This window comes from Hyperolius riggenbachi, chromosome 2 (assembly GCF_040937935.1).
Source record: "Hyperolius riggenbachi isolate aHypRig1 chromosome 2, aHypRig1.pri, whole genome shotgun sequence".
NCBI classification, from domain to species: Eukaryota; Metazoa; Chordata; class Amphibia; order Anura; family Hyperoliidae; genus Hyperolius; species Hyperolius riggenbachi.
Window position 1 is genome coordinate 525,076,279 of NC_090647.1, and position 72,089 is coordinate 525,148,367.

Below are 72,089 nucleotides of genomic sequence, written 5' to 3' on the forward strand. Positions count from 1 at the left end.
ATCCATTGCAGTGTTAGTGTCTAGTGTTCTGATTTATCCAGGTCCATTAGTGCTAGATGTCTCTACCTGTGTCCCCACCATCTGCAAGACAGACACATCCATTTTCCATGAAATATTCTGTGGCCAACCCACCTGCGTTGCCGTGGGCCACCCCAATTAAGTCACAAGTTCCAAGCTGGGGTGGGCCATGGCAAGCAGATGGGAGTGACCACAGAGCTTCAGAAGACTAGAAAAACTGCCACATCGGTTCTGCCGAGGACCACTGAGAAGGGAGGCAGAGATTCTAGCTTTATTAAATTACGTGTAAGTGAGTGAGTTATTAAACCTACCACCTGCCTATCCTTTCAGCAGTAAGAGAGCCTTATATTTCAGGCTCTGTATTCTTCATTTTGTTGTTCTTCTCTAAGAAAAATAAAGTCGCTTCTTCTGGAGACTTTTTTCTGTTTTTGAAGATGGTTCATCACTCCTGAAGAGTCTTCAGTTGTAAAAAGCAGTAGGGTATTGTACTGTGTTAGCCATCAGTAAAAGCAAGAAGTTTTGATTCAGGATGATACCATTTATTGGTTAACTTAAGAGAATAAGAGCAAGCAAGTTTTGTGCGAGTGCTCGTTTCCTGCAAATCTCACCTCTCGCTAGATGAGGCCTATTGGTGTGATGGAGCAACTAGGAAGCCACTCTGTGGCCTACGATTGGCGTTGGGCAGTCGCATAGTGGTTCAGTTAGCCAATAAATGGTATCATCCTGATTCAAAACTTCTTGCTTTCAGTTGTTGTAAGTAAAGGCGAGTCTCAGACATTTCAAATGTACAAGTCAATTACCTAGACTGTTGGCTGAAGTAGGTGGATTATCAAAACTTATTCCCAAGAATCTACTTCACTCATTATAATGAAGATGTTACTCCCTGGGAGCAATGGGATATCCTCTAGAACAGAAAAAAAGAGTCCAGCTGAAGCCACCTACTCATGTGGACAATTTTCTCACCTCATGTCTAACCAGGGCCAGTGCTAGACTTTTTGCTGCCTGAGGCAAACTTGTGAGGATGTTCCTCCTCCTCAGCCAGGACAGCAGTGCCACCTCATATCTTCTGCTGTGCAAGTCAAATGAAACACTGCTGATCTCCAGCCTCTCCCCTCCTCACTCACTGTCAGATTCTCCACACAGCACAACAAGCTGCTTTTCCCCAATGATGACCTCTTCACCTCGCTCTCCTCTCACTTCTCCTCCTACTCTGGCTGCATGCTATTACAAAAATGCTGCCACTGTAATCTCTGCACCTGATGAAAATGTCACCTTGCTTCATGAGAGAACCGTCCCTGTGTCCAACTATTAAAGTAAGAGCTGCTCACAGACAGGTTTATTACGCTAGTATTGTCACCGATATACATTGTATATACATTTATCCTGAAAATTTTACTAATATAAACCCCACCTTTTAACCTGGTATAATATGTTACTATTAAGTATAATACAGAAGAAATAAAACATAAAACAAAGTGAAGGCGACTGCATTTTATTGTAGATAATAAAAGAAGAGGGCAGAGCTGATGGTAACTCAATTAAGTGACAAAAGGAAGAGGTTGTTCACTGTGCTGTAAAAGTAGTCGGCGAAGCCCAATGGCCCCACCGGTTACATGAGCAAGGCCCAATGCATTTAGCTCACCGTTTATATGGGTGAAGCTCAATGGAATGGGCTAACCGGTTATATGGGTGAGGGTCAATGCAAGGGTCTCACCAGTTTTATGGGTGAAGCCAATTGGTCTCACCTAATGGGATGAGCTGTTTGTCAAAGATACCACTGAAAGCAGTATCCCAATTTAAGTTGGGTGTCTGCCAAGCATTCACTGTGTCTGGAGGACGAGAGCTGATTAAGGAGGGAGGAGGGAAGGGGAAGAAAGGATATGACTGACACAGTGAATAAGTAGAAGGAACAGGCAATCGGGGATGTGTGGCTCTGACAATGCACAGAGAGGAGGGCGCGGTCAACAGGGAGCCCGAAGTGCCACTCGACTTCTAAGCACGGTGGTTGGGGAAGAGGAAGAACCGTAGGGCTTACAGCTGTTCCCACTCCACTTTTACCATGCCCAGAAGCCAGTGACACTCGGCAGCTGACTGCTTTCTCGTGCCAATGCCAGTGCCACACATCCCCGATTGCCCGTTTCTCTTGCTCATCCAGTGTGCCAATCGTATCCTCCCCCCCTTCCCTCCTCCCCCCCCAAATCAGCTAACACACTCCAGGCACAGTGAGAGGTTGGCAACCACCCAACAAGTCATAAATTGGGACAAAAAGCCCTCCCGCACAGTGAACCTTGTTTTCCTTTTGTCACTCAATTGGAGAGGAGAAATGATGTTATGGACTTTAGCACGGAGGAGAGGAAAAACCCCCAGTGGAGGAAACCTCTGAGGTACCAAGGCTAAAGTCCTGCCCCCTTCATGGGCTCTCCTCTGCTTCTGCCCTCTTCAGTCGCACTCATAGCCAATTGGGGGGGGGGATTTAGGTGTGCTCCATATGAACGGATGTTACGCCATCTGCCCTAATCCAGGAAGCGTCCATACTTCTTCACACACTGATTAGGACTAGAAGAGATCTAGAAGAAAGAGAAAAGATCAAACAGTTAGAACATTTCCATAGAGTTTGTTTGCAATAAAAGACATAAGCACGTCTAAAATACTAAACTAGAGTGATTGGGTGACACAGTAAAGTCTGAAACAAACGTGCAACCGTGGTTGCCCCTAAACAGTCATTTGTGATTTTTCTGGCACCTTTTGTAAATGTCTATCCATGGTCCAGCGACAGCTCATTGGCTGAACACACTGCCCATTCGCTATCCACTGCTGCAAGAGGTGGTAGCTTGCTCCTGCTGGGGGAAAGGCTGCCAAGAACGCTTATACAACACAATGTTTGTCAAAGTGTTGGTAGATCTGGCTAAATAAATAAATAACTACTATCCAAACTCTGGTTAGTTTTTAGGAAACTTTACCCAAAGTCTTCTACACAATAGCAAATGTGAGCATCCATAGCGTGGTTATGTGTGTACTGTCTACTCTACATAGTGTGTTTATAGCTCATTACAGGCATACCATGCATTCACATTACACACATCCCACCCACATTACTGCTCATGTTCTATTGGTCAGCCAATATATACTGTAGTGGTCGTCCTCCTTCCCCTATACAATTCACTGGTGTCTAGTGGGCCTCCTCCTTCCCCTAAACAATTCCCTGGTGTCTAGTGGGTCTCACTTACTACCCTATACAGTTCCCTGCTGTCTAGTGGTTCTTGTCCCCTACCCTATAAAGTTCCCTGGTGTCTAGTGGTTCTTGCTCCCTACCCTATACAGTTCCCTGGTGTCTAGTGGTTCTTGCTCCCTACCCTATACAGTTCCCTGGTGTCTAGTGGTTCTTGCTCCCTACCCTATACAGTTCCCTGGTGTCTAGTGGTTCTTGCTCCCTACCCTATACAGTTCCCTGGTGTCTAGTGGTTCTTGCCCCTATTCTATCCAGTTCCCTGGTGTCTAGTGGTTCTTGCCCCCTATTCTATACAGTTCCCTGGTGTCTGTCTAATGGTTCTCATGCCCTACCCTATAAAGTTCCCTGGTGTCTAGTGGTTCTCGCTCCCTACCCTATACAGTTTCCTGGTGTATAATGCCTCCTTCCTCCCCTATACAGTTCCCTGGTGTCTTATGGTCCTCCCTCCCCTATACAGTTTCTCGGTGTCTAGTGGCCCTTTCCCTCCCCTATACAGTTCCCTGGTGTCTAGTACTTTCCCTCTCCCTCCAACATATGGCTTCCCTGGTGATGTAGGGTTTCATCTTCAATATATATTTCCTGATAATCAAGAGTGGACCAAACATAATGCTAAGTGAGGATACCACTTGGGTGCCAAATTTGATGGCTCTGCAGGCCTGCTTCTGAAGGGGGACTCGCTCTGGCTGGCGCTGGGTTGGCGGCGCAGAGGGGCGAAGTCACTAGCATGTCGTTCTGGATAGGATATGAGGGCTGTTATAAGCAGCCGGTTACTGACTGCGGTGAGCCACGCCTCCTGAGGAAACGAGCAGACGCTCGTGAAACGTCGAGGCTGTAAGTGGCATCACCGCTTGTTTGCTTGGCTGCCCGACCACCCCACTACACTGGACCCGGTGCTACCGAAGCATGTCTCCTCTCCCACCTACAGAAGGAACCACTGGGATCACATGGCAGCTTGCCTGAGGACATCAAGCAGCAGTCTATGGTGAGCAGCTTACTCCAATACATGCCAGCAAGCACTGGAACTGTTTATGCTTAGCTCGTGTTGTCGAGCTGATCTGCGTGTTGTGACGTTAGGACTTGCTGTGTTTGCCAGCTACAGGCCTGCATGTGACAGTATTGCTTTCCAGTCTATGCTGCTGATTTCTACTTTGCACCACTTACGGCTGTGTCCCTTGAGGAGATAAACAGACTGTCACTCGTTATATGGAGTCTTAATGAACAGACTGCTTGTACAACAATTACTATGCTACACCGCTTCTGCTGCTTTTTGGCTTTAGCTACCTCTCTGCTGTATCGATATGGACCAGTGGCCGGACTTACATATTGAGGTTAATAGGTTGCAACCTGATTAGGCACATTTAGTGTCTTCTTGCTTTTGGAGCTCCACTAACATTATATCAATATTATTACGTTTTGTGTTGCCCGGTATATCTGGTCTAAGTACGTGTGGTTGAATGTTGAGTCTGCTTGATGGGTTGTTGGGGTCAGTAGGGGTGGCGGTTGGGATATGTGGCCAAGCCTTTTTAATAGATGCTTTTTTTGATACAATAAAGAATTATACGATTTTTACAAATATTTGTATGATTTTTTTTTTGGTGTACCATTCACCGCTTATTTTCCTTCCTACTTGGTTTTTCCTGATTCTGGCATATATGTCCTAGAGGTTCAATTACTATTGTGTCATATGAAAATGTAACATAATTTTGAGCGACAATGATGATCACCAATGATTGTGCCGGGTGACAGTAATACACTGTACTATACTGGTCATCACTCATCAAGCTACTATGATTAATATAGGAAAGATCAGTAATAAAAGGTCACAACAACATACCTAGTCCTTGGATTGCACCTTAGTGCAGGGAAGGAGGAGGTTAAGCATCCTCCTCAAGGCTCCAGCTAACCTAGGGAAAAAAGAAAAGAAAAAAAAAGGTAAGTTTGAGACACAAGAGAGACAACAAAATGGCTACAGATGATCAATGAGATGCAAATTATTTCACGTTGATATGAATCCTCTGTTAGTTTGCATAGCTTGGAATTGGACCTATGAAAGATAGTAGTAGTAGTAGTAGTAGACAGTGTTGCTTGCAAATTGACCAAATGACCAAAGTCCTTTTCACATTGAAAACGCCATTTTTGTTTTCACGTTTCTTCCTAAAAAAGTAAGCTAATTTTTCTGCGTTTTCACCTAAATAGCAAATTTTAAAAAAAAAAAAAACAAGTGCCAAATTTTAGACCAAAATAGCAATTTTCAAAAATAACTGCAATATTCGAAATGTGCTTTGCACAAAAACGCAAAGTTTTATAGGAAGTCATTTTTTTCTCTTTAAAAAAAAAAATAACGTGAAAAGAATATGGGCATTTTGGCTCATCACTGGCTGATGATTTTGCCTGGTCAGGTTCCCAGCGACATACTCTTGCACAAAGTTATTGCCATTTGCATCAGCTTGAAATATGCATCACACTCATCATCTCTACCAAACACAGCCGGCAGGAAACTACTGCAGAATAAAAGCTTCTCAGCAGCACCTCTGATACAGCAAAGTCCTCAGTATCCGGCACCGGCGGGGATCGCCTGATGCCAGATACATGTGCTTGCCGGTTGCTTGGGCAACCGGCTGAAATAGCACAAACCTCCCCCCTGAAGTACTTACTGAGCCTCCCGTGATGTCTGGCAGTCTCCCTCACAAACCTCCCCCCTGAAGTACTTACTGAGCCTCCCGTGATATCTGGCAGTCTCCCTCACAAACCTCCCCCCTGAAGTACTTACTGAGCCTCCCGCGATGTCTGGCAGTCTCCCTCACAAACCTCCCCCCTGAAGTACTTACTGAGCCTCCCGTGATGTCTGGCAGTCTCCCTCACAAACCTCCCCCCTGAAGTACTTACTGAGCCTCCCGCGATGTCTGGCAGTCTCCCTCACAAACCTCCCCCCTGAAGTACTTACTGAGCCTCCCGCGATGTCTGGCAGTCTCCCTCACAAACCTCCCCCCTGAAGTACTTACTGAGCCTCCCGCGATGTCTGGCAGTCTCCCTCACGAACCTCCCCCCTGAAGTACTTACTGAGCCTCCCGTGATGTCTGGCAGTCTCCCTCACGAACCTCCCCCCTGAAGTACTTACTGAGCCTCCCGTGATGTCTGGCAGTCTCCCTCACAAACCTCCCCCCTGAAGTACTTACTGAGCCTCCCGCGATGTCTGGCAGTCTCCCTCACAAACCTCCCCCCTGAAGTACTTACTGAGCCTCCAGTGATGTCTGGCAGTCTCCCTCACATACCTCCCCATGAAGTACTTACTGAGTCTCCCGTGATGTCTGGCAGTGGCCCTCACAAACCTCCCCCCCGAAAGTACTTACTGAGCCTCCCATGATGTCTGGCAGTCTCCCTCACAAACCTCCCCCCAGAAGTACTTACTGAGCCTCCCGTGATGTCTGGCAGTGGCCCTCACAAACCTCCCCCCCGAAAGTACTTACTGAGCCTCCCGCGATGTCTGGCAGTCTCCCTCACAAATCTCCCCCCTGAAGTACTTACTGAGCCTCCCGCGATGTCTGGCAGTCTCCCTCACAAATCTCCCCCCTGAAGTACTTACTGAGCCTCCCGTGATGTCTGGCAGTGGCCCTCACAAACCTCCCCCCCCGAAAGTACTTACTGAGCCTCCCGCGATGTCTGGCAGTCTCCCTCACAAATCTCCCCCCTGAAGTACTTACTGAGCCTCCCATGATGTCTGGCAGTCTCCCTCACAAACCTCCCCCCTGAAGTACTTACTGAGCCTCCAGTGATGTCTGGCAGTCTCCCTCACAAACCTCCCCCCCCCCGAAAGTACTTACTGAGCCTCCCGCGATGTCTGGCAGTCGCCCTCACAAACCTCCCCCCTGAAGTACTTACTGAGCCTCCTGTGATGTCTGGCAGTCGCCCTCACAAACCTCCCCCATAAAGTACTTACTGAGCCTCCCGCGATGTCTGGCAGTCTCCCTCACAAACCTCCCCACTGAAGTACTTACTGAGCCTCCCGTGATGTCTGGCAGTCGCCCTCACAAACCTCCCCCCTGAAGTACTTACTGAGCCTCCCGTGATGTCTGCCAGTCTCCCTCACAAACCTCCCCCCTGAAGTACTTACTGAGCCTCCCGTGATGTCTGGCAGTCTCCCTCACAAACCTCCCCCCTGAAGTACTTACTGAGCCTCCCGCGATGTCTGCCAGTCGCCCTCACAAACCTCCCCCCTGAAGTACTTACTGAGCCTCCCGCGATGTCTGCCAGTCGCCCTCACAAACCTCCCCCCTGAAGGACTTACTGAGCCTCCAGTGATGTCTGCCAGTCTCCCTCACGAACATCCCGGCCAATCTGATGAAATTGGCTCCTGACTGGCTCACAGAGCTCTGCCATCATAGAGAGGCTGGGGTGACGGGTGTGCAGCGTAAATAACGGCAGCAGCGATTCCATGCAGCCAGACGTCAGCAGGCCCTGGTATTTGGCACCAATGGTCTCTGGTCCTTAAGGGGCGGTTAAGGTTTGCTTGCTATGCAGTTTTGTTCAGCTTTTTTTTTTGGGGGGGGGGGGGGGGGGACTTTTTATAAGTCTTGCTTTCCACACTATGTCATTATGCTTGCAAACCTTCCACCTCTTCACAAAGACCCTACATGAGAAGTATGTAAAGTCAATAATATAAATGCTAATATGCTACTGGGGCAGGAATTCCAAGAAACATATTTACTTACTGGATCCTTGGTCTCCACCACGGACGTGGAGGATAGGGAGAGGGTAAAATGAGTGGGCTATCCCTAGATAAGGAGAAAAGAAATAAATGAATGTTACTTAATGTAATACAGGCAGCTCTTATGCACAAGTTATATTGTATTAGTAGTAAAGAAAATTCATTTTTATCTCAAACTCTTCCCACCTAACACTAGCAACAAACTATAGAGTTACAGGATCCCGTATGTTCCCCGATGTATTCTAACCCTGGAGAATCTTAGCGAATCTCCCCCATTATGTCCTCTGTAACTAAACTGAGCATTAGGATTTCTTCATTTGACTATATGGTTCAAGCAAAATGCTCAAAGCCTTCTGTCTCTGCTTAGATTGAGGCATGTGTGGATAAACTAAACATTGTTTTATGGAATAGTGAAAAGTCGTTTTATCCACAGCTATTCACTCTGAAAACTGTATTCAGGGGCATAACTACAAATCATGTGCCCCCCAGTAAAAATGTGGTTGGTCCCCCTAATGTTTCATACCCTTTCCCTTGCCTACCCTTGGTGCCCCTCATAGCCTCAGCATGGGGGTCCACCTAGCCAAGGTCATAAAACAAGTGCGGACATCGTATTCTTCACATCCATAACAACTGTAGCCCCAAAAGCACCTGATCTGAAGGATGGACCCCTTTTGTTGGAGGGAGTGAAGAAGTAGTTGGCAGGCTTGGATTTACATCATAGGAGCCTGTAGGTACAAATGTTCTGGAACCCTAGACTTCGCCATACATGTACCCACAAACCCCATCAAAAAGCGCACCCTAAGTATGCCAGCTGGCCCAGCTTTCACTCCCCCCCCCCCCACTACCAAACCAAGCCAAAATCACACCTTAAGTATGCCAGCCGGCCCAGCTGTCACTCCCCTCTCTACCAAACCCTGCCAAAACCATACCTCAAGTATTGCTAGCTGGCCCAACTGTTACTCCCCCCCCCCCCCTCACTACCAAACCCTGCCAAAATCACACCTTAAGTATGCCAGCTGGCCCAGCTGTCAGTCCCCCCACTACCAGACCGTGCCAAAACCACATCTTAACTATTGCTAGCTGGCCCAGCTGTCACCCCCTCCCTACTTCCCCTGAGTTAGCCACAGTTGCCCACTAATACTGAACGCACTTCTGGCAACCTAGTACTATGTAGCTAGAGGCGCCCTCAAGTGTTAGGTAGCTAAATATGCCCCCAGCAGAAGGGAGATCTTATCAGAGGAATGCCAAGAGCTGGTTGAGTAAACTCTCATTTACGGTCTGCTGGGGATTCTGCATAGGGAAGGCAGGATGGAGACACATGGGGAGAGGGGTGAGCTGCCTTTTCATCATCAGGCGCCTCTAGGCACCTGCCTTCTTTGCCTTATGGAAAATCTGTCCTTGGTAGTTGGGGACTTCTTACAGCTCAGGGCACCCCTGCAGTTGTGAGGCTGCTCCCCTGTAGTTATGCCCCTGCCTGTATTTACTCTTTTTTCCCCAGATCTAATTCCCAGATCTAATAATAGAAAACAGGAAGGAATGTTTGTTTTTTCTCCCAGCTGTGAGTGTGAAGAGTTTGCGCAGTGCTAGGAACTGCTTATCTTCAGGTCCTTGTATCAATGTAACAAGAGAGTGCTGTGATGCTGGGAAATATTGTAAGCACTGGACAGCAGCGCTAGTGCACAACACATTTATATGTATACTTACATATCATAAAATGACTGGAGAGACCTGTACAAAAGAGAAGGGAAAAGATTAGTTATATGCCCAACTGTTGCTTCCTTATATAAACACTAATGAAGTTTTACTTGCTCAGTGTATGAATATACTTACGATACAATGAGTGCTGTGATATTAGTAATGCTATCAATGTACATAAACATCTGTTATTTCATGCATTTAAAGTTACTTTAACCTCCCTGGCAGTATGATTATTTCGGGGCTTTTAGAGTCTTTTTAAAACATTTCAGACCCTAAAATCAGGGGGAAAAAAATCACGCTGCTAAAGTCTCTGCAGCAGCCCCTGCTCTCACTCACCTCCCTGGGCTCCAGAAGCACCTGACCTGGGCTACAGAGAAGCAGCACTGGACTGTTGCTCAGTGGTCCAAAGTACTTTTTCAGATGAAAGCAACTTTTGCATGTCATTCGGAAATCAAGGTGCCAGAGTCTGGAGGAAGACTGGGGAGTGGGAAATGCCAAAATGCCAGTGTCAAGTACCCACAGTCAGTGATGGTCTGGGGTGCCATGTCAGCTGCTGGTGTTGGTCCACTGTGTTTTATCCACGGCAGGGTCAATGCAGCTAGCTATCAGGAGATTTTGGAGCACTTCAGGCTTCCATCTGCTGAAAAGCTTTAGGGAGATGAAGATTTCATTTTTCAGCTCGACCTGGCACCTGCTCACAGTGCCAAAACCACTGGTAAATGGTTTACTGACCATGGTATTACTGTGCTCAATTGGCGTGCCAACTTTCCTGACCTGAACCCCATAGAGAATCTGTGGGATATTGTGGTGAAGAGAAAGTTGAGAGACGCAAGACCCAACACTCTGGATGAGCTTAAGGCCGATATCGAAGCATCCTGGGCCTCCATAACACCTGAGCAGTGCCACAGGCTGATTGCCTCCATGCCACGCCGCATTGAAGCAGTCATTTCTGCAAAAGGATTCCCGACCAAGTATTGAGTGCATAACATAATTATTTGAAGGTTGACTTTTTTTTGTTTTAAAAACACTTTTCTTTTATTGGTTGGATGAAATATGCTAATTTTTTTAGATAGGAATTTTGGGTTTTAATGAGCTGTATGCCAAAAACATTAATAATAAAACAATAAAAAACTTGAACTACTTCAGTTGTGTGTAATGAATCTAAAATATATGAAAGTCTAATGTTTATCAGTACATTACAGAAAATAATGAACTTTATCACAATATGCTAATTTTTTGAGAATGACCTGTATACATACTTACATCCAGATTATATTGGGTTCATCCAGGATGGTATCCCCGGATATCCAATACAAAAGAGAAAACATCCATTATATGACAAGCTATTACTTCTCCATATGAGCTCTTTTACTGGCCAGGGTATGAATATACTCATGATACAATGACAGTGTGCTGTGATATTAGAAATGTTGTCAAGGTACACGGGGCTGGCTTTTTGGAAAGGCCACAAAGGCCCGGGCTTTGGGTGGCTGCAGCCCAAAGGGGCACCTGAACAGAAAAGAGGGGTTGCTACACATGAAAGGGAGGCTGAAAATGTGGAGCAACATACAGGGGCGTAGCTAGAAATCATAGGGCCCCATAACAAAGTTTTCGTTGAGGCCCCCTTCCCAAAAATAACAAGGCACCTTTGCGCCCCTTCCCTCCACATACCAATTTTAGGTAACTAGAGGGCCTCCCGGCATTAACTAGCCATTCTTTCAGTAAGGGTAGCCAGAGGAACCCCTTGGGTTGACCCCACCATGGGTTGCCAAAAATTCCCTGCACCACAGGTAGCCAAAAGAGTGGTTGGGGAAAAAAAGATGTAGGCATTCTTGAGAAATGCCATCTGCCTCTACCCTATGTGTGATAATATTGCAGCCATCTTTTGAAACTTTATCTCGTGGAAGCCATGTTTTTTTCATTTTATGTTGGCTATGCACCTCTTATGTGTATGTCTGTTAGAAGCCAGTCAGGCAGCTGGCTTTGGTGTATAATTGTCACCTGGACACAAGGCTGAAGGAAGTTGCTAATTTGATTTTCAGTATGGCAGTGTAAATTACATTTGCATTCTGTTTCCTTTGGACACTACAGCCTACTAGGATGAAGGAAGCTGCTAATTAGCAGCCATTTGCAGTCTGACGTGTTTGCATTGCTTTGAAGTCTGTATACAGCCACCTGTTGTCCCAATATACAATTGGACTGAGTCTGGAAGGTTCAAAGCGGAACAGGAAACCTTTGGAATTTGCATATCACAGCAAGCAAGGATCTTACAGAGGTCTCTGCAAACTGTGATGTCACAATCTGGGGAAATTGGATTATTTCTGGCCTCGGATACAAATCTTCCTATAAAAATCAGCCTGGAAAAATCAGAACTTGTCTTCTCCTGAAGGTAGCACTCTGCTAGGGCTGATCCTGATCTGATCAGAATTCGTGTCCTTCCACGACCAAGGTGTGTGTGTGGTGTGTGTGGTGTGTGTGTGTGTGGTGTGTGTGGTGTGTGTGTGGTGTGTGGTGTGTGGTGTGTGTGGTGTGTGTGTGGTGTGTGTGTGTGTGTGTGTGTGTGGTGTGTGTGGTGTGTGTGTGTGTGTGTGTGTGTGTGTGTGTGTGTGTGTGGCGTTCCCATATTTATGCCTAAGCACAAAGCTGACCTAAATACGAAAATGCTGGACTGAGTGCAGGCCCCTCGACAGCAGAGTGGGAATTGTTGAAGTGTCTAGCAGCAGCTAGTGGTGGCAGAGTGAAGTGTTGTTGAGGGGTGAAAGCCTTGTGTTAGCTTAAATAAGGCTGCTTCCCTCTCGATCTGGCCAAACCTTGACACTATGGATATAAGTTAATTGGGAAATTTAAATTCTCAGCCATCTACACTGCATATAGTCCATGGGCACTTAGATAAAATCATAGGGTGAAGGTACACAAGTACCACCTGGGCCCCCTCTGCTCCAAGGCCCCATAGCAGCTGCAATGGCTGCTATTGCTATGCCCTTGCCAACATATGAAAATGGGAAACCGATGTCCAAGGGAGGTGTTCATGAAAAAGAAGGGCTATATGTAGAAACATGTGGAAGAGGGGGTTGCACATGTAATGGGAGAGACGTTGCTGCACATAAAAGGGGAACCCCAAGATACTTGGCCTAGGTGCACAAAAAAGTATAAATCCAGCCCTGAAGGTACACAAACCTTTCTTGTATTATGTATTCAAAGTTAGGTTAGAATATGGTTAGATTATGGGAAAGGGGAAAGGGGATTTCAATTATTAGTATTAGGTTTTTTGATCATACTTACCACTCTTCGATGGATATTTCTTCCATCATGACCTCACAGTTCTGTGCCATGATACCTAGAAAGGAAAATAAAGGTAAATTAAGAATTGCTGCCTACAGTGATCCTCCTTATAGTGACACCTCTCCAGTCAAGGCAAAGAGAGATGACAAGAGATGGTCACAAAAGAGCAAATGCGAAGCGACTTAAAAAAGATATTTCCCTATGGAGAAGGCAGGCTGTGGATCCCATAGAGTCTTCCCGATCCTCTCTCCGTACCCTCGGTCCACCACTGGCCCCGTCTGTAATTCCACATCTTGGGAACTCTTCAGAAGGCCTTGGAAATACTTTCATCCCCGAGTGCTACAGAAGATGGGTGCATTTGTACTGCACTTGCGCAAGCTGGAACTCATGCATGTACAGTACACATCTATGTCTCTGGAGATACTGGGGGAGGGGAGATACTTCTGAAGCTTTATAAGCCTGAAGGTGTATTCCACCAGTTAGCAAGGGACAGTGGATGAGGACCGGGGGCATGGATAAGGGACCGGGAAGCCTCTATGGCTGGCATGGGTAAAGTTTAAGCAGCCCAAACTGCATGCTGCAGACCCCAGGTCACATTGTTAAAATACTTTCCCTCCTCCCTCCCTGCGGAGTGGCGAGCAGGCAACAAGCGAGGGTTAACACTTACATGATCCCCGCTTCCAGGGTCGTCCCGCTACGGCAACAAGGAATCACATGACACATCATCAGGAAGTGCCAATCCTACTAAAAAAATAAATTGGAAAGTTCGGATGTTTGGATGTTTGTTACTCGATCATGCAAAAATGGCTGAACAGATTTGAATGAAATTTGGCACACACATAGTACATTACCTGGAATAGAGTATAGGATACTTTTTATTCTCATAACCAAAAAGTGGGCGGAGACAAATACGAATTTCCTTGGGAAAACGGCAGCCATTCTTACACTGTTAATGGTAGGGTTCTAAAATTTTGCATAGTTGGTCACTAGGTCACTGGGATTAATATTCAGAAAAGTGGGTGGAGCCTACAAAAGCCAATCAAAATTCACCTATTGATTTTCAAGGGGAATATTTAATTGCTGCCATTCTTGCACTGTTAATGGCACAATCTATTTGCACTGTTAATCACCTGTACCTGGTACAGTTGGCCATTGGGTGATTGGGGATCAAATTCAGAAAAGGGGTGGAGCCACATCCAATCAGATTTATTTTATTTCAATGCAAATTATTGATGCCAAAGACCGCAAAGCCCACAAACTTGGTCATTAAGTAATTGAGTAATTGTGTGTTAGGGTTAGGAAAAGTGGGCGGAGCCAACACCGGCCAAATACATACCCGGGCAACACCGAGCATCCAGCTAGTGTATAATACATAGAAGGGACATCACAAGGTGGGAGGGCCTAGAGGACTGGTAATGAGACAGGGGAGGGACACTGAGGACAAAAAGCAGTTTGTGACCACTCAGGAGGAGGTAATCTGGCCCACCATAGGCCTCATCCAACTTTTTAACCCCATATCAGGGGTACTTTACATGCCATGGCGGGCCCTAGCTTGGTACGTGATCACAATACCTGTCCGCCCATCTGATGTTGATCCCACGCTTTCTATCTGTGTGCAGGTTGAGAGAAAAAGTGCATGCATGCGCATGGACATCCCTAAACATCCTCCACACTGACCACACAACCTCTCCTACATCAAACATGCATAAAGTAATAAATGGTAATACTCACTGACAGCTTATGAACTGTAGAGACTATAGTTTCTCGCTTGATCGGCAAACCAAAAGTTTGTTACAACCAATAATCTGTAAATAGAAAGAAGAAGGGGACATTATAACCTGAAACTAAACCTGCTTTATACAAACATACACAAGTGACAGAAATGACATGAGTGTTTGCAATGACAATGAGTGGTGGCATATACACTGAATGATATGTACCTGATAATGTAAACAATCAATAATTACCTGATCAGATATAGACCCAAAAATATCAATAGCTTTACCGCCGTGCATCATTCAGTGTTAGTCAGATTTTAGCAGATTTGTGTTTGAACATCTATCAATACAGCGCCACCACTAGCTTTCTAAAGCCTCATGCAGTACGAAGCAGTGAGGACGATGATCATGTGACAGCCAGCACCGCCTTCTTCTCATGATCAATCAATTAAAGAGCTGCATTTCCCAAATGATGTTTAAAAGTAGGGATGGTTGGAAATGCTGATTTAGTGAAAATTCCGATTTCCGCCAATGCCGATTACCAAATTTACGGATTTCCGAGGAGTCTTTGTTTGGTACATTTTTTACACTCTCCGAATGGCCAAATTCTTCCGAGTTGACTTTGCATTCTCTGATTGGTCCAATGCTTCTGAGTTCTGTGATTGGGCTAAAATTGTGGAGTTGTGGTATTGCGCTATTTCTGCAGAAAGCCTATCGCCAAGAAATGTTTTGGTTATTTTCTGCATTCCCTAATTGGCCAAGTACTTCCATGTTGACGCTGCATTCTCTGATTGGTCCAATGCTTCCGAGTTCAGTGATACTGCAGTTGAGGTAATGCGTTTTTTTTCCGTTCAAATACGATTTCCGCCCCTGCTATACACTATGACACCAAGATTATTTATTGAATCATATCACAAATCAGCCAAAATAGTTGTATTTGCACTTATAACCAATACAACCCACGTTCACAGCCATGTATATCACCAGCAATGAAATGTCAGACTAATTATATAAACATCAGAATAAATCGTATTATGTACAGCCCTCAGAGAACCCTTTTGCTGTATCCCCAGTGATCAGCTGACATAAGGGAAAATCACATATGAGTTACACCTATAGAAGAATAGAGGAAATCCTAGAATAGGAGACATGAGAGACAACCAGCTACTCACCTGCCAATCTCACGGGAAATGAGCCCTCAGGGCCAACACAAGCCGATATATGATAAACATGCTGATGTCACAATGGTTGCTGCAGCTGTGGAGGGAGCCTATTGTGACATCATCCCATGACCACACCCACGTTCTGGAACATTCTTATGCCCCTGCTATCCACTATGGGCTTGATTCACTAAACCGTGATAAGTCACATCATGGCCGTTTTCGCGCAAATTTTCGCGTTTGCATGACACCGTGCTGCACACGTGCATATGCAGCAAAGCACTAACTTTCATGCATGGCCTAGTGTGTTCCCACCCTCACTGCCAAGTGTATCACCGCTAGTTAAATATCAGCCTGAATTATTATATAAACATCAGAATAAATCATATTATGTATAATCCCCAGAAAACCCCTTTGCTGATTCCCCACTGACCAGCTGATATAAGGGTGGCGACATCACATATGAGTGACACCTATAGAAGAATAGAGGAACTCCTAGAATAGGAGACATAAGTGACAACCAGCTACTCACCTGCCAATCTCACGGGAAATGAGCCCTCAGGGCCAACACAAGCCAATATATGATAAACATGCTGATGTCACAATGGTTGCTGCAGCTGTGGAGGGAGCCTATTGTGACATCATCACCTGACCACACCCACGTTCTGGAACAGTCTTACACCCCTGCTATACACTATGGGCTTGATTCACTAAACCCTGATAAGTCACATCATAGCCATTTTCGCACGGATTTTCGCGTTTGCACGAGACCGCAAATTTTCACATGTAATTGCGAATTATCACGCACAATCACGAATTATCGCGCAAAAAGGATATCATTTTGAGCGATTGTGCGCAATAAATCGCAATCGCGTGCAAATGTGAAAATGCACGCCAAAACGACCGTGATATAACTTATCACGGTTTAGTCAATCAAGCCCCATGACATCAAGTTTATTTCCTGAAAAATATCCCAAAATGCACAAATACATATGTAGGAAAACGCAAACTTTCACACATTGCCTAGTGTGTTCCCACCCTCACTGCCATGTGTATCACTGGTAGTTACATATCAGCCTGAATTATTATATAAACATCAGAATAAATCATATTATGTATAATCCCCAGAAAACCCCTTTGCTGATTCCCCAGTGACCAGCTGATATAAGGGTGGGGAACATCACATATGAGTGACACCTATAGAAGAATAGAGGAAATACTAGAATAGGAGACATGAGAGACAACCAGCTACTCACCTGCCAATCTCACGGGAAATGAGCCCTCAGGGCCAACACAAGCCAATATATGATAAACATGCTGATGTCACAATGGTTGCTGCAGCTGTGGAGGGAACCTATTGTGACATCATCACCTGACCACACCCACGTTCTGGAACATTCTCACACCCCTGCTATACACTATAAGCTTGATTCACTAAACCGTTATAAGTCATATCATGGCCAATTTTGCGTAAATTTTCACGTTTGCACGAGACCGCGAATTTGCGCACGCAATCACAAATTATCAGCACAATCACGAATTATCGCGCAAAAATGATATCATTTTGAGCGATGATTTGTGATTGCGCGCAATAATTCGCAATCACGTGCAAATCTGAAAATACACGCCAAAACGGCCGTGATATAACTTATCACGGTTTAGTGAATCAAGCCCCATGACATCAAGTTTATTTCCTGAATAATATCACAAATTAGCCATCATAGTTGTATTTCCCACTTATAACTAATACAACAAACACTCAGGGTAGGAACACATTAGGCAGAAACGTTAGCGTTGTGGAAAACGCAGCAGAAAGTGCACATGATGCAAGTCAGTGGGCCACATAGAAATACACATGTTTGCATTCTGCAATGTGTGTTTTTTACACTGCAGGACTTGTTGCATATATTTCCAAAATGCATCTAAAACGCACATAATGAATGTCAAGGGTCACGCAGAGGTATTGCGTTTTAGTGCATCTTTTAAAGCTTTTAAAAAAGCAAAAACAAAAAAACAATTGTTATGATGTGTTTCTGCTTCATGTTAACTTCCTGATGATTAGCATAAAATTCATATCAAAAATGCATAGAAAATGCCTACAAAATGCATATACGATTTATATATGTGAACCAAAAACACATTAAAATGCAAGCAAAATGCATGTGCGGAACAAAAACACAAAATGGAAACACACTGAAAACGCACGAGTGCATATGCAGCAAAACGCTAACTTTCACGCATGGCCCAGTGTGTTCCCACCCTCAAAGCCAAGTGTATCACTGGTAGTTAAATATCAGCCTGAATTATTATATAAACATCAGAATAAATCATATTATGTATAATCCCCAGAAAACCCCTTTGCTGATTCCCCAGTGACCAGCTGATATAAGGGTGGGGAACATCACATATGAGTGACACCTATAGAAGAATAGAGGAAATCCTAGAATAGGAGACATGAGGTAGAAGCAGCTACTCACCTGCCAATCTCACGGGAAATGAGCCCTCAGGGCCAACACAAGCCAATATATGATAAACATGCTGATGTCACAATGGTTGCTGCAGCTGTGGAGGGAGGGAGCCTATTGTGACATCATCACATGACCACACCCACGTTCTGGAACATTCTCACACCCCTGCTATACATTATGGGCTTGATTCACGAAACCGTTATAAGTCATATCATGGCCAATTTCGCGCAATTTTTTGCGTTTGCACAAGACCGCGAATTTGCGCACGCAATCACAAATTATCACGCACAATCACTAATTATCGCGCGAAAATGATATCATGTTGAGTGATCATTTGCGATTGCGCGCAATAATTCGCAATCGCGTGCAAATGTGAAAATGCACGCCAAAACTGCCATGATATAACTTATCATGGTTTAGTGAATCAAGCCCCATGACATCAAGTTTATTTCCTGAATAATATCACAAATTAGCCACCATAGCTGTATTGTGTGTTTTTTTTACACTGTAGGACTTGTTGCATATTTTTCCAAAATGCATCTAAAACGCTCATAATGAATGTCAAGGGGGACGCAGAGGTATTGCGTTTTAGTGCATTTTTGAAAGCTTTTAAAAAAACAAAAACAAAAAAACAATTGTTATGATGTGTTTCTGCTTCATGTTGACTTCCTAGTGATTAGCATAAAATGCATAGAAAATGCCTACAAAATGCATATGTACGATTTATATATGTGAACCACAAACACATATCATAAACTGTGATAAGTCATATCACGGCCGTTTTCGCGTGGATTTCTGTGCTTGCGCGCAATCGTGAATTTGCGCACGCAATCGCAAATTATCATGCACAAGCACAAATTACCGTGTGAAAACGATATTGGTTTTGTGCGATAATTCGCGATTGCGTGCGCTAATTTGTGATCACACGTAAATGCGTGCCAAAACGGCCGTGATATGACTTATCACGGTTTAGTGAATCAAGCCCCATGACATCAGGGCCAACACAAGCCAATATATGATAAACATGCTGATGTCACAATGGTGGCTTCAGCTGTGGAGGGAGGAAGCCTATTGTGACATCATCACATAACCACACCCACATTCTGGAACATTCTCACACCCCTGCTATACACTATAAAATCAAGCTTATTTCCTGAATAATATCACAAATTAGCCACCATAGCTGTATTTCCCACTTATAACCAATAAAACAAACACTCAGGGTAGGGACACACTAGGCAGAAACGCTAGCATTGCTGAAACCGCAGCAGAGAACACACATAATGCAAGTTAATAAGCCGCATGGAAAAAAGCAGATGTTTGCATTCTGCAATGTGTGTTTTTTTCAAACGTAGGACTTGCTGCATATTTTTCCAAAACGCATCTAAAACGCACATAGTGAATGTGAATAATGACGCATAGTTATTGTGTTTTTGTGCGTTTTTAATGCGTTGAAAAAAAGAAAAAGAATTTTGATGATGTATTTCCGCTTCCTTTTGACTTTCTTGTGATTAGTATAAAAAGCATATTAAAAATGCATACAAAACGTATGTATGTAATTTATATATGTGAACCACAAACGCATGAAAACGCACGCAAAACGCAAGAAAAACACACGTACGGAACAAAAAGCATATGTTTGCAAAACGCACTGAAAATGCACAAATACATATGTAGGAAAACGCAAACTATCACGCATTGCCTAGTGTGTTCCCACCCTCACTGCCATGTGTATCACTGGTAGTTACATATCAGCCTGAATTATTATATAAACATCAGAATAAATCATATTATGTATAATCCCCAGAAGACCTCTTTGCTGATTCCCCACTGACCAGCTGATATAAGGGTGGGAAACATCACATATGAGTGACACCGATAGAAGAATAGAGGAACTCCTAGAATAGGAGACATAAGAGACAACCAGCTACTCACCTGCCAATCTCACGGGAAATGAGCCCTCAGGGCCAACACAAGCCAATATATGATAAACATGTTGATGTCACAATGGTTGCTGCAGCTGAGGAGGGAGCCTATTGTGACATCATCACATGACCACACCCACGTTCTGGAACATTCTCACGCCCCTGCTATACACTATGGGCTTGATTCACTAAACTGTGATAAGTCATATCACGACCGTTTTCGCACGGATTTTTGTGCTTGCGCGCGATGGCGAATTTGCGCACGCAATCGCAAATTATCATGCACAATCACAAATTACTGTGTGAAAACGATATTGTTTTTGTGCGATAATTTGCAATTGCGAGCGCTAATTTGCGATCACGCGCAAATACGAAAATGCGTGCCAAAACGGCCGTGATATGACTTATCACGGTTTAGTGATTCAAGCCCCATGACATCAAGTTTATTTCCTGAATAATATCACAAATTAGCCACCATAGCTGTATTTCCCACTTATAACTAATAAAACAAACACTCAGGGTAGGAACACACTAGGCAGAAACGCTAGCGTTGTGGAAAACGCAGCAGAGAATGCACATAATGCAAGTCAATGGGCCACATAGAAAAACACATGTTTGCATTCTGCAATGTGCGTTTTTTCAAATGCAGGACTTGCAGCATATATTTTTCCAAAATGCGCATAATGAATGTCAATGGTGACGCAGAGGTATTGCATTTTAGTGCATTTAAAAAAAAACAACACACAATTCTTATGATGTGTTTCTGCTTCATGTTGACTTCCTAGTGATTAGCATTAAATGCATATCAAAAATGCATAGAAAATGCCTACAAAAGGCATATACTATTTAGATATGTAAATGACAAACACATTAACCTATTTTGGTTCCTGGACGTAGAAACTACGTCCAGAAACCATGCGCGCTACTGCCCGCGCTCCCGCGGCCGATCGCGCGCTTTCAAGCGTGCTCCCGGCCCGCGGTTCGCTAGCCAGGCAATCAGTGAATCGCTCTATGGTGCCCGATCACTGATTCCTCTCCCCCGCTGAAAAAGCGACAGCTTCTCTCGTAAGCTGTGCTTTTTCTGGCTGTTGCCTCCCCCCTGCGTCACTCTAAGCGTGTGTTACGCTTAGAGTGACGTCATGTAAACAAACTCATGGCCGCCATCTTGTGGCCAAAAAGTATAACTACAACTAAAAGTAAAAAAAATTAAAAACAACACACAATTACATTATGAAACTATGGATTACATCCCACCCTCCCAAAAATACCCAAATAAAATGTTTAATATAAAAAAAAAAACATTACAATAAAAAAAACAAACATGTAAATATTTACCTGAGGGCCCGTTTCCACTATTGCGTTTCCTGGAACATTCTCACACCTCTGCTATACACTATGGGCTTGATTCACTAAACCGTGATAAGTCATATCATGGCCGTTTTCGCGCAAATTTTCGTGTTTGCACGAGACCGCAAATTTGCGTACGCAATCACGAATTATCACGCACAATCACGAATTATCGCGCGAAAATGATATCATTTTGAGCGATAATTTGCGATTGTTCGCAATAATTCGCAATCGCGTGCAAATGTGAAAATCCACGCCAAAACGGTCATGAATAACTTATCACGGTTTAGTGAATCAAGCCCCATGACATCAAGTTTATTTCCTGAATAATATCACAAATTAGCCACCATAGCTGTATTTCCCACTTATAACTAATACAACAAACACTCAGGGTAGGAACACATTAGGCAGAAACGTTAGCGTTGTGGAAAACGCAGCAGAGAATGCACATAATGCAAGTCAATGGGCCACATAGAAATACACACGTTTGCATTCTGCAATGTGCGTTTTTTCAAATGCAGGACTTGCTGCATATATTTCCAAAATGCATCTAAAACGCTCATAAAGAATGTCAATGGTGACGCAGAGGTATTGCGTTTTAAAAGCTTTAAAAAAAAACAACATTTGTTATGATGTGTTTCCGCTTCATGTTGACTTCCTAGTGATTAGCATAAAATGCATAGAAAATGCCTACAAAATGCATATACGATTTATATATGTGAACCACAAACACATTAAAATGCAAGCAAAATGCATGTGCGGAACAAAAACACAAAATGGAAACACACTGAAAACGCACAAGTGCATATGCAGCAAAACGCTAACTTTCACGCATGGCCTAGTGAGTTCCCAGCCCACCCACAAAGCCAAGTGTATCACCGGTAGTTAAATATCGGCCTGAATTAATATATAAACATCAGAATAGTTGTATTTCCCACTGATAGAGATGGCCCAAACATTTCGCGGGAGAACTTGTGAACTGCGAACATTTAGCGAGTTTGACCCGCCCCCTATACTACATCATTGGGCTAAACTTTGACCCTCTACATCACAGTCAGCAGACTTATGGCAGCCACTCAGGTTGCACTCCCTCCTGGATCCCCCCCCCCTTTAACCACTTGCCGACCGCACGCTTATACCGTGCGGCGGCAAAGTGGTAGCTGGAGGACCAGCGACGCACATGTGCGTCGCCAGGTTCCAGCTAATTAATCAGCGATCACTGTGTCACGTGGTGCCGCCCTCTTGTGACTTCAATCCGCCGGCCAATCCGCAGCGCCGGCGGGTTGTAACTTTTTAAAACAGCCACTAAAAACCATATAATACAGTTTGTTTACCTAACAAACTTTATTATACTGCCTGCCTCCCCGCTGTTGGTCACACTTAGCGATCGACCACCAGCGAGGAGAGCAGGCACAGTGAGTCACACACCACACGTGTTAGGAGCCCCACAGACCCCCCGATCACCGGCAGCACCCATCAGACCCCCCCCCCCCCGTACACCCCTGCAGACCACAGTTTGCACTTAACCACCCCCAAATCACCCATCAATCAATCCCTGTTACCACCTGTCACTCCTGTCAATCAGATCAGACCCCCAACTACCCCTTAGGGGTATCTGATCACCCCCACCCCTTCAGATCTCCCCCACCCCTGACCCCCTCCCCCAACCCCCCCCCCCCCGTATACTGCAGATATTATCTATCTATCTATCTTCCTGTAATCGCCCACTGATCAGCTGTCAATCACCTATCAGTCACGTGTCAATCATCCCTTGTCACCACCTGCCACTGCCCCCCATCAGATCAGACCCCCAACTGCCCCTTAGGGGCTTCTGATCACCCACCCACTCTTTTAGATCCCCCCGTAACCCCCCACCCCCCCTCTGATCACATCAGCAGTCCATTGTTTACATCTGTTTTTCCCTGTAAACACCCACTTATCACCCGTCAATAACCCATCTATCACCCCCTGTCACCACTTGTCACTCCTATACATCAGATCAGACCCCCAACTGCCCCTTAGGGGCTTCTGATCACCCACCCCCTCAGATCCTCCCCACACCTTCCTAGTGCATTGCTTGCGTATATTCTCCCCCCTGCCATTGTGTATCTTATCTCCTGTCTGTAAGGCTTGATTGTGCTTTGTTTAGCTACAATTGTCTCAATTGCACTGTGATTGGCATCGATTGTCGTGTGATTGGCTTCGATTGTCATGTAATTGGTTTTCAATTGTCGCGTGATTGTCTTCAATTGCCCGTGATTGGTTCTGATTGCGCCAATTGCCCTCTGATTGGCTGTTTTGCCCTGTGTCTCGATTGTCTCAATTGCCCTGTGATTAGCATCGATTTTCGTGTGATTGGCTTCGATTGTCACGTAATTGGTTTTTGATTGTCGCGTTATTGGATTCAATTGCTCAGTGATTGGCTTTGATTGCGCCGATTGCTGCAATTGTGCTGTAATTGCCTCGTGATTGTTTTTGATTAATTGTGATTATTTCTGATTGCTCTATTGTTCTCTGATCCCCAACCCCAACCCCCTCCCCCCCCTCCCCCCCACACACACACACACCGTCACTATCCTAGTGATGTAAAAACAGTGAGTAGTGAAAACTGTCACTTTTTTAGTATCACTAGTGGTAACAGTTAGGCCAGTTAGCTAGGCAAAAGGGTTGTTAGTGTCGGTTAGTGCTCAGCCCACTGCACCACAGTCACTTATTAGCGTCATCACTGTCGCTAATCAGCATTGGTACTATATAGTATCTGTAAGTGATCATTAGTGATCACAGTCAGATCTATATTAGGGTCACTAGGATCCACAAAAAAACGCAGTGTTTGCCCGATCAGGCCTGATCGTTCGCCCGCACCTGCGTTCAGCCCGCCCCACCGCAGTGACAGAAATGTTTTTTTCTGATCACTGCAAAAAACACTGTACACTAGCGGTGGCACTGTAAACATCAGTTTTGATTTTTTTTTTATCAAAACGCAGTGACCACAGCTTTCTACCTCCCAAATACTCCCTTTCGCTAGGTAGGTGCTCTTTTTCCTGGGTAGTCTCAGAGGAATACCTCCTAAATTTAGCAGTCCACCATGGCAAAAAAGAGGTTTTCCAATGAAGAGATATACAGGTACATGGACTAGTTGGATGAAGATGATTGCGTCGACTCATCCGACGAATCTTCTGGTTCAGAGTACGAACCTGTAGACAGCAGTGGCTCTCTGACCGATAGTTCTGATGACGAGGTTGAGGTCCCGGCTAGAGCCAGGAGTACCACACCCCATGCCACTGGACTGCAGGTGGCGCAGGATCAGTCTCAAGGGCAGCAGAGTGGTGCTAGCACTGATCTGATTTTTCTTGGTGCGGCATGCACCAGCAGCGCAGCATCTCCTGGACCTATCAACACCATTACTACCGTAGAAGACCCTGGTGAAGTGGTGAACACCAGCCTGGTAGTAGAAACTGGTTCGGTGGCACGTGCATTTAGACCCGATTCGCAGCCACCAAGAAGACGGGCCCGTACTCCCATTAGTTTCCCAGAAGTGCTGGCAAATCCTGATTGGCATTCCCCTGATCCCGCTGCACCCGTACTGCCCCCTTTCACCGCCCAGTCTGGAGTCCAGGTGGAGACAGTTGAACTAGGATCGGCCATAGACTTTTTTGAACTGTTCTTCACCCAGGATCTCCTTGACTTAATTGTGGCTGAGACCAACCGTTATGCCACAAAATTTGTAACCGCAATAATGTATTGCGCTCTTATTGGTCTACACACCCAATACATAACATGCCCATGTTCTCTGCTGCCATGTCCAGGTCGCGATTTGAGATCATCCTGCGCTTCCTGCATTTTAATGACAACACAACCAGTCATGCAAGAGACCACCCAGCTTATGACTGGCTCCACAAAATTCGGCCCCTCATAGACCACCTTTCATCCACATTTGCAGATGCTTATACCCCTGAACAGAACATCTGCGTAGACGACTCCCTCGTACATTTTACCGGTATAGGGTGAAACTGTATAAGTGCAGCAGTCAGTGGACACTGTTCACAATCAAGACAGCAAAGCTGTTTGTTACATGATATGGCATCTCCTACTACTGTCCCCTTAATTAAAACTTAAGCCAAAACCCCCCCTTGTTTAATCAAAAAAACAGGACTGCAATTGACGATGGAGAATAAAGGCCAATGCAGCCCAATTTTATTCAAATTTTTTAAACTTACAACATTTTAATATAAAACATAACTTGTACCAAATAACGGTAAAATCAGTAACATTGGAGCAAGGAAAACCGGAGGTTATAAACAAGAACCTTGGGAATGCAGCTATAAGAACCGGACTCCGACTCGGGGACAGCTGCATGCCCATAAAAAACTCTTTGCAGACGATCTCTTTACTGCGAGGAGTTCACACGCGTGAACTCCTCCAAAACCTAACCACCGTCCTCCGGCAACCTTGCCCCGCCAACAGCTGCAATGACGACAATCTTGACTTCCCAATCCGAAAAAAGGGGGATGGTGGGTGGGCACTTTCCTTCTTCCCTGCACGCTACCTAGCTCCTCCCTTTCCTCTCACTACCCACACTCAGCTTCCTTCCCCCGCAGCTCCGCCTGACTCTCCTATTCCGCCCCCTCCCTCCTGAAAACTTAACCCCTGCACTGCTAGACAGGAGGCTAGCCCTATCATGGGGGGCCCTCCTGAGTCCGCTTCACTCCCTAATCCAGGCCCTGCCTTAGGGCTATAACAGTGATTCCTGCTAGAAGTGGGTTATACCACTGAAAACTACCTAGGCAGGAGTTATGTTTGTGAAAAGAAAGTAAAAAAAAACACCACCCCTAACAAATGGATTAGCCTTCCAGCCGTCATCAGTCACGATTTACATTACTTGTTGTATTTATGAAACCATTCATTTTTTAAAAAAAACTTTTTACACTATTTTAGAAGGATGTTTAATAGTTTATGCATAAACCCCTTTTTATTTTTTTCCTCATTCGTGAAAGAACTTCTTTAAACATTTTTAACTGTGGATGTTGCCCATAAGTACGGTCACATGACTTTATGTTGCCATTTTGATTTAAGAGCAGGGATAACCGGTCTGATGCTGTTTTCTAATCTTATCTTGTGAGCTACAGCAGATCTCTGATGGAGGATAAATTCACACAGGCACCATGCTTTAGGTTTCTCAGATACACACACTGTTCTCTTCTCTTCCTCTTTTTTTTTTTTGTTCTCTGAGTAAAAACTTTATTTAACACTTCCTGGTTAACAAACAGACAACATTATCATATGACTCTAGATCAGTGCATAAGCTGTATAAGGGCATATAAAACATCACATATCTTAACACCCCCACTTGCTCTTATACTGCTTAAAAGGAATAGTTTGGTACAGTTACATCATTAACTGCCTACACTCCAAAAATGTAACTTACAAACCTATCTAGCTTACACTTTGTTATTGGTTTAGTCATAACATCAGCTACCATTTTGTCCGTAGAACAATACTCAAGATCTATCTTGCCCTCACTTAGAACAGATCTAAGGAAATGGAATTTAATGTCAATATGTTTGCATCTCTGATGGCAAACTGGGTTCTTTGAGAGAGCTATCGCACTCTGATTGTCTTCAAAAATCTTTACTGGCTCGTACTGACATTCACTGTCCAATTCTCTTAGCAATTGTGCAAGATATAGACTCTCCTGTGTGGTTGCGGCTAACGCTATATATATTCAGCTTCACAGGATGATAGTGCAATTGTTGGTTGTTTCTTCGATTTCCAAGAAATCAGGGGTCCATTTTCAGTCAGGCTGAAACAATATCCTGTTGTGCTTCTCCTGTCAATCTGGTCTGAGGCCCAACTGGCATCACTATACGCCTCTAGTTTTAATTTCTCTTTGCATTTTCTGTAGCATAGTTCAAAATTGACAGTTCCTTTCAAGTATCTCAGTACGTGTTTGGCAATGATCATGTGTTGTACACTTGGTTGTGAAAAGTGTTGTGACAGTTTGCTTATAGTCCAACTCAAATCTGGTCTTGTACATGTAGTCACATAAATCAAGCTGCCTACTATCTCCCGATAGCTTTTTACATCTGCAGGTTCACTTTTGTCATCAAAATCGAATCTTTGTTCACAAGGAGTAGATCTCGGTTTACAATCTGACATACCAAATCTTTCTAGCATTTTCAAAATGTATCTCTTCTGATTCATCTTCACTGTTCCACTAGTCTGTTCAAAATTGATACCCAGAAAATAGTTCAGTTTTCCAAGGTCCTTCATTTTGAACTTTGTCGCAAGTGTTGACTTCACATCATTGAGTAGTTTGTCATTGCTAGCAGCAATGATCAGATCATCAACCCATATTAGTAATATTGCTTGCTCATTTCCATTCTGTTTGACATATACACAATGGTCCACAGAATTCTGTACAAATGCATTTGAACATAGATAGTCATGTAGCATTTTGTTCCAGTTTCTTCCCGATTGCTTAAGACCATACAGTGACTTCTTTAGTTTGAGAACTAGCTTTTCATTTGTGTCATTTTTGATCTCAAACCCTTCTGGTTGGTCTATATAGATCTCACAGTCAATTGGGGCATGCAAGTAAGCTGTCTTCACATCCATTTGATGCAGGATCAAATCATATTGTGCTGCCATTTGCATCAAAATGCGTAATGAAGTAAAATTTGCAGTTGGAGAAAAAGTTTCCATGTAGTCAGTTCCCTTTACTTGACTATAACCTTTTGCTACAAACCGGGCTTTGTACGTTTCAGTTCCATTTGCATTGCTTTTTATCACGTATACCCATCTACCCCCCACTGAGTTTTTGCCTTCCGGTAGGGTGGTCAATGTGAAGGTATCATTCTCCTTTAGTGATTCCATCTCATCCTTCATTGCATTTAACCACATTTGTGACTGGGGTGATTCCATGGCTTCTCTGAAGGTCTGAGGTACATTATGTGCCCTGTAGCAGTAGTCTATATTCATCAGTACCTGATCATCACGAACTGATTCTAGTACATAGTCATTCAAATACGGAGGAGTTTTTCTATTTCTTGTGGGGTATCTTGTACCATGGTCATCATCTTTGTCCTCTATAATCTCCGCTATAGAAGCTGGGGTCTCTTTAGTCATTGGACTCGATATGGGAATTACACTCCTTTCTCCATAGACATCATCATCATTGTCCAACTGCTCAGTCTGAGTTTGTTTCTCAATTACAGCCTTTTCAATGAATTTTACTAGTCTGTGCTTGAAGACTTTGCCAGTGTCTGGGTAATACACCAGGTAAGAAGGACTATTTTTGTCATATCCTACAAAAATTCCTTTTGTGCACTTTGGATCCAGCTTTTTCCTATCATGTTTGTATGCAAAGCATTCTGATCCAAAAATTTTCAATTTTGAAAAGTCTGGTTTCTTCCCTGTCAGTATGTTGTATGGCGTTTGCTTCAAACGACTGTTAAAACATCGGTTCCGAATCATAGCTGCTGTCATCACTGCATATGTCCATAACTCTTTTGGTACTTTACTCTCTATCAGCATACATCTTGCCATTTCTATCAGTGTTCTCCAGTTTCTTTCAGCAGTACCATTTTGATGTGGTGAGTAAGGTGCTGAAGTCTCATGTCTTATGCTCCTTTTTCTGAGTAGTGACTGGAAGTCAATGGATGTAAATTCAGTACCATTGTCTGACCTTATTCTCTTGATGATCCCATAGGGGGCAGTATCAGCCATAAACTTCTCTGTGGCTAGAACTGTGTCACTCTTGTTTTTCAGAAAGTACACAAACACTGCACCAGAATAATCATCAGTGAATGCTATGATGTATCTAAATCCATCTTTTGCAACTGGCTCTATAGGACCTGCTAAATCTGTGTGTACTAGTTCCAGTGGGTATTTTGCACGGGTGTCAGACTCTCTGTTTCTACTCTGAACAAATTTCCCTTGGGTACAAATCTCACAATTCAGGTTGGACTTATCAACTTTACCTTTGATCTTCATTCCATCTACTATATTCTGTAGTTTCAAGATATCATCGTAATTACAATGACCAAGGATTTCATGCCATATCTGAATATCATAACAACCGTAACAACTGTCGTCACATCCCATGTAGGTGTTCAAGTAGTAAAGCCTGTTGTATTTCTTTATAATAAATTTTGTACCATTCTTATGAACCAAAACACTGTCATCTTGTCGGAATTCAACAGATGCTCCATTCCTTGTTGCTGCCTCAACAGATAAAATGTCCTGTGGATATGTGGGGATAAATAATGCATTCTGTAGCAATGTCCTCACTTGTTTTCCCTTACTGTCCATTAGGTACACTTCTGCGTCGCCCCTCTTGAGTGCTACACCTGAAGTTCTTTTTCCATCTGCCAACTCCATGTAATGTTTCTCTGGCTTAAACGAGGTGTCAAATCTTTTAAATTTCTTAATGTCTGTGATAATATGCGATGTTGCTCCTGTATCTACCATTAGGCTTTTTGCTATGGAATTATTCAACTGGTCTTCACTTATTTTAAAGGCAAATGTTTGTTCTGTATCATCAACTACATGCTTTGCATTGTCTCGTGCTTTCCGTCTGCACAATGTCTCTCTGTGATTGGAGCTCCTGCAATGATTACACCACTGTGTCTTCCTTTTATTCACTCTGCTTGGACACGCATTCGCCTTGTGACCTTTCTGATTACAACTGTAGCAGATAAGGATGTCTTTCTCCCTTGCTGGTGTAACAGAGGTGCTGGTCTTCATAACATTATCTGTACTTGTGCTGCTACGATATTTTTCAGTGTCCTCAAAAATTCTTAACTGGGTTTTAAAGTCAGCAAAAGTCACATCTTCTTTGCCTTGTGTTATATGTATTGCAAATGGTTTGAATGATTCAGGTAGGCCTTTAAGAATCATAGCAACTAGTAGTCCATCACTGAGGGTCTCTCCTGCATTTCTAAGTGCTGTAATAGCTGTTTCTGTGCGTATGATATAGTCTGTGACACTTTCACATTCAGATTTCTGAAGAGATGTCAGTTCTGTGTATAAGTTTATGATACGTGGCTTACCTTTGCCAGCATAATGATCTCTCAGAAGCTTCAATGCTTTTCTTCCATTATCAGCTGCGTCTCTCATTATAAGAGACAGACTTTTGTCATCTAGGAACTGGATTAGCTCAGCATAAGCTTCTTCATTCTTACTCCTATCTTGAATAGGGTCTGCTTCATCTGACGGTTCATGCAGGATGGTCTCTTTAAGGTTCATCAAGCGCAGATGGCCTAGGAATTTTGTCTCCCACAGCTCATAATTCTTCTCATCTCCATCGAAAAGCAGCCTGTTCCATCGGCTTGTTCCCTCTCTCCTGGGCCCATAACCTGTTGCCATTTTGATTTAAGAGCAGGGATAACCGGTCTGATGCTGTTTTCTAATCTTATCTTGTGAGCTACAGCAGATCTCTGATGGAGGATAAATTCACACAGGCACCATGCTTTAGGTTTCTCAGATACACACACTGTTCTCTTCTCTTCCTCTTTTTTTTTTTTTTGTTCTCTGAGTAAAAACTTTATTTAACACTTCCTGGTTAACAAACAGACAACATTATCATATGACTCTAGATCAGTGCATAAGCTGTATAAGGGCATATAAAACATCACATATCTTAACACTTTACCGGTTTCCTCTATTTTAGAGAGTGAGTGCAGCAATGTCCTAAGTCATTACAGGAGACTTCAGAGAAAATTGATGATGAGGAGGAGGTGAAAAAAGTTGTCAAAGGTAGGTTTGTATTTATGTATGAGAGTCCTTTTGATCTGTTCTATTCAGACAGCCGGGTACAATGATTGTCCTCTACATTGATCAGCCAAAACATTAAACCCAAATTAAAATGAGTTGCCTAATACTGTATATGAGACATCTAAACCTCGCCCTGTGCGTTTATTTATTTATTGTATTTATAAAGCTCCAACATATTGCATACCTCCCAACATTTTAAGTGTCGAAAGCGGGACACTTAGGCCACGCCCCTGGTCACGCCCCAACCCCCTAGCCACGCCCACTATTTTATTTTATTTATTTTTTAAATTTATTTTTTATTAAAAAATTTTAATTAATTACTCCTGAAAGGGAGGGTGCCAGTGGGAGGGGGAGGAGGGTGGTGAGGGTGGCCGAGGGGGGGGAAAAGAAAACCCGATCGAGGCACCAGCCCGGGGATGCGTATGCGGCATGGATGCCGCATGGACGCTATTAAGCTTCTCCCTCCCTCCCTCCTAATGTGCCCCCAGTGTCCCCTTATGTGATTAATTAGGGGGGTTGTCAGTGGAGGGGGGGAGAATGCCCGTCACCGTGGGTGGGGAGGAGGGTGCCACTTTTAGGTGGGGGGGGGGGCGCCTGGGCAGAGAATGGAGGCGGAAAAACTGATCGAGGCTCCAGCCGCGGTACTGAGGGATGCGGGAGCCCGGCTTCAATACTTCCTCCCTCCCTCCCTCTGTGAATGCCCCCTAATGTATGTCCGTGTGCCCCCCTCTCCACCCCTCCCTATAGGCAGAGTGAGCGCAGCGGAGCGGGCAGTCGGGTCCTCTTACCGCTGGCTGATGCACGCGTACTGTCTCTATCCGACCTCCATGTGCTTCCTGTGACGTCATAGTAAACAGGAAGCACATGGAGGTCCGATGCCAGAGACAGTACGCGTGCATCAGCCAGCGGTAAGAGGACCCGACTGCCCGCTCCGCTGCGCTCACTCTGCCTATAGGGAGGGGAGGAGAGGGGGGCACACGGACATACATTAGGGGGCATTCACAGAGGGAGGGAGGGAGGAAGTATTGAAGCCGGGCTCCCGCATCCCTCAGTACCGCGGCTGGAGCCTCGATCAGTTTTTCCGCCTCTATTCTCTGCCAGCCGTCGGGATTCGAGAGGGGGGGCCCGGGATAGCGGGAGGGCCCCCCCAAATCGGGAGAATCCCGACGAAAACGGGACGGTTGGGGGGTATGATATTGTGCTGCGCTGGACATTAGTTTAGGTTACAGACAATATTTAGGGGTGACATACAGCAATATTACAATACAGGAATACATGCAAACCAGATCACGCAGCATGGTATGAGTACAAGGTAATGCTTAGTCAGTCACTGGATGGAGTATGGAGATTAGGCAAGTTAGGTTCACTCAGATGCATAGCATGGGTGCACAGTAATGGAGGTGCATAATCAGGTAGGAGACACAAGGAGGAGGACCCTGCCCAAAGGCTTACAATCTAGAGGGAGAGGTAGGGACACGAAAGGTAGGGGACCATGCGGGGTTAGAGCACTTGTGAGGGGTGGTAGGCCAGAGTGAAAAGGTGAGTTTTGAGGGCCTTCTTGAAGATGTTGAAGGAGGGGGCTGCCCTAATGGGTGGAGGTAGGAAGTTACATAGTGTTGAAACAGCTCTTGAGAAGTCCTGGAGGCATGCATGGGACTGGGTGATGTGGGGGCCGTCGGGCGAAGTTCATTGGAAGAGCGGAGTGAGCAGCTAGGTGTGTACCTCTGTGTAAGCATTACATCTGACCCCTCATACTGTAGCGCAGGGGTGCCCATTAGGTAGATCGTGATCTACTGGTATAGCGCATAGGACTTATGGGTAGATCCCGCACCGCCTACCTGAGTGACGGACGCATCTCCCTCTGTCTCTTTAGTGCAATATACTGTCCTGAAGATCTTCACAGTAGTGTAGAGGATTATGGTGTTGCAAGGTGGGGATCCATACATTTAAAAGCAAGGTGGGGGGTGACCATTCGGGTCGCAGTGAGGGAGGGGGAAGCAGCGGCACAATGGGATGAAAGTGGGGCTACCTATACTGCTTTTATTATGATTGAATGAGGCTCTGCTTTGGGGGAATGGTGCAATTTTAGTGTTTGCCATAGGCGCGATTTTACCCAGATAGGCCACTGCTTGGGAATCAGCTGTGCTAGCATGGTAGTGGCTCAGAGGGTCCCCTCCCTACACTCTAAATCTGGGGTCTGTAGGTAGCATGGCTGCAGAGTTATTCTGCCTCAGATTAAGTGAATGAGGATGCATTTTTGTCACAGGGGGTAGGGTTTTAATGTGTTAAAGCAGGCAATAAAGTATACATTTGTTATAAGAAGACTCCTGGTGGATTTGTATTGTATGGTATAACCTAAAGACCAAAAGGTGGCTCCCTGTGAATTCAGGTGTAACAACATACAGAATTAACCTTAGCGCTCAACATAATTGGTAATTGCAGATCACTTCTCTTTCGCCACCCACAACATGGCTGCCTCCATTCATGGCTGACAATTTAAAGTGTAGTCTAAAAAGAAAAAAATAACTGGACTGATGTGTAAAAACATTGATTCTGGCTTTCTCTCCCTCTCATTAGAATGTGAAAAGAGAAGAGCGATCCCAAATTTCGTGGATCGGTTATTCGGTGGTGAGCTGACGAGCACCATAATGTGTGAGACGTGTCACGCGGTAAGTTCACAGCCTGAGGATGGTCCTATTTGCATTCCGCTCCCCTTCTCCCTCCCGCCATTCCTGAAAAATAACTGCAGCGCACATACAAGAAGCAACGAACACAATCGGTTGTTCCAGTGACAATCTCCATGCCAACGGCGGCGTCATGTTACCTCCCATTATTATGTACCAGCATGTCACATGATGCCACCGCCGCCATGGAGATTGCTGCTGGAATGAGCGATTGGGTGAGTTAAACTCAATTAGGAGGGAGACACAAACGTATGCAGCGGCGTTGAACTGCATTAACCACTTGAGGACCGCAGTGTCAAACCTCCTAGTGACCAGGACATTTTTTGTTAAAATGGCCACTGCAGCTTTAAGGTCAAGCTGCAGGGCCACACAACTCAGCACACGAGTGATTCCACCCCCCTTATCCCCTCACCAACAGAGCTTCTTGTTGGTGGGGTCTGATCCCCGCACAATGTTTTTTTTTTTTTTTTTCCACAAATATTTTTATTAATTATTTTTAAATACATGTGTTTTTTTCCTCTCTCCTAAACCCTCCCTCCCTCTTCCTGCTAGCCAATCATTGTGATCGGCTGTCATAGGCTTCAGCCTATGACAGTGGATCACCGCTGACACTCTGGAGGGGACAGCCGTGTCATACGGCTGTCCCCAGTACAGCGCTACTGCAGATCGCAGCGCTGTACAAAGTAATTAGTAATTACGCCGTCAGTCTACCGAGCGGCGATCGTCGCTGGGAGACCTCCGCCTTCCAAGCAGGAGATGCGTGGGCAGCATGCGCGGGATCTCCTGCTAGCCCCATAGACAGCCGTTCACGCCAATCGGCGTGGAGCGGTCCTGGGGCTGCCGCACTGCTCACTCCAATTGGCGTGGAGCAGTCAGCAACTGGTTAAAGAGGAATGTGGCCCGATTACAAAAAAAAGTTTTCCCACCCCTGAGCTAAAATCTATGTATTTCATGGTGACCTGCCAGAAATGGTTGAAGCTCTTTTAGCACTGTTTGTCGGGCCAGTTATCCCTCTGTCAGCTGGTGTTGCTCTGCAGAGCCTATATACAAGTCTGCAGATGGTAAGCCGACTATGGCCTCAAGTCACTAAGAAGTTTGGACTAGCCTACTGATGGTTTTAGTCTACTGATGGTTTGGTGTAAATCAGTCGCATCAAAAGGGAAATTTACTAATAATTATTAATAATTACTATTAATAATTACCAAATGTTTTAGACCTGTTTTTAGACCTGGTCTAAAACATTCAGTAATTACACAATTCACATAGGCAAGTAACCACGCCCACTTTTTCTGGCAGAAATTAGACCATCTGATTTCTGTCGGTAAAGTACTTCTGTGAGGTATTTTAGATGTGAGGATGGAGCTTTATAAATTAATTATGCAGGAGTTTAAATGTATCCAGAGGAGAGCTCGACAGAGGCGAAGGATGTCAGTCATTGCTACTCGTATCTTTAGACCTAGTACGGTAATTAGACCTAATTACCGAATGTTTCAGACCAGGTCTAAAAACAGGTCTAAAATATTCAGTAATTATTAGTGAATTCCCTTTTGATGCAACTGATTGCTCCTTTACACCAAACCATCAGTAGACTAAAACCATCAGTACAACAGGAACATTGAGAGCCTAATATAGTGTAGTATGTACTGGAAAAGGGGGAATGTTAAAGTGTGAGAAAGCTATACTCACAAACCAGGGTTACCTTCCAGGTAACCGCTGTCAATACAGGTGAGGAGATAAGACCTGTCCTCATTCAGGATTAAGAAGATGCTCTCTGTAGATCAGAAAGAAGGGGGTAAAACACCCCTCCACCAGGGGTGGACACCGTATTCATAGAGAAGGAACAGAGGCGCCAACAGGATAAAATAAACTAAAATTCTTAAAAATGCTTGGGAGTCAGTGGTGGACTTATCTCCTAGAAGATACAATAACTTTCAATTTCAAAAAGACATGAATTTATTGTATACTCCCAAAAAGTGCTACAACGTGTTTTGCAAGCATAATCCGCTTCATCGGAAATAAACAGGATATAGTCAGTGATGCACCAGTGGCCTCCGTCTGTTACAGAGGTGGCTGGTGCATCACTGACTATATACTGTTTATACCCCTGTTTATTGCCTGATGAAGCAGGTTATGCCTGCAAAACGTGTTGCAGCACTTTTGGGGAGTATACAATAAATTTGTCTTTTCGAAATTGACAATTATCGTGTCTGCTTCTAAGAGGTAAGTCCACCACTGCCTCCCAAGCATTTTTAAGAATTTTTGTTTATTTCTTCCTGTTGGCTGTTCTTTCTCTACGTAAAACCATCGGTAGACTAGTCCTAAACTGCTTAGTGAATTGAGGCCCATATATGTGCTTTCAGCTTACCACCCTTGACCAGCTGTGGCCTGAGTCATAAGCATGCCCCTGGTAACTGTCTGAAGCACAGAAGGTGGAATCATGTCGCTATGGGTAACAAAAAGCAGGTTTTTTTGGGGGGGATATTATGCATGAATTCTGGTAAAATGATGTAAATGAATTCTTACATTCACAAGTGAACATCTTGTAATGTGTCTCTCTTGTTGTCTCTCCCCTTAGGTGTCTTTAGTCCATGAGCCTTTTCTGGATCTTTCCCTGCCTGTCCTGGATGACTCGGTAGGAATTTGCTCGAAAGAGAACCTGTCTTGTCTTAACAATGTACCCCAATTTCACAATACTCCCAAATTACTTCTGCGCATCCTGAGAGCTTATTATTTCTCATTTTTATGCAATTTTGTTTTTTTAAATGTTTAGAATTTTAAACTGACGTCTCCAGGCTGAGTGAAATAGTGTGTATGGAAAAGGCATTTCTGGCCATCCATATAATACTGACTTTTATTTCACCAGTCTCTTCAGACTGCCCATTAAAACCTTGAAGACCACCCTCTTTACTTGCCACTCCTGCAGCTAAAAGTTTATTTGCATAGGACCGAGGACATAACCTTTATCAAAACACCAAAAGTTGGTGATATTTTGAGCAGTCTCCTTGCTTGTCCAAACCGTGGAACTTTTAATATAAGCATTGATTCACCTGGTCTTGTGGAACTTTGGAAATCAGTTGCATTGTCCTGCTATTGCTTACTAACTACCTGCTGCAGCGCTGTATGCAGGGTACTTTGTTTACCCAGTCTGCCTACATGAATTTCTGCATTTAGTGCAAGTTTATGCAGTTTGAAGTGTGTGTGCAGCCAGTGGCGGCGCCAGGGGGGTGCTTGGGGGTGCTCAAGCACCCCCTAAATTTGTCCAAGCACCCCCAAAGCACCCCCTGGCGTGAACTGACTTCAGGCGTCTAAGAGACGCTGAGTCAGTTCACAGCCCGGAGCAGCATGCAGGGCTACAGTAAGATGGCTGCCCGAAGCCCTGCTCTGCAGACTTGGAGTCTGCAGTGCAGGGCTTCGGGCAGCCATTTTCCCGTAGCCCTGCTTGCCGTGTAATGCAGGCTGCTGCAGGAAGGAAGAGGATTGTGGGAGCTGAGCTGCGCGCCACAAGGAGGTCGGGAGAGGAGGAGGTCGGAACAAGAGGTCTTCTGATTAGGTGAGTAAATGGGTTTTTCTTTTCTTTTTCAGGTGGTGCTGCTGATTGGGGTCAGAACTGCTGAGCATTGTGCATATTGGGGTCATATCTGATAACGGTTGTGCAAATTGGGGTCATATCTGATAACGGTTGTGCATATTGGGGTCATATCTGATAACGGTTGTGCATATTGGGGTCATATCTGATAACGATTGTGCATATTGGGGTCATATCTGATAACGATTGTGCATATTGGGGTCATATCTGATAACGATTGTGCATATTGGGGTCATATCTGATAACGATTGTGCATATTGGGGTCATATCTGATAACGATTGTGCATATTGGGGTCATATCTGATAACGGTTGTGCATATTGGGGTCATATCTGATAACGATTGTGCATATTGGGGTCATATCTGATAACGATTGTGCATATTGGGGTCCTTGAACAGGTTTTTTGTTCAAATCTGCTCACATTACGTGTATTTTCTTGAGAAAACCTGCACAATTATGTGAATTTTCTGGGGAAAGGGTCACCAAAACTTGGGCCCTCTGTCTTTGCGTTGCACTTTTAAAGGGAACCCGAGGTGAGAATAATATTGAGGCTGCCATATTTATCTCCTTTTAAGTAATACCAGCTGCCTGGCTGCCGTGTTGGTCCTCTGCCTCTAATTATTTCAACCATAGACCCTGAACAAGCATGCAGCAGGTCAGGGGTTTCTGACAATATTGTCAGAACTGACAAGATTAGCTGCATGCTTGTTTCTGGTGTAGTTCAATTCACTACTGCAGCCAATAGATCAGCAGGGCTGCCAGGCAACTAGAATTGTTTAAAAGGAAATAAATATGGCAGCCACCACATCACTCTCACCCTGGGTTCACTTTTAAATTACAGTTAGCGCCGTCCTCATCCGGTCATGGCCACGCCCATTCTTTCGCCGCGGCGCAGGCTGTAGCCACACCCGTTTTTTGCCGCGGCGCGCTTCGCGTGCCACAGGTCGTCAGCTCCCCCGGAAATTGGTCCAGCACCTGCATAGCTCCCCCTAAAAAAAAATCCTGGAGCCGCCACTGAGTGCAGCTGCTGGTGTGCATGTGTTTTTTTTTTTTGGTATCTGCATCAGCTGAGGTTACATTTCATATACGGTCGTGTATCAGTATTTTTAAGGTGGAGGGTAAGGGGATTTTCTATGGCTGTTCTACGATTTTTCAATACATTTTTATACCTGTTTCAGGAGACACTCATGTTTTTTTTTTGGTTGATTCTAATATTTCACAACTTGTCAATAAAATGCCTTTTAAATCAGCAGCAAGCAGGAAAACACTCAAAATATATATATATTTTTAATTCCAAAGTGCTGCTGGGAAGCTATTTTAAAGTATACCTGAGTTGGGGCAGGAGAGAATGTATACACACCTGGGGCTTCCTCCAGCCTGATCGCTCCCTCGATGTCCTCCGCCGCCTCCCAGTTCATTCGCAATCGTCTCTGCTAAGTCCACTGGCCTGGGGCCCACTGTGCATGTGCGGCCTGGCCTCGTGCCCCCATCGTGCTCTCCTCGCTGGGAGCGTTCTGCACCTGCGTTGACTGAACCGACTGGGCAATTTACTGGTGCTCATTGCAGATAAATGGGGAGGTGGTGGAGAGGACGTCGAGGGAGAGATCAGGCCAGAGGGGGTTGGAGGAAGCCCCAGGTATGTATATATTTTTTCTCTTCTGGGGATCACCACAGGTAAATCCTACACCGCACTTGTGGCTGCCTAACTGATGCGGCGTAGAATTTACGCCACCTGCTGTTTCCGCTCTTGTGCGCTCAATTGTGCGCACCCGAGACAGCCGACATCTCCTCTCAGTGATCAGGAGCCATGGCGATTGGCTCCTGATCATGTGATCACTACGATCGCTGGCCAATCGTAGTGATCACTGTTGAGCAGCGGCGGTAGGAGGGGAAGAAGGGGACGGGACTTGCCTGCCTAACGTTCCCCCGGCGATAGTCACATGCCTCCGCTCTGCCCGGCATCCCTGCTAGAGCTGCTCATTGCAAGACCCTGGGAAGTGAGTAATGGCTGATAGCTGTACCGGGGACACCTTGCTATATTGGGGGCAACGATGCATAGCTAGCTTATAGTGGGGATATGGCTGCCTGGCTTTCTACACGCCATCCACTTACCTCTTCCCCCCCGGCATGTAAACTGCTCTGGTCCCCATGGGGGGTTAGGCAACCGGTCCTCAGAAGGTTAAGAAAAAGGTAAAAACGTATCTCCTAGGATAAAACTCAGAAGAAAATGTTATGTTAATTGCATATGGGACCTTATTTAAAGAGACTCTGTAACAAATTTTTCAGCCTTATTTCTTCTATCCTATAAGTTCCTATACCTGTTCTAATGTGGTCTGTCTTACTGCAACCTTTCCTAGTTGCACAGTGGCTGTATTATCTCTGTTATATAGTCTAATCTTCTTTCCTTTGTCAGCTTTGTCGGCTCAGGCAGGAATGTGCTGCTCTGCTGTGATAGGTAGAAGTTATACACACCCTCTCCACGCCCCCCCCCCCCCCCCAGGCTCTGTATGAGTCACAGCCTGAGCTTCTCTCAGCCCATCACATGCTGGTTAGCAGCCGCCATGTTTTTTGTTTGTAAACACTGCCTAAAACTGGCAATTGCAAGCCAGGATTGCAGCAGGGAGTGGCAGAAGCAGCAAAGGAGAACATAATGAATAGAATGGTATGCTTTGTATTGTAAGAATTTTAAGCCTCAACTACACGAGGCGATCCGGCGGCTCGATCGCCTCTTCCGCATCCCTGCGTGTCCCCCGGATTCGATCCACCCTCGTCCCCGCCCGGTGCAGCTTATCTTCCGCTCGATTCCCTGCCATTGTCCCCTCGTGGGGAACGAGCAGGGAATCGGCGGTGGCAAGATCCGACCTGTTGGATCTTATCAATCGAGCCGCATCAGCTGCTCGATTGATAAGGCACATCGGAGCCTCATCTACGCGTGTAGATGAGGCTTAAGAGTACAGATCCTCTTTAAGTAATAAGCAGTTGTTTCATCCAACCCATGTTGCCCTTGGCACAGTGGGTGACTAACAATCTTTCCACTGTATATTAACTTCTCAGTATGGCCATTAAGTTGTCACCAGGCTGTTCATGTACACTAATATTTGTTAACACCTACCGTAGTAGTCCGGTCAGTCTCTGTTATTGGCTGCCTGGAGATATCAGACTCTTCCTCGCAGTTTGTATCATACACTATTGTGCTTTTATTTCAGCCTGCCAAGAAGAATACCCCCAAATCAGCAAAAGCAGTCTATGAAAAGAAGGATGAGGATGCTAATGATGACAGTTATGTGAAGGAGAAAAATGAGGTTACTTCAGGGCCAAGTAAACACCTTCAAAAGAAAGCAAAAAAGCAAGCCAAAAAACAAGCCAAGGTCAGCAACTCATGAAGACGGTCCATTAAGACCTCTTGTTGTCACATTCAGGGCACCACCTCCACTTTCATTATTATTATATTTTATGAATCACTGACGTCTTTCAAAGTAATTTTCGAAGTACCGTACATAGTCCTATCACTACCTGTCCTTTAAAGGATATCCAAGCTGAAAGAAAAAAGCTAAGCTTAACTTACCTCTGACTTCCTCCATTCCCTAGTAGTCTATCAGGTCCAATGCTGTAGTTCCGCTACACTCCAGTGCGCTCCAATCCCCTCCAAAAAGTCCCCACACCTCTCTTCATCGCGTGCCGGTGGAGGGAGCATTGTGCGCTTGCGCAGTTCACAAAGACTTACTGGGCAGTTGCCCAATACTCCTAGCCATAGAAGTGTGATCACTAGAGGTGTGCACATGCGTAGAAGCTTGCAGCCACAGGGATCTTTCAGGGAGGCTAGCAGCGCACTGGAGGGAAGCAGGTAAGTTAGGCTTACCTTTTCTCTTTCAGGTTGGATATCCTTTAAGTGGAGCTCACTATCTAATCCCTAACATAGTCATAGTCTAATGCCTCTACTTTGTGTGAACATCACCTCTGGTCTGCTTTTCTTTCATATGCTAGTTTGTTCCTTTTCTTGTTCAGTAGTTACTTATTTACTTTTTTTTAAAAGAGAAGATACAAGCTTTACAAGTACAATCCTCTCGGGTTTACTTTAGGCCTTATATCTGAGTAAATCGGTACTAGTTTAAGGATCCAGACAATGAAAGTCAGCGGAAGGTGCCGAGTAAATGTTATGCTCTATTATCTACTTAGGTCCTTTTCACTGAAAAATTTGTCATCATCCAACAGACTCAACGGCGACAGCAGAAAATACAAGGCAAGACGTTAGTGTTGACTGATCTCAATGTGAGCCAACAGGACGACGAGGAATCCATCCCTGACAACAACATGCTGGACAACAATTGTGAGCCACAAGAGCAGACCACAGCTGAGGCGTTGTCTCCTGAGCTAACCAGTGACAATGATGTGTAGAAGAACGAGGAAGATCTCGATTGTTCTAAACACAACAAAGATTTGTGTTTGGCAAATTTGGAAAATAAAGCTGAAGCAAGTCTTGAAAATAACTATAATTCAGCAGTAGAAGATCAGTTGAATAATCACGAACTGAATGAGAGAGTTACAGAACTAACTGGATCCAATAATGAAAGTATTGACAACAAAACCCAACTTAGCAGTGAAACAACGGAGGTTCTTCTAGAGAATGGAAACCTCCCTGAAGTGAACATGGATATTGTCGAGGTCCAAGACGAGATGTCTTCGAGTTCTCAAGCAGAAGATGATGATGTAGATAATCAACTAATGGAAAACCTGAACAGACTCAATCTCAACTCAAACCTTGAACTCAATGATATTGAAATTGAAATAGTAAATGACATGCCCACTAACCAGGTCTATGAAGTGGTGAACGAAGATCCCAAAACTGCATTTTGTGCCCTCTCAGACAGAAAGGAGCTTCAATTGGATGAGTGGTCAGTCCTTAGTTGTCTTTATCAGTTTACCCGCAAGGAGAACCTGGTTGGGAACAATCAGCTACTGTGCAATACCTGCACCCAGAGGCAGGCAAAGATGCTGAAACATAATAACAAAGGTAAGTAAGGCTAATAAAACACCTACCTTGATGCCATAAGGTTTCAGTGTTAGAGCTGGGTTTTCATGCGCAAGCTGTGATTAGTGACTGCCCTGACCTTTTCCAAAACAAGAAGAGGAAGGGATTATGATGACACTGCCCCACTGTCCAGTGCCCTGTTAAAGTGACCCAGTAAAGACTCAAAAGAAAATTAACCAAACACGACCCTACATAATCGCAACATCTTCATACTTAAAAAGATAGAATTTCTGCATCTTCTTTTGAAGAACGTCCTTAAAAACCTGCATCACATTTATAAATGTTCCCAGCTCTCAGTAATGAAAAGAAGAGAAATCTTGTACCGTTCTGATGCTCCGTCACATGATCAGTTGTCAGGTAGTCATCACATGGGCTATAGCGTAGGTTTTAACTGCAGGTGTCCAGCATTTTTAAAAGCCATCTGAACCCAATCCTCTTGGGACAACCCTGGGTTGTCAGACAGGGCTGTGGAGTCGGAGTCGAGGAGTCGGGGCAATTTTGGGCACCCGGAGTCAGAGTTGGAGTCGTTGATTTCCTAAACTGAGGAGTCAGGAGTCTGAGTCGGATGATTTTTGTACAAAATCCACAGACCTGTTAAGTATTAGACTAAGGAGTCGGAGTCGAGGAGTCAGAGTCTGAGCCATTTTGGGCACCCGGAGTCAGAGTTGGAGTCGGAGTCGTTGATTTCCTAAACTGAGGAGTCAGGAGTCTGAGTCGGATGATTTTTGTACAAAATCCACAGACCTGTTAAGTATTAGACTAAGGAGTCGGAGTCGAGGAGTCGGAGTCTGAGCCATTTTGGGCACCCGGAGTCAGAGTTGGAGTCGGAGTCGTTGATTTCCTAAACTGAGGAGTCAGGAGTTTGAGTCGGATGATTTTTGTACAAAATCCAAAGCCCTGTTAAGTATTAGACTAAGGAGTTGGAGTCGAGGAGTCGGAGTCTGAGCCATTTTGAGTACCCAGAGTCGGAGTTGTGGTTTCATAAACTGAGGAGTCGGAGTTGGAAGATTTTTGTACCGACTCCATAGCCCTGTTGTCAGGTAGTCATCACATGATCTGTGAGATAGGTTTTGACTGCAGGTGTCCAGGATTTTTAAAGCTCCCTAAATCCACCCTCTCAGTACAGCTCTGGGTTACTGTGTGTAATATAAAAAAGTCTGTAGATCCTATCTTCATATGGAAACTGGCGTGAAGGAGCACCCAATGACGCCCAGAAATGTGTGTCACGACCCGCACCCTAGTACCACTAGGGTCATATAGCAACGGATCCAACAAAGGGAAGGCACCATAAGCAGTAATTATAGCTCTTTAGACTTTATTTGTAAAACTACAATGTGAAAATAAAACAAACATGACAGCAGCGACAGACTGCTGTTTCAACCTTTTATAGGTGCACCTTACTGACTATTGCAGCTTGAGAAAAACCTATGGAGGCTGAAACGGCAATCTGTCACTGCTGTCATTTTTGTTACACAGTTGTGTGCAACTAAAGTCTAAAGAGCTATATTTACTGCTTTGGTGTAGACAATTTGTTGTTCCCCCCCCCGTTGGAGGGGGTTGCTGTGTCCTGCATAAAATAAAACAATCACAATGCCCTGCTTTTGGGGAAGATTTATGGGAGGGGCCTTCCCAGACTACCACTCAGCCTAGCAGAGCCATATGAGAGGGGCGTGTCCCAGACCCCCTGCCTCCCTAGGAGTGCATGAAGATTGTTGTGTTTGGGTGAGAAGAGTGCAGAGGTCGTCATGTGATCCCCAAGTGAATGCGGTTTACATGTTTTCTTCTTTTAAACCTAGTAGTGTATGAGTGTTTATAGCGAGGGAATTGAATAACTTATAATTCCTGTCAACATTTAACTTTTTTTGATTCACACAATTCTTCAAACTCCCTTTTGTTTTCAGTGGAGAAGAAGTTTGTCTACACTAATGGCAAGAAGCAGATGTTGGTGTCGGCTCCGCCTCCCATCCTGACTCTCCATTTAAAGAGATTCCAACAGGTATATTTTTCTTGTATTTCGTATATTGCAAGACTATGATAAAGAGTCGGCAGCATCTACTAATGTGTTGTGTATCAGCATTTTCTCTTCTTTTCTGTCTGCTCTGTCTGGACCTATCCGCAAACCTTCCTACATTCTCGCCTATGGGTGTCTTAGACTTTTGAGGGGATGTGATGTGACCCCACTCTCTGATTAGAGTGCCACTCTTCTTTGCGCTAGGATTAGGCTTGCACTTTAAAAATGAGATGAATAAGAGTAGGCTGACAGTCAGAGTAGCTGGGGTCCCTTCTGCATGTAACCCAGAATCCCCCATGCTGATCCCAAAATGCCCCCTACACACTCAACACACTCAACACACACACAGCACACACACACTCAGCACACACACACACACACACACTCAGCACACACACACACACACTCCACACACACACACACACTCCACACACACCACACACACACCACACACACACACTCAGCACACACACAGACACACTCCACACACACACACACTCCACACACACACACACTCAACACACACACTCAACACACACACTCTGAACACACACACACTTCCTCCCTACTATGTCACTCCTATTGTAGCCTTGTAACCAGGTGATCTCCACCACCAGTAATCAGAATGGTAGGAGTAGGTTAGTGACTGTAAAGGTGCGTACACACGCACTACAAGAGGCAACGACTGGTCCACCGGACCCTCCTACTGGGTGGTCTTTTAGCCGACAGTGCTGAGCGGATCGTTCAGAAACAGCCTTATCAGTCCGCCGACAGCGTTGGCTAAGAGACCACCTAGCGGGAGGGTCCGGAGGACCCGTCGTTGCCTCTTGTAGTGCGTGTGTACGCACCTTAACAGTCATGTGAGCCCCTACCCACAACTCTCTTGAGCATGCTCCTCTGGTGGGAGCGTTCTGAGCTTGCACAGCTCACAAAGACTTAAACTGGGCAGGTGCACAATACTCCCAGCCACTGGAGTGCGATCAAGAGGGGCGCAAGCATGTGTAGAAGCCCGCAACCACAGCTATGATCCGTGATATTTCAGAGAGGTTCGCGGCACACTGGAGGGCAGCAGAACTGCAGTGCTGGACTAGATAGACTTCTAGGGGCTGGATGAAGCCACAGGTACGTTGAGTTTAGAAGGTGAATGTCCTTTCTATAGTGTGGTGCCCAAAACTGTATCCCCTCCTGCAGATGTGGCCTCACAAGTGAGTTATACAGAGGGAGTAGAATACTAGCACTTCGAGATTTTATTTCCCATTTTATGCATCCCAGATTTTTATTTGCTTTTAGTTACTGCTTAGAATTTTATATGATTACTTAACTTGTTATCAACCAGTATTCCCAAGTCTGATGTTCCTAGCTGTATGCCATTTATTTTATATGGTGCTTTACCATTGGTACATCCAAGGGGCATGACTTTAAATTTATCAGCATTACATTTTTATCTGTCATGTTGTTAAGATCCTGTTGTAACATTTTTGGCGCCCAAAACCAATCAGTGTTAGGCACCTTTTTAGAGGGGTTAAGGTTAGGCATTAGGTGAGGGGGCTTAGGCTAGGTACTACCGGGGGGAAGGGGGGTATTTAAGGTTAGGTACCTTAATGGGAGGATTAAGGTTAGAATTGTTTAGCCAATATTTTACTCATAGTGGCTTATCTCGGCACCCAGCTGATGCAACATGACAATAATATGTACTCCTCTGCTGTAGGTGCCTCTGGAAGGGATGAGCGGAGTGGCAGGCCAGTGGGTGTGAACTGAGTTTGGATTGCCGTATTGCAATTAAAAATGACAGAGCCTGTCGTGATTTGGCTCTGTGTTAATGATGGTGCATCGGGGGGTTCTCAGGTTTAAATAATTACCTGATCCAATGTCATCAGGTCACAGGTGACTCTCCACCCTCCTCCACGGGAACGCAGTCGCGGCCATGTTTTTGCAGACTGCCAAAGCTCTAGGGACACCTCCGCTTGCGTTGCTGCAGCCCACCCCCAGCTCAGCAGCTACCAGTCAGGCAGTGGCTGCCAAGCTGGGTCAGGCCGCAATAATGCAGATGGGAGTGGCCGTAGACTCTACAGCAATTGTGAAAGAAAATGACCAGGGCCACATCTCCGAGAGGGGCAAATCAGCCACCTGCCTGGGGGGATGGTGCCAGAACAGGTAAGTATTTAACTCCATCTCTATCATGACAGGCTCTATCATTTTGACCTGTGGTACTTTTTAACCCTGTAATATATAGAACTGAACTGCAGACATTTTTGAAAGTGTCATTTCCCTGTAGAAGAACAAGCCCAGTAGGTCAGATAGAGTTCAGTTTTACAGGATAATCCTTGTCCTTGTTCTTCTTGCAGAACATCTGTGATGGAGAGTCCAGCTTGCTATACTCCTTATATGGTGTGATTGAGCACAGTGGCACCATGAGCTCTGGACACTACACCGCCTACGTGAAGTCACGAGTTCCGAACCCTCGTCTGTGTGACCTTGTGCTGCGGGGAGAGCTTCCCGAGGGTGAGACAAGTTCAGCGATAGCTCCATGTACTCTCCCATCACTCCATCAGTACTCACATTAATTCACATTTTCTGTCTTTGCAGCACCGAGTTCAGAGCCTATGAAGGGCCACTGGTTCTACATCAGCGACAGCCATGTACAAGCCGTGCCAGTCACTAAAGTCCTCAATGCCCAGGCCTACCTCCTGTTTTATGAGAGGATACTGTAACTGGAGGAGACTCCTATCCGCCACAATCTCCATTGCCAAGGAATAATATTTATTTTCGTTAAACTTCCAAAGTGCACCTGTCATTTCATGCTGTAAAGAGGGTGGCTTGGGAAGGGCAGAAGCTGCCTTTTTTCCAGAATTTGTAGGAAAGTTCAATGCAATAGAAAATATTGGAAATCTTAAGTAAAAAAATGCAGTTTAACTTACCTGGAGCTTCTTGCAAACCCCCTCCAGACATCCTGTGCATGCACCGCCTTCCACAACCCTCCAGCCAGCAGTGGCGACCTGTGCAAAGCTGGCCAGCCACGCGCCTTTTCATTTCTACTGAGCATGCGCAGAACACTCCCAGCAACGGCAGCACAATCGGGGCGTGTGCAGCTCGGGGGCTGTGCATGCACAGTAGCCAGCAACTGGCTGCGACCGACCAGCTTTGAGGGGGTCGCCACTGCTGGCTGGAGGGGTTACGGAACGATGGCGCGGGCACAGGATGACTGCAGGGGGGCTGCAAGAAGCCCCAGGTAAGTTAAACTGTTCTTGTTTTTCTAATTAAGTTACTCTTTAAATTAAGACTTTTCTAAAGTCATTAAAACAATCTAGGTTATCAGATGAAGGGTAAGAGATTTGCATCTGTCCACAGTTCAGCTTTAGAATGGGTGTGCTTATTCTATAGGAAAGCCTGGCCAGTGGCGGTATGAAAGCTTTACGTAGCAGTGTGCACTACTTGGCACCCCCGCTAGTGTGAGCTGGCCATAATGCTGGTGTAAGAGTAGACAACACACTATAGCTTCACTCTCCTGTGTACTTCCTGCACTGGAAGCCCTTCCCCCATCCCTGTCCAATCCTGGCTCCCAAAGACTGCAAACTAGACAACAAGCACAACTTTTCCTACAACTTTTTCCAAAAGAAAAAAAATCTATTATGCTGCAAGTAAAAAAATATATAATGGCTTTTAATGTTGGTGTTCAAATTTGACATAATGAATTCAGAATACATGAGCACTGCCGATCACCATGCTCCAGTATTGCTAAAGTAAGGAACAAGCAGGCAGGGTCAGGGGGAGGACACTACTCGCACTTCACGATGTGTTTCATGTAACTCCAATACTTCACTGCTTCCTCCTTCTCAAGCCGGGAGGAGGAAGTACTGAAATGGTGCTGAAGTGTGGCAGTCGGCAGTATTTGTGTGTTCTGAATTCAATATGCTGAATTCAAACATCAATGCTATTGGCTTTTTGACACAGAATACAGAGGGTCTCTTTGCGGTGTTAGTTTTGTTGGGAAACGTTGGTTCCACTTTGTTTTACAACCTTTGGTAGAAAATTTACAGATAGACATTTCTGCTCTAACAAAGAAGCAGCAACGTCATAAACTTTACAGAAAAACATTTCCTTGTTACAGCTTAGAACTCCTACTGATATTCTGCAGAGTGGTTGCTTTCTTGTTTGCTGGGAGCACAGAAAGGGTTAACCTCCGGTGTTTACATATTAGCTCAAAACTTAGCACAGTTGGCAGAGAGCTGACCGCTCAAATTACACTAGCTCATTACTTGCTGAGAAGGGAGAATCAGTCAGGATCTTCTCTTTAAATGCACACAGATTTCTCTGTGTTTCCCTTCTCCTGTGCAAGAGTTCAGGTTCGCTTTAAAAACATCTGTCTTCAAAATAGTAAAGATGTTCCCTCTGCATCACCTTCCCGAAAAATGAATGCATGCGGCCTACGGAGTGCCTGGATACCTGTCCATCTGCTGTGTAATTAGGTGTGTGTAATATATATGGATGTAATAAACACCCAAACTGCTGTTGGAGGTATTGAACTGGCCACACGGTAATTAGTTTGTGAGGAAGGCAGCTGAGGAGATAATATCTCTACTACTATAATGGAGGCCTCTGAGGGGACCCTGTGAATTTTTCACCAAAGGTAGCAACACACTTCAAAGTAAACTCTCAAGGAGAGTTATTTTTTGTGAATGCCTCATTCATCTACACTTTGTGGAGTTCTCCTTTAACGGGAACCTTAACTGGGAAGGATATGGATTTTTCCTTTTAAAATAATACCAGTTGCCTGGCAGCCCTTCTGATCTCTTTAGCTGCAGTAGTGGCTGAATCACACACCTGAAACAAGCATGCAGCTAATCCAGTCTGACTTCAGTCAGAGCACCTGATCTGCATGCTTGTTGAGGGGCTGTGGCTAAAAGTATTAGAGACACAGGATCAGCAGGACAGCCAGGCAACTGGTATTATTTTGAAAGGAAAAATCCATATCCTTCTCAGTTTAGGTTCCCTTTAAGGCCCATTTCCAGTGAGCGTGAACTCGCATTGTGAAACTTCACATTAGTACTGCATCCAATGCAACTTGAATGGAATAGTTTCCAATGGCTGCGGTTTTTGTGGTCCTTTTTTTGTACCATGCAGATAGTCAGTTACGTTAGAGGAATAGGAACATTTTGATATGAAAAAAAAATAATGCATGCAAGAGGTAATATCCCTGTGGAAATGGGGCCTTAATGTACCACTATCGTGAAAAAATAGGCAGTTAAAATCTGACAGAACCGGTTTTGGGCCATCCCATTTCTTCATGGGGGGACTGGCCAAATTACCAGGACCTGTAGCGGAAGATCCAGGCGGCAGAGGAGGACGGCGAGGGAACGATTAGCCTGAAGGGGGCAGGAGGAAGCCCCAGGTATGTATATTTTTTTTCTTAATCTCAGGTATACTTTAATCTCCATACTTCTTGAGAAAAACACTTTGTTATTGTAATAAGTATTTAATATATTATTAGTAAGTTAATAAATATGAAAGTACAATCTTTACTGCTAAGATAAGTGTCTACTTGCCTTCCCCACCCCTGCACAAGTGACAGGTGCACTTCAAGCAATCTCTGCCCGTTCTACACTGGAGGCAATTACTCTGTGCCTAAATCTCTTCTCATTTCTTACTGCAGTCAGCCAGCTCCTAACAGGCCATAATTTCTGAATAACAGCCCAGCAAAATGGCTCCCTCCATTGCCTGTGGAAAGGTGCACTTTTCGGAACTGCCTATTTTTTTTTGGGGGGGGGGGGGGGGGGGGAATGTATGAAATCTGTATATATATAAAAAGCACAGCTATAAGCATTTTATTTTCAGGGACCATTTGGGATGTCTCTGTATTACCAGACATCAGTACTTATGCAATAAAAAATATGCAATTATCGGTACAATAAATGACTATTTATGATGTTTTATACAGAGAGGTGTAAAAAAACGATTGATCTTGCCGTGAATGTCAGCTTTGCTAAGATAATGGGGTCGGTTCCTAAAGTATTACCGCATGCGCTAATGCTGAAAACAGCTGACTTTTCTGAGCACTTAGCAAAATGTCAATTCATAAAAGCTGTTACCACATGAAAAGCTGAAATTCCCGAGCAGTGCAGTAAATTACCGACTTGTGCTGTAAACACCTCCAACACATGTCAATTCATAAAGATTAGAGCAGGCGGTAATGACACGGAGAATACTGCTCGCTTTGAAGAGGTGATAAGGGAGCAATAAGAACAAAGTTAGTGGAGACAGATCTCCCAGGCAGCAGTGGTGAGCGGAACAAGGCTTCCCCTGAATACCCGGAACTGTGTTTTTAACCTCTTGGGTACCTGTTTCAGATGTGTATTTCACATCAGAAAACCTGCATGTGTAAAATTTCTTGAAGTCCTTCTAAGCTGTGGCAATTAAATAGATTTTTTAGAAAGACTAAAGACAGGTTCAGAGCAGATTCAGAGCAAGCAGAGGCAGTATAACAAAACATGCACATCTAAAGGGAAGTTGGGGGTGCCTCTTTTATTGTAATGCTGTCTCTGCACGGAGAACAGCAATGTAACAACTCGGCCAGCTACTCTTCTCATGTTACCGACACTTTAGCTCAGTAAAACACCGCATTTCTTCCGCACCTGTGAAGATTTTTATGAACTAGCACACAGAAGTCTAAAATATCGGTTTCCGAAGCCCGGCGGGGAATTTAAACGGGAGCCAGCGCTGTTTTTTTTTTGTTCGTATTTTTAAACCTGAGTGAAACACTACTGGCATTATCTAGTATCCGACCACTATTGCCTCCTGTATTGCAAGTTCTTGTTACAGATAGCATTATATAAATCCTATTGGTCACCCGACCTGCGCCGCGTGACATTCACTTCCCACCCCCACCAAAAAATATCACCTGAGTGAAACACTTCTGGGATCATCTAGTATTCAACCACTACTGCCCCGTCTTGAGCCTATATTGTGAGTGATTGTTACAGATAGCATTATATAAAGCCTATCGGTCATCTGACCTGCACAGAGTGACATTCACTTTCCAAAAAAATAGCATGGTATAAACCCTATCACCCCGCCCCAACCCCCACCAAAACGAAACACTGTAAACCTGTACCATCATGTGCAGAGCCAAGTCACTGCATCTCTTGTCACTCAGTATACAGGGAGTGCAGAATTATTAGGCAAGTTGTATTTTTGAGGAATAATTTTATTATTGAACAACCACCATGTTCCCAATGAACCCAAAAACTCATTAATATCAGCTGAATATTTTTTAAAGTAGTTTTTAGTTTGTTTTTAGTTTTATCTATTTTAGGGGGATATCTGTGTGTGCAGGTGACTATTACTGTGCATAATTATTAGGCAACGTAACAAAAAACAAATATACCCATTTCAATTATTTATTTTTACTAGTGAAACCAATATAACATCTCAACATTCTCAAATATACATTTCTGACATTCAAAAACAAAACAAAAACAAATCAGTGACCAATATAGCCACCTTTCTTTGCAAGGACACTCAGAAGCCTGCCATGCATGGATTCTGTCAGTGTTTTGATCTGTTCACCATCAACATTGCGTGCAGCAGCAACCACAGCCTCCCAGACACTGTTCAGAGAGGTGTACTGTTTTCCCTCTTTGTAAATCTCACATTTTATGATGAATCACAGGTTCTCAATGGGGTTCAGATCAGGTGAACAAGGAGGCCATGTCATTAGTTTTTCTTCTTTTATACCCTTTCTTGCCAGCCACGCTGTGGAGTACTTGAACGCGTGTGATGGTGCATGGTCCTGCATGAAAATCATGTTTTTCTTGAAGGATGCAGACTTCTTCCTGTACCACTGCTTGAAGAAGGTGTCTTCCAGAAACTGGCAGTAGGACTGGGAGTTGAGCTTGACTCCATCCTCAACCCGAAAAGGCCCCACAAGCTCATCTTTGATGATACCAGCCCAAACCAGTACTCCACCTCCACCTTGCTGGCGTCTGAGTCGGACTGGAGCTCTCTGCCCTTTACCAATCCAGCCACGGGCCCATCCATCTGGCCCATCAAGATTAACTCATTTCATCAGTCCATAAAACCTTAGAATAATCAGTCTTGAGATATTTCTTGGCCCAGTCTTGACGTTTCAGCTTGTGTGTCTTGTTCAGTGGTGGTCATCTTTCAGCCTTTCTTACTTTGGCCATGTCTCTGAATATTGCACACCTTGTGCTTTTGGGCACTCCAGTGATGTTGCAGCTCTGAAATATGGCCAAACTGGTGGCAAGTGGCATCTTGGCAGCTGCACGCTTAACTTTTCTCAGTTCATGGGCAGTTATTTTGCGCCTTGGTTTTTCCACACGCTTCTTGCGACCCTGTTGACTATTTTGAATGAAACGCTTGATTGTTCGATGATCACACTTCAGAAGCTTTGCAATTTTAAGAGTGCTGCATCCCTTTGCAAGATATCTCGCTATTTTTGACTTTTCTGAGCCTGTCAAGTCCTTCTTTTGACCCATTTTGCCAAAGGAAAGGAAGTTGCCTAATAATTATGCACACCTGATATAGGGTGTTGATGTCATTAGACCACACCCCTTCTCATTACAGAGATGCACATCACCTAATATGCTTAATTGGTAGTAGGCTTTCGAGCCTATACAGCTTGGAGTAAGACAACATGCATAAAGAGGATGATGTGGTCAAAATACTCATTTGCCTAATAATTTTGCACTCCCTGTATATATATATATATATATATATATATATATATATATATATATATATATATATATATATATATTTATTTACCGGGCCACACAGTGAGTCAAAGAAGAGTAGCGGGAGGACAGCAAAGGACCTACAAGACTATGAGGGTTGGAAGTTTCCAAATTTTGTCACATTACTGCCACAAACATGAATCGATTTTATTGGAATTCCACGTGAAAGACCAATACAAAGTGGTGTACATGTGAGAAGTGGAACGAAAATCATACAATATTCCAAATATTTTTCACAAATCAATAACTGCAAAGTGGGGTGTGTAGTAATTATTGGTAATTATTCAACCCCGAGTCAATACTTTGTAGAACCACCTTTTGCTGCAATTACAGCTGCCAGTCTTTTAGGGTATGTCTCTACCAGCTTTGCACATCTAGAGACTGAAATCCTTGCCCATTCTTCTTTGCAAAACAGCTCCAGCTCAGTCAGATTAGATGGACAGCGTTTGTGAACAGCAGTTTTCAGATCTTGCCACAGATTCTCGATTTGATTTAAGATCTGGACTTTGACTGGGCCATTCTAACACATGGATATGTGTTGTTTTAAACCATTCTATTGTTGCCCTGGCTTTATGTTTAGGGTCGTTGTCCTGCTGGAAGGTAAACCTCCGCCCCAGTCTCAAGTCTTTTGCAGACTCCCAAGAGGTTTTCTTCCAAGATTGCCCTGTATTTGGCTCCATCCATCTTCCCATCAACGCTGCCCAGCTTCCCTGTCCCTGCTGAAGAGATGCACCCCCAGAGCATGATGCTGCCACCACCATATTTGACAGTGGTAAACACGAGAATAACAGAGGCGCCAATCAAGGATGAAAACTATTAAAAACCGTCTAAAAAGAAGGGTGTGGGTGGACTTCACCTCCCTCAGGTGAATAATGATCAGGCCAAATGAGCCATTATAAATATAACCGTAACATTTATTAAAACAAATCTCCAAATGTGCATTTGGAGATTTGTTTTAATAAATGTTACTGTTATATTTATAATGGCACATTTGGCCTGATCATTATTCACCTGAGGGAGGTAAAGTCCACCCACCCCCTTCCTTTTAGACGGTTTTTAATCGTTTTTATCCTTGATTGGCACCTCTGTTATTCTCGTGTTTATCACATATCTAGTCCACCCTTTGGTGGTGGGGTGTCCACCATCCTTCTATCTACGTAGAGCGACTATTTTAGACCTGAGTGGGGTCAGGTTCTAATTCTCCCCACCTGCCTAATCAGTGGTTGCCTTTGAGGTGACCCACACTTGTGAGTATATTTCTTATACACAATACTTTCAGTTTTTATCAAAAATACTGCGTTAGATTGGGCTCTCGGTTTCTATTTTTTGTCATTCAAGCACATATTTGACAGTGGGGATGGTGTGTTCTTAGTGATGTGCAGTATTCGTTTTCTGCCACACATAGCGTTTTGCATTTTGGCCAAAAAGTTCGATTTTGTTCTCATCCGACTAGAGCACAATTTTTCCACATGCTTGCTGTGCCCCCACATGGCTTGTGGCAAACTGCAAACTGGACTTCTTATGCTTTTCTGTTAACAATGGCTTTCTTCTTGTCACTCTTCCATAAGAGCCAACTTTGTGCAGTGCACGACTAATAGTTGTCCTATGGACAGATTCCCCCACCTGAGCTGTAGATCTCTGCCATGGGCCTCTTGACTGCATTTCTGATCAGCGCTCTCCTTGTTTGGCCTGTGAGTTTGGGTACACGGCCTTGTCTTGGTAGGTTTACAGTTGTGCCATACAGTTGTGCCATACTCCTTCCATTTCTGAATGATCGCTTGAACAGTGCTCCTTGGGATGTTCAAGGCTTTGGAAATCATTTTGTAGCCTAAGCCTGCTTTACATTTTTCAATAACTTTATCCTTGACCTGTGTGATGTGACTTCATGGTGTTGTTGCTCCCAATATTCTCTTAGACAACCTCTGAGGCTGTCACAGAGCAGCTGTATTTGTACTGACATTAGATTACACACAGGTGCACTCTATTTAGTCATTAGCACTCATCAGGCAATGTCTATGGGCAACTGACTGCACTCAGACCAAAGGGGGCTGAATAATTACGCACACCCCACTTTGCAGTTATTTATAAAAATATTTGGAATAATGTATGATTTTTGTTCCACTTCTCACGTGTACACCACTTTGTATTGGTCTTTCATGTGGAATTCCAATAAAATAATTCATGTTCTCAGGGCAGATCTACCCAATTTCTCAGTACCTGGATGTCTTGGGTGGATTTTAAGGCTTCCACCACTTACTCCCAACTAGTACAAGCCTCTTAAATTGGACCACCTACTTAAACCCCTGTCTCTCAGTACCTCACCCACCGCCAACCAATGCCAACTTATTATCATCCTGTCTGGCATATTTAACTTACCCTATCTACACTGCCCAACTACAACCCACCTTCCTATTATAGATCAAGCTTTTTAAGTGCACACAAGTGCTTCTTGGTTCCCCTAGCTTGATGACTCTGGCTTTAGCTTATTGTGGACAGACTAATTTCGCTTTATATATAACCCGTGTGGTTTATTTATCTTTATCCAATCCCTCCCAACCAATCGGATTTAGCTAAACCTATCCACTCACTATTCGCTCCTTATGTAGTGGATATTTTCATCCGTTTGTTATGTTGGAAGACTTGTGTTCGTTTTTGCTTGTTTCTATTACTTATACATTCTCTGCTTAATACACTGCCTTTGTATATGTAAGTGCTACCTGTTTATCTAAATAAAAATCTTTAAAGTGAAAAAAAAATAATTCATGTTTGTGGCAGTAATGTGACAAAATGTGGGAAACTTCAAGGGGGCTGAATACTTTTGCAAGCCACTGTATATATATAATTTTTTTTTTAAACAATACTTTTTCTATGTAAAATGTACATGCCATGACAACATTGTTCTGGCCTCGGCTACAGTGGCTGCAAAAAATACAATTTATTTGAAAATAAATAACCTTTTTGTATGTGTAAAACTGTACCATCATGTACAGAGCCAAGTCACCGCATTTCTTGTCACTCAGTGTCACTGCGGCCGTAAAATATATATATATATATATATATATATTTATATGTATGTATGTATGTATATATGTATGTATGTATGTATGTATATATATATATATATATATATATATATATATATATATATATATATATGTATATATATATATATGTATGTATATGTGTGTATATGTATGTATATGTGTATATATATATGTATATGTGTATATATATATATATGTATATGTGTATATATGTGTATATATATATGTATATGTGTATATATATATATATGTATATGTGTATATATATGTATATGTGTATATATATATGTATATGTGTATATATATGTATATGTGTATATATATGTATATGTGTATATATATGTATATGTGTATATATATGTATATGTGTATATATATATGTATATGTGTATATATATATGTATATGTGTATATATATATGTATATGTGTATATATATATGTATATGTGTATATATATGTATATGTGTATATATATGTATATGTGTATATATATGTATATGTGTATATATATGTATATGTGTGTATATATATGTATATGTGTGTATATATATGTATATGTGTATATATATGTATATGTGTATATATATGTATATGTGTATATATATGTATATGTGTATATATATGTATATGTGTATATATATGTATATATATGTATATGTGTATAGATATGTATATGTGTATATGTATATGTGTATGTGTATATGTACATGTGTGTATATATATATGTATATGTGTGTATATATGTATATGTGTGTATATATGTATATGTGTGTATATGTGTGTATATATGTATATATGTATATATATATATATATATATATATATATATATATATATATATATATATATATATATATATATATATATATATATATATATATATATATATATATATATTGATATATATATATATATATATATATATATATATATATATATATATATATATATATATATATATATATATATATATTGGAGGAAATAATTACTTGACCCCTCACTGATTTTGTAAGTTTGTCCAATGACAAAGAAATGAAAAGTCTCAGAACAGTATCATTTCAATGGTAGGTTTATTTTAACAGTGGCAGATAGCACATCAAAAGGAAAATCGAAAAAATAACCTTAAATAAAAGATAGCAACTGATTTGCATTTCATTGAGTGAAATAAGTTTTTGAACCCTCTAACAATAAAAGACTTAATACTTAGTGGAAAAACCCTTGTTTGCAAGCACAGAGGTCAAACGTTTCTTGTAATTGATGACCAAGTTTGCACACATTTTAGGAGGAATGTTGGTCCACTCCTCTTTGCAGATCATCTCTAAATCCCTAAGGTTTCGAGGCTGTCTCTGTGCAACTCTGAGCTTGAGCTCCCTCCATAGGTTTTCTATTGGATTAAGGTCCGGAGACTGACTAGGCCACTCCATGACCTTAATGTGCTTCTTCTTGAGCCACTCCTTTGTTGCCTTTGCTGTATGTTTTGGGTCATTGTCGTGCTGGAACACCCATCCACGACCCATTTTCAGTTTCCTGGCAGAGGTGTGAGGAAACGCGGAAAAGCCGCCGCGTGTGCCAAGAGCTAGGCGGCTGACTCCGCGTCCTACGCAGCGGTTTGCACGCGTCTGGCGATGTGGTGGAACACGGAAAAGCCGCCGCATGTCCTGACAGCAAAGCGGCTGTTTGCATGCAGCAGCATGTGCTTGGTGTGGCTGGGTCTGTTAGTGCACCTAGACAGATGGAGAGCTATGCACGCGCGAGCCTGAATGCAGGACCTTTATACCAGCAGGGGAAGTGTCAGCTGATCAGGAAGGTCAGCTGACTCCTGTAGGACTCATGATTGGCTGAATGGTTCGGGCGGGGCAGCAGAGTCCAGCAACTATATATTCTGCTGCTTGTCAGTTGCTGGTTGTCTGCCATTGCTAACACTTGCGTGAAGGCACTCAGACCTTAGCTAGACCCGACAGTGTGCCAGAACCGGCTGGAGCTGGGAATCCACACTGAGTCAGATTCTTGATAGCTTGATGTACTAATTGTATGGTATTATTTGCTAGACCAGTTCCAGGGTGCTGAGATCAAGGCCCTCACACCCCAGACTAGGAATACTGTGTATCTTCTGTGTATTCTCTAGACCAGTTCCAGGGTGTTGAGATCAAGGCCCTCACACCCCAGACTAGGAATACTGTGTATCTTCTGTGTATTCTCTAGACTAGTTCCAGGGTGTTGTGAATACGGACCTCACACCCAAGACTAGGGAACTGTATTATCATTTATGTTATGCTCCAGACTAGTTCCAGGGTGTTGTGAATACGGACCTCACACCCAAGACTAGGGAACTGTATTACCATTTATGTTATGCTCCAGACTAGTTCCAGGGTGTTGTGAATACGGACCTCACACCCAAGACTAGGGAACTGTATTACCATTTATGTTATGCTCCAGACTAGTTCCAGGGTGTTGTGAATACGGACCTCACACCCAAGACTAGGGAACTGTATTATCATTTATGTTATGCTCCAGACTAGTTCCAGGGTGTTGTGAATACGGACCTCACACCCAAGACTAGGGAACTGTATTACCATTTATGTTATGCTCCAGACTAGTTCCAGGGTGTTGTGAATACGGACCTCACACCCAAGACTAGGGAACTGTATTACCATTTATGTTATGCTCCAGACTAGTTCCAGGGTGTTGTGAATACGGACCTCACACCCAAGACTAGGGAACTGTATTACCATTTATGTTATGCTCCAGACTAGTTCCAGGGTGTTGTGAATACGGACCTCACACCCAAGACTAGGGAACTGTATTACCATTTATGTTATGCTCCAGACTAGTTCCAGGGTGTTGTGAATACGGACCTCACACCCAAGACTAGGGAACTGTATTACCATTTATGTTATGCTCCAGACTAGTTCCAGGGTGTTGTGAATACGGACCTCACACCCAAGACTAGGGAACTGTATTACCATTTATGTTATGCTCCAGACTAGTTCCAGGGTGTTGTGAATACGGACCTCACACCCAAGACTAGGGAACTGTATTACCATTTATGTTATGCTCCAGACTAGTTCCAGGGTGTTGTGAATACGGACCTCACACCCAAGACTAGGGAACTGTATTACCATTTATGTTATGCTCCAGACTAGTTCCAGGGTGTTGTGAATACGGACCTCACACCCAAGACTAGGGAACTGTATTACCATTTATGTTATGCTCCAGACTAGTTCCAGGGTGTTGTGAATACGGACCTCACACCCAAGACTAGGGAACTGTATTACCATTTATGTTATGCTCCAGACTAGTTCCAGGGTGTTGTGAATACGGACCTCACACCCAGACTAGGTTGTGTATTACTGTGTTACGTTAGCCCAGTTCAGGGCAAAGCCTTACATATTAGCAGCAGGGCTTCCTGCGTCCCAGCCTTGGTCCCTCGCTCAGGGGTCCACAGGCTACAGGAATATCACCCACCGCTCAGAGGTGAATTCCTCGGGAGTATAGGCCGCCAGCTCCGCTGGTGGTCTTTACTCAGAGTTGTTACTGTTGCACCAAACACTTACACTCTCCCTGGTGTCTAGAGGTTAGACATATCTGATTATTGACGATTCCGCAGATCCTCAATAATCGGGTATATCTGTATTCTTGGGGATACTGCGGATCGCCAAGGATCAGATTCTCTCTCTGGTTGCTGACACCGATCGTTACAAGAGGGAAGGAGGTTGTCGTTCAGGATTTCACGATACATGGCTCCGTCCATTTTCCCGTTAATGCGATTAAGTTGTCTTGTGCCCTTAGCAGAAAAACACCCCCAAAGCAAAATGTTTCCACCCCCATGCTTGACGGTGGGGACGGTGTTTTAGGGGTCATAGGCAGCATTTTTCTTCCTCCAAACACAGCGAGTTGAGTTAATGCCAAAGAGCTCTATTTTGGTCTCATCAGACCACAGCACCTTCTCCCAGTCACTCACAGAATCATTCAGGTGTTCATTGGCAAACTTCAGACGGGCCTGCACATGTGCCTTCTTGAGCAGGGGGACCTTGCGAGCCCTGCAGGATTTTAATCCATTGTGGTGTAATGTGTTTCCAATGGTTTTCTTGGTGACTGTGGTCCCTGCTAATTTGAGGTCATTCACTAACTCCTCCCGTGTAGTTCTAGGATGCTTTTTCACCTTTCTCAGAACCATTGACACCCCACGAGGTGAGATCTTGCGTGGAGCCCCAGAGCGAGGTCGATTGATGGTCATTTTGTGCTCCTTCCATTTTCGAACAATCGCACCAACAGTTGTCACCTTCTCTCCCAGCTTCTTGCTAATGGTTTTGTAGCCCATTCCAGCCTTGTGCAGGTCTACAATTTTGTCTCTGACATCCTTGGACAGCTCTTTGGTCTTTCCCATGTTGGAGAGTTTGGAGTCTGCTTGATTGATTGATTCTGTAGACAGGTGTCTTTTATACAGGTGACTAGTTAAGACAGGTGTCCTTAATGAGGATGACTAATTGAGTAGAAGTGTCTAACCACTCTGTGGGAGCCAGAACTCTTAATGGTTGGTAGGGGTTCAAAAACTTATTTCACTCAATGAAATGCAAATCAGTTGCTATCTTTTATTTAAGGTTATTTTTTCGATTTTCCTTTTGATGTGCTATCTGCCACTGTTAAAATAAACCTACCATTGAAATGATACTGTTCTGAGACTTTTCATTTCTTTGCCATTTGACAAACTTACAAAATCAGTGAGGGGGTCAAATAATGATTTCCTCCAATATATATATATATATATATATATATATATATATATATATATATATATATATATATTTGCAAAAAAAAAAACTTTTTATGAAAAATGTATATGCCATGACATTGATGTGGCTGCAATAAAACTTTTTTTTTTTCAAAATTCAAAAACTTTTTGTAGGTGTGAACCTATACCATCATGTGCAGAGCCAAATCACCGCATCTCTTGTCTGTCAGTGTCAACGCAGATGCAACATACGTTTTTTTTTTCAAAACAATAGGTTTTTTTTATGTAAAATGTATATACCATGACAACATTGTTCTGGCCTCTGCTACAGTGGCTGCAATAAATAGATTTTTTTTTTTAAATAAATAACCTTTTGGTATGTGTAAAACTGTACCATCATGTGCAGAGCCAAGTCACCGCATTGCTTGTCACTAACACCGTGGCTGCAGCATATTTTTTTTTCTATAAATAAATATTTTTTATGTAAAATGTATATGCCATGACATTGTTCTAGTTCTGCTACAGTGGCTTCAAAGAAAAGAAAGAAAAGAAATTTTTTTTTGAAAATAAATAACCATTTTGTATGTGTGAACCTGTACCATCATGTGCAAAGCCAAGTCACTGCATTTTTTTATGTAAGGCCAGAAACCCACTAGGAGCGAGTTTCTGAGCACTTTGCGATTTGAAAACTCTTGCTAGTGTAATGCTATGCGTGTGATCCCACTTGAGCAATGTGATTTTATAAAAATCCCCCATAGCATTGTATTAGCAAGAGCTTTTTCAAATCACCAGTGATTAGAAATCTCTCCTAGTGGGTTTCTGGCCTCACATGTATATGCCATGACAACATTGTTCTGGCCTCTACCACAGTGGCTGCTAAAATAGTGTTTTTGGGGGGAGATAAATAACCTTTTTGTATGTGTAAACCTGTACCATGTGCAGAACCAAGTCACTCACCGCATCTCTGGTCTGTCAGCATCCACGCAAATGCAACATATATATTTTTTTTCATAAAACGATACTTTTTGTTATGTAAAATGTATACACCATGACAACATTGTTCTGGCCTCTGCTACAGTGGCTGCAAAATACAATTGTTTTGGGGAAAAAAAAACCTTTTTGAATGTGTAAACCTGTACCATGTGCAGAGCCAAGTCAATGCATCTCTCGTCACTCAGTGTCACAGCGGCTAACATTTATATCTTTTTTCAAAAAACAATACTTTTTTTATTTAAAATGTATATGCCATGACAACATCATTCTGGCCTCTGCTGCAGACGTTCATACATGGCCACAACGTGCCTTGCAGAGATTCAGCAGCAAAACAACATGTTAGTGAGGTGCTTAAAGGGACTCCGAGGAGTGCCCAAATTTAAAAGAATATACTTACCTGGGGCTTCTTCCAGCTCACCGTAGGCGGCGAGGTCCTGTGGCTTCCTCCCGGCTCGTCTCCTTCAGCCTCCGCCGGCCCCCCGTTATAGATGTCACCCGTCCGGCTCTTCCTGGTTAATGATGCAATGCGTCATCTCGCTGGCCGCTTTGCATCATCACACCGGCCGGCGTGATGACGCATTGCGTCATTAACCAGGAAGAGCCGGCCTACACCAGGCCCGGGTGATGCCGATAATGAGGGGCCGGCGGAGGCTGAATGAGACGAGCCAGGAGGACGCAGCAGGACCTCGCGCTTACGGTGAGCTGGAAGAAGCCCCAAGTAAGTGTATTTCTTTAAATTCGGGCACACTCCTCGGAATCCCTTTAATTTGCGACATGCTGCAATTCCACGCTCAAGATGTTTGAACAAGAATGAGGCATCAATGAGTATCTGTATAAGCTGGGTACTAGGAAAGGCTCTGGGGTGCTGGGGATTTTTTTGCCATGTCACTGGGCGCACTTCATAACCTAAAGCTCTTTGAGGTTGTTTTACGGTGCAGTAAACGCTGCATTTGGTCTGTCAGACTTGTACACACTCCAGACGGTTTAAAGCAGCAGTTTATTCCACAAATGTGGGAATGTAATGTGATTTGTGCCCTTTAGAGTTTAAAACACGACTCTGCAACAATTATGTAATTTTTGGTGGAACTTTTGCCATGGATCCCCCTCCGGCATGCCAGGGTCCAGGTGTTAGGCCCCTTGAAACAACTTGTCCATCCCTTTTTTGGCCAGAAATAGTCCCTATAGCTTTTAGAATTTGCCTGCCCATTAAAGTCTATGGCGGTTCGCCTAGTTCGTCAGTTCTTAAACGTTTACGGCCGGGGTGCCCACACTTTTTTGGCCCGCAAACTACTTTAAAGTTTGCCGAGGCCAGGAGATCTACTGACATTTTAAATGCACCCGCACCCCCCCCCCCCCCCCCGGAAAACTAGTTAGGTATAGGTCCCTTCAGTACAGGGTAGCTAGCTAGGTATATGTGCCCTTAGAATAGGTTAGCCAGCCAGGTATATGTGCCCTTGGAATAGGTTAGCCAGGTATATGTGCCCTTGGAATAGGTTAGCCAGGTATATGTGCCCTTGGAATAGGTTAGCCAGGTATATGTGCCCTTGGGATAGGTTAGCCAGGAATATCTGCCCTTGGGATAGGTTAGCCAGGTATATGTGCCCTTGGAATAGGTTAGCCAGGTATATGTGCCCTTGGAATAGGTTAGCCAGGTATATGTGCCCTTGGAATAGGTTAGCCAGGTATATGTGCCCTTGGAATAGGTTAGCCAGGTATATGTGCCCTTGGAATAGGTTAGCCAGGTATATGTGCCCTTGGAATAGGTTAGCCAGGTATATGTGCCCTTGGAATAGGTTAGCCAGGTATATGTGCCCTTGGAATAGGTTAGCCAGGAATATCTGCCCTTGGAATAGGTTAGCCAGGTATATGTGCCCTTGGAATAGGTTAGCCAGGTATATGTGCCCTTGGAATAGGTTAGCCAGGTATATGTGCCCTTGGAATAGGTTAGCCAGGTATATGTGCCCTTGGAATAGGTTAGCCAGGTATATGTGCCCTTGGAATAGGTTAGCCAGGTATATGTGCCCTTGGAATAGGTTAGCCAGGTATATGTGCCCTTGGAATAGGTTAGCCAGGTATATGTGCCCTTGGAATAGGTTAGCCAGGTATATGTGCCCTTGGAATAGGTTAGCCAGGTATATGTGCCCTTGGAATAGGTTAGCCAGGTATATGTGCCCTTGGAATAGGTTAGCCAGGTATATGTGCCCTTGGAATAGGTTAGCCAGGAATATGTGCCCTTGGAATAGGTTAGCCAGGAATATGTGCCCTTGGAATAGGTTAGCCAGGTATATGTGCCCTTGGAATAGGTTAGCCAGGTATATGTGCCCTTGGAATAGGTTAGCCAGGTATATGTGCCCTTGGAATAGGTTAGCCAGGTATATGTGCCCTTGGAATAGGTTAGCCAGGTATATGTGCCCTTGGAATAGGTTAGCCAGGTATATGTGCCCTTGGAATAGGTTAGCCAGGTATATGTGCCCTTGGAATAGGTTAGCCAGGTATATGTGCCCTTGGAATAGGTTAGCCAGGTATATGTGCCCTTGGAATAGGTTAGCCAGGTATATGTGCCCTTGGAATAGGTTAGCCAGGTATATGTGCCCTTGGAATAGGTTAGCCAGGAATATGTGCCCTTAGTATAGGATAGCTGGGTATAGGAGCCCGCACGCAACTTACCTCCCTTCAGCTCCAGCGGTGGCCTCCTGGTCTTCACCCCCGCAGCTGCCTGCAGGGCAGATAAGCCATTTCGGCGGCTGAGGGAGGCTCCGGCGGGCTGCGTGCGCTCAGGAGGAAGTTTTGCTTCCAGTGCCACGCCCCCAGCCATGACAATGCGTCATGGCAGAGCCGCCCCTGGCCTCAGCCGCGCCTCTCTGCCCGCGAGATCAGCGGCCAGCAGCAGAATCTGACAGAACGCGGCCAATAGGCTGTTCTAGAGCTGCTGGCCGCACAATTCAATGGGACCGCGATCTATCAATCAGGTGGTCGCCGACCTATTCAGCAGCCCTGCTTTACAGCAAGTTTGATGTAATGTCTGCAACATTACTACTGGCTGGTTTTGCCTGACTTACAATCCACAGTCAAATAATACACTCATTGCTTCCAATTGTGATGATTTGACATCTGGGAGCTTGCAATATAAATAAGAGACATACAAATAGATCTCCTTTTGAGTCCATGGGATACCAGCCTACCGTGTATTTGTGCCTTTAAGCCGGGATTAATATGCTACTCCTGAAGAAGTGAATTGGACAACTGTCTCATTCACGAAACATGTCGATACCAAGTATATCTCGGCCATTGTGTATTTATTGCTTTTGAAGTACATACGGACACTCTGATCCCAGTGTGACCTCATTTAAGTTTAATTAAGTTTAATTGGGAGTGAAGACCTTTTAATGAGAGTCTGAAGCGAGAATAAATCTCGCTTTAGACCTCATAGTCAGCAGGGGCATGTGTGTCCCTGCTAAAACGCGCTATTCCGCGGCTAAACGTGGGTCCCTTACCCCCCGAAATCCCCTCCGAGCAGCGCATCCCCTCTTCCGGATTAAGGCAGGGCTAACGGCTGCAGCCCTGCCTCACGCGCGTCTGTCAGCGCGTATCTCCGCCTCTCCCCTGTCTCTCTCAGTCTTCCTTCACTGAGAGGGGCGGGGGGGAGGCGGCGATGCGCTGCTGATAGACGGCGCTGACAGGCAGGGCTGCAGCCGTTAGCCCTGCCTCAAGAGCAGCAAAATCTACGACCAGGTTGGTCGTTGATTTTGCAGAGGGGGGGGGGTCAGGGACCCTCGTTTAGCTGCGGGATAGCGGCGTTTTAGCAGGGGCACATATGCCCCTGCTGACTATGAGACAAGAAGCGAGATTTATTCTCGCTTCAGTGTCTCTTTAAAAGCTCCCCATACAGGGAAGCAATCAAAAAATTGTATGCTACATTCAGCATTTGCAGATTATTATAAAACCCTATACGCTGCTAAACCTACAGAAACTCATGCCACTGAGAATAATGTTTTTTTCCATAATCTAAGGACGCCTGTCCTCCTCCCAGACAAAGCCTCGGCCCTAAACATTCCAATCTCAGACCTTGAAATCTTCCTTGCCATCAAAAGATTAAAAAATGGAAAGGCTCCTGGCCCAGATGGCTTCTCAGCCATCTATTACAAGAAATGTAAGAAAGTACTCATACCTTATCTTAAAAGGATATTTAATTCTATTTTAGAGGGTAAAACTCCGGCACCTGAGTTCCTCCAGTCCACAATAGTAGTGATCCCAAAGCCTAAACGAGACCCATTAGATATTAAAAACTATAGACCCATATCCCTATTAAATCTACAAAATATTAACAGCAATACTAGTAGCTCGACTGAACAAGGTGTTAGGTCCACTCACTCATAGAGATCAGGTAGGTTTTGTACCCCATCGCCAAGCCCCCGATAACCTTAGAAAAGTAATTAATATACTACACATAGTTAAATCTACAAGAACCCCGTTTGCCTTGCTATCCCTCGACATGGAAAAGGCGTTTGACACAATAGATGGGCCTTTATGCACGCCACTTTGTCGAGGGCTGGTATAGGTGGTTTCTTCCTAAACGCTGTCACCTCCTTATGCTCTAACCCTGTGGCACATCTGAAGCTTCCCACTGATTCCCCTGCACCAATACCTATCCGAAGAGGTACTAGGCAGGGCTGCCCCCTATCCCCAGCCATATTTGCGCTAATAATCGAGCCCCTAGCGAATAAAATTAGGTCATCTCCCGACATTCAAGGCATAAAACTTAAGAACTCGGAATACAAAGCCAATCTCTTCGCAGACGATTTACTTTTAACCCTCTCTTCCCCGCACACATCTATCCCAAATTTACTTCAAATAGTCAAACAATTTGGGCAGCTCTCCGGTCTTACCTTGAATATCAATAAATCAGAGGTACTTTTTGCTAATCTCCCTAAACGCAGTGCAGAGGCCCTGGCCACCAAATTAGCCCTATCCTACTAATCCAAATATATTACCTATTTAGGCATAAAAATTTCTACCGAACCATCCAAACTATTTGCATTAAATTATAAACCGATTCTGTCTGAGCTGAAGGGGGACATGATGAGGTGGAACTCTCCCTCGATTTCATGGTCTGGACGCATCCAATCAATACGTATGAATCTTTTGCCACGGACCCTTTATTTATTTAGATCACTCCCGATACAGGTAACTAAAGCCTCCCTAAAGGACCTCCAAACTTCAATCTTCAAGTTCATCTCGAATAATAAAAAGAGCAGAATAAGACAAACAGTTATGTATCTTAATAGGGAGAGGGGGAGCATGGGGGTCCCTGACCTTTTCAGTAATTATAGAGCTGCTCAGATAGCTCAGATGGCACAACTACATGCTACTCATAACAGGCCACTCTGGGCTGAAATTGAAGATGATTTATTGTTGCCAATCAGCCTGGCGGCCCTCCAGTGGTCTCCACGCCTTTCTCCGGCAAAATACAAAAAACAATCACCCCTGTCAGCCCATTCACTCTCTATCTGGCAAAGGTTGAGATTTAATAAAAAATTGCAATCTGTAATACCTATCCAAATGCCAATACTTGGCAACCATGATTTCCCACCTGGATGGGACCCATGTCCATTCCACTGGTGGGCTTCGCATAATTTTCTTATTAATGACAAATTCTGGACTGGTCCACATTTTGCTCACATATTAAATTTCCACCTACAGAGAGCTTTAGAGCTGTTCAGATATATCACTATCTAAAAGCTCTCATACAATCGAACCCCATTCCTACAACGCACACTACTTATGAGCACTGGTGCAGCCGGAGACCGCTGGAGGGCGGACTTATATCTTATCTATATTCCACCATATCCCAACCTTTGGAAACAAACAAACTCCTATCGATGATAGCCTGGGAGGAGGATTTAGGACAGGAACTTAATATTAAACAATGGTCCAAATGCTGCCTTACACTAGCCAAAGGAAGTAATTACTTCTCACACATTGAGACTAATTACAAAATCTTACATCGCACCTACATAACCCCCCAGAAATTGCATATTATATCTAAGGACAACTCCCGCCTATGCTTTAGAGGGTGTGGACAGGTAGGCGATCTTGCACATATGCAGTATGGTGGTTCTGCCCAATAGCAAAGAAGTACTGGGCCCAGGTGGCTTCGGCCATAATCACAGCTCTTGAGATACCTCTCCCTCCTGATCCCCTGAAATTATTATTAGGACATAAACCCCAGAGATGGAAATACCCGCAGCACAGATTAGCTCAGCATGTGGCAAAGGCGGCTCGTCTACACGTAGCTCGCCAGTGGTTAAAACCCAACCTTTCATTTGACATGGCGGATGCCATCATTATGGACATACTTATATCTGAAAGATTGCTAGCAATAATAAATGATACGTTATCTTTTACACGCACCTGGCAACCATGGCTCTCAGCCTCTATGTCTCTGGGACTGCGGTCCTGCGCTCTCACCTTCTAGGGGCTATGCCCGCCCTTACGGTTGTCCTGCATTGATAAATAACAAACTGACCTGCATGTTACCTTTTGTTTGTTTATATGTTTGTATGTTATGTTGATAAATTGAATGATACCCTTTGCTAAGGGAAAAACTAAGAGCTGTAAGTTTTCTATTGAATTCCTGTAGCACCTATTACTGTGATGGCTATATCAGCTTTCGTCTGTTCTAACTATATGTGTCTTTAAAAAAAATGTTTTATGCATTTATAATAAAATATACAATTTAATTATTAGATAATCTGACTCAAAATGTGTCTTAGTATCTCTGAATACATTGAAAAGCTGGTTATCCCCAAACGCCCTATATGCCCATATCAAGACTAGCATCTTATGAGGGCTAAAAGGGATTTACCACCTATATATTACTTTATTTAATAATATTATAAACTAGGACCTGTTGGTCCATTTGTACTTAGGGCATTTGAATCATATCTCTCGTGCTCATTTAATATACGTAGAAGGAAGCAGAAAGTCGGAACTACATTGTGTGGGATAATAAAGTTCATATTGTGTCCGAGGGACTACTTTGGCAGCTGCACTCACCCAATAATCTATTCTGCGTGCTCTGGAATTTCACAACAGGAAGTTCTGCGCCTGCGCAGTACAGCCCGGCGGACGTCCGATGACGTCAGCGCGCCCGCGTGGGACGCAGAAGAGCCCGTCCTTGGAGCGCAGAAGAGCCCGACCTGGCAGCCGGCCTGGCCAGGTTGGGTCGGCCACCGAAGACGACCGGGAGCCTCTGGAGCGGCGGCGAGGGCACCTCCTGCCTGCCACGGGCTGGAGGAAGCCCCAGGTAAGTGGATATGGATTTTTATTTTTTTCAAGGCGTCCCTGAACCTTCCCTTTAACCATGGGGGAGCTGTGTAGCCCAGTCTTTAAGAACAGCAGAGCCTGCAAACAGCCTGAGAAGTTGGCCTTTACCACTGCGAGTACTGCCAGCAATTTGTGCTGGTTGGTTCGAGACTGCTGGTTAGTTGAGTGCCGAGTAACTGGGACTCTACTGTATCTTGCTATCTGACAGTGGTGGTTTTGTTCTGTGGGTTGTTTTATGCATGGTTAAAAATACAAATTGCTCTTCCATATTACACCAGGTACCATCAGCTGGCAGGTGTAGGACCTGATTTTTTTTGTACTAAACCTGGACAAATCTGAACTAAATTGTCCTCAATTTCATCTTATCCCTGGCATTTTTATTCAGAATACGAATCAGAATAGATTTTATTCACCAAGTACAGGTTGTCGTACAAGGAATTATTTTTTTGCACACAGTTCATCAGACTTGTTACATGGGCAGAAAAAAACACATACATGGGTACACATAACTCAAGGGGATAGTGTATGTACATATTACAATTTACAGTTGGCATTGCACAGTGTGGAGTGTCACAGTGGAGGTTGCTAATTTGGGGGGTGCAATTGAGTTTAGGTCCAGGACAGCTTGGGGTAAGGAGTTTCTGTGTCTGCAGGTTCTGGTGGAGAGGCAACACGATGGAAGTAGGTTGAGGATAGCAGTTGCCAGGGTAGGAGGCATTGTTTTGCAATCCTGGCTGCCCTGGTTTGCAGTCTGGAGGAGTACAGGAGGTCTTGAGGTGTGAGGAGGGACCCGATGATCTTCTCAGTGGATTTGATGACTCTTCGGAGCTTGTCCCTGGCTGATGCTTCCACGTGCCATACAATGATGATGCAGAGTATCGACTCGATGATGGCGGAGTAGAAGTGAGTCAGAAGGGAATGAGAGATGCCAAACTTTTTTAGCTGGTGCAGGAAGAATAGCCATTGCTGAGCATTTTTTCTGTGTTTTTGAGATGTTTGTGTCTTACTTTAGGTTGCTGGAGATGGTGGTACCCAGGAGGTGAGCGTTAGGGTCTCTAGCAACCTCAAAGCCCTCAATGAGGACTGGGTAAAGTTTAGGTGGGTTACTCCTGAAGTTCATGGTCAGTTTAACAGTTTTTGTTGAGATGAGGACAAGTTATTGTCGTTAAACCAGTTGCAGATCCTCTCAATCTCCCGGCGGTAGGCCTGTTCGTCACTCTTGTCCAAGAGGCCTATGCAGGTGGTATCATCAATGAACTTGATAACCCTGATAGATACCTAAGTAAGATCTTTCACCAATGCACTTTCTGATCTCTCCTAGCTGATTAAAGTTGGAATAGTCATTTTCATGGGAGCTTTCATTTTAATTTTTTTCCCCCCACAAATTTGACCTTCCCTCATATCTAAGTAGAGATGGTCAATGAGATGCAAACAACCAACTGATGAAAATGTCATTTTAATTTTATGCAGCCTGCCTATGGACCAATCAAATGCAGAGGGTATTGAATTCAACACTAAATGGTTATAACCGTCTCTGAGCTCCAGAGAGAGGTCAATGTTTATACTATAGAATTATATAATTTTAAAGCACTGAGCCAGACCTGGTGACACACACACACACACACACACACACACACACACACACACACGCACGCACGCACGCACGCACGCACACGTATTATATAAGAGTGATTTTATGCTTTCTATTGATTGATGACAAAAGGGACATGGAGTTGATAGTCTGGGCTTACTATGCAGTTACTGAATAAAGTCATTACTCCTGAGATTCTTTAACCAGCCTGGCGGTATGGACGAGCTCAGCTCGTCCATCACCGCCGGAGGCTGCCGCTCAGGCCCTGCTGGGCCGATTTTCTTCAAATAAAGAGCAGCACACGCAGCCGGCACTTTGCCAGCCGCGTGTGCTGCCCGATCGCCGCCGCTCTGCGGCGATCCGCCGCGAGCAGTGGCGAAAGAGGGTCCCCCCAGCCACCTGAGCCCAGCGTAGCCGGAACAAAAAGTTCCGGCCAGCGCTAAGGGCTGGATCGGAGGCGGCTGACGTCCATGACGTCACTCCGCTCGTCGCTATGGCGACGATCTAAGCAAAACAAGGAAGGCCGCTCATTGCGGCCTTCCTTGTTTATTCTGGGCGCCGGAGGCGATCGGAAGAACGCCTCCGGAGCGCCCTCTAGTGGGCTTTCATGCAGCCAACTTTCAGTTGGCTGCATGAAATAGTTTTTTTTTTATTAAAAAAAAACCCTCCCGCAGCCTCCCTGGCGATCTTATCAGAACGCCAGGGTGGTTAAGAATGATGGTGATTTGATGAATGCCTATATGCATATAAAATGATGTATGGAGTCTGTAACGGAGACTTACCCATATGCAATTTATTTTGTCTCCTGAGTTTTCTTCTAGGAGAAAATGTTCAACTTCTTTTTAAAATAACTTTTCTGTACTTTTCAATTGAAAGTAGAGGAAAATGTACTATCAAAATTAGTTTAAGTATTTTCTCGCTACCTGGTGGTTTAAAAAGCATTTTATTGTCAAGGTGTGAAAATATCACCTAGGAGAAAACTCAAGAGATAAAGGGCCCTATGCAATTTACTTTTTCT

General features: G+C 44.2%; 1 protein-coding gene and 1 long non-coding RNA gene across 2 annotated transcripts; both read left to right on the top strand.

The window, feature by feature from the left end:
• Window positions 1–30,990: 30,990 nt before the first annotated feature.
• On the top strand, window positions 30,991–42,035 carry LOC137545269 (ubiquitin carboxyl-terminal hydrolase 16-like). Its single transcript, XM_068266384.1, has 6 exons — window positions 30,991–31,011; window positions 31,255–31,306; window positions 33,902–33,993; window positions 36,584–36,640; window positions 40,801–40,962; window positions 41,771–42,035. Exons 1-6 carry the CDS (start codon window positions 30,991–30,993, stop codon window positions 41,987–41,989), a joined length of 603 nt encoding a protein of 200 aa, XP_068122485.1. The 3' UTR covers window positions 41,990–42,035.
• Window positions 42,036–46,999: 4,964 nt separating this feature from the next.
• On the top strand, window positions 47,000–47,416 carry LOC137545038 (uncharacterized). The gene is made up of 2 exons (XR_011025978.1): window positions 47,000–47,136; window positions 47,221–47,416. It is a non-coding gene; the product is annotated as an uncharacterized lncRNA (long non-coding RNA).
• Window positions 47,417–72,089: the final 24,673 nt, after the last annotated feature.

Coding starts and splice junctions, on each gene's coding strand:
- LOC137545269 (XM_068266384.1), top strand. CDS start 30,991: ATGGAGGATAAATTCACACAG. Junction 31,012..31,254: donor TGGAGGATAAATTCACACAG/GCACCATGCTTT, acceptor AAGTCATTACAG/GAGACTTCAGAGAAAATTGA. Junction 36,641..40,800: donor TGCCTGTCCTGGATGACTCG/GTAGGAATTTGC, acceptor CTTTTATTTCAG/CCTGCCAAGAAGAATACCCC.